Source organism: Salminus brasiliensis, chromosome 22 (genome assembly GCF_030463535.1).
Source record: "Salminus brasiliensis chromosome 22, fSalBra1.hap2, whole genome shotgun sequence".
Classification (NCBI taxonomy): domain Eukaryota; kingdom Metazoa; phylum Chordata; class Actinopteri; order Characiformes; family Bryconidae; genus Salminus; species Salminus brasiliensis.
The window spans coordinates 27,043,461-27,115,549 of NC_132899.1; the positions used below are offsets into that span (position 1 = coordinate 27,043,461).

Below are 72,089 nucleotides of genomic sequence, written 5' to 3' on the forward strand. Positions count from 1 at the left end.
AACCTTTTAAGAAGGCTAAACATTTGCCCCACTTCCTCCCATAATCATACAGTCTTCAATGTTGTTTTTAGTACTTTCAAAACACTGCTACCTTATGCCTCATCTTCCCAATCTCTCTTGTTGAAACCCTCTGTTTCCATCTTCTGAGCAAAATCAGTTAGTCCACCATAATGCTAGTTTGAATGCAGCTTCTGAGGTTGTCTCCCCCAATTAAAACTGTTCCACCATCCAAAAAGGAATAACTAGCCTAAACAAAATCTGAATTGATATTTAACCATAATTTGATTTTTTTTATTGTAAACTTTTGTATTGTACTGGAGTAATACATATTTGTATGCAGTTGTGTTATCTTGCATATAACAAACATCTGCAACAACTTAAAATAACATTTTTATAGCTGGCATGTCATCTTAGCTGCACCCAACTGTCTGGGCTTCTTGACTAGCACATGCATGAGCTTCGATTCCTGAATCCAGGCTTTACTGAGTGGATACCAACCTTACGGTTTGTGGGACGTAATAAGTCCACAGTCAAATGTTTGGCTAATTTGTTTGAGATTAACTTAAATAAGTGTGGCTTTTATAAGCTTGCTTTCTGGGAACCTTTAAGTAATAGATTGCTTGGCATGGAACAGGACAATGATCCCAAGCACACCAGCAAATCTTGAACAGAATGGCTGACAAAGAAAAGAATTAACACTGGAATCTTTTTTTTATTATAAGGATTCATTATGTCCCGATACAGAAAACCATAGAGACAAAGCACATGTAAATCCCCCCAGCAAAACCATTTATATAAAACAATTATTAAAAGCAAGGTTTTAAAAAAACAAAAGGCAGTACCTAGTGAATACAAACATGCAGTTGAAGTTAAGACATTTCTGTCTGCTGTGCAGTGTTTGTACTGCCTGTTAGTCAGTGCTGTTAGGCATTTGAATTTGTATGACCATTTTATTGCTCAAATGTTTTCTGCCTTCTCATGCTGTTTAACGTTTGGCGAATAAGGGGAAAATAAAAATGCAAAGGACCAGAAGCTCAGCCAAAAAAAAAAAAAAAAAAAAAACCCACACCAAACAACCCCAGACAGACCTTCAGAATTCTGGGTAACTTGCAGACACCACAAATCCTAAATAAATACAAATAGAAAAAAAAAGCCATAAGTCACAAAAAAAAAAACAAAACACAATATTAAAAACCCAAACGTCCTTCTTCAAAGCAGATTTGTAGTTTATTTAAAGCAGTAGTCAAGGTGCATGAGAAGTTCTCTATGGTGACTGGTGGGGTATGAAGTCCTGCAATTAGGACACTCTAGGTAACTTTCATCAAGTGCATTGTAAGTCTTTGTTGGAGAAAGGTCTGACAGGGCACAGTTCCAAGAGTCTTGCCTGTTGTAAGAGCTCGATTTGGAGAAACAAGAGTCTTTCTGTGGTTTCTGAAATCATAAAGCCACAGGACATGGTTAAAGCAAAGATTCTAGTTAGTAAAAACACCCCACCTTCCCATTTCCAATAAGCCTCAAATCCAAAATCTAAAATACACAACTAAGAAACCTAATCAATGATGGCTGCTACTAATGGTGGGAAGTACAAGACAGCGCAATATGGCAGAAATCAGATGCTGGATAAAGCCGAACAACGCTCGTTTTGTCCCCCAAACTGGGGGGGGGGGGCAGAGAAATTTTGTACGTGTACATTTCTGATAAACTGCTTAGGCATGACCCCTTAGGAAAATTTAGTGCATACTTACTATGGATTCTAGGCGGGTGATTTGGTCTCTGGCCTTGCGAAGCTCCTTTAGAACTTTGCGGAGCTGATGCTGTAGACTCTGCTGGTCCAACTTCTCATTCTCAAAGTCTTTTGCAGACATCTGGAGCTGCCAAATAAAGAAGGAAGTGCTTAGAAAGTGCTGAGACATCTTTCTGGTATAACGGCAGTCATTTGTCAACTGAAATGTTGAAGGCTTTACTTGTTGCTCCAAAACCATAATCCTTTGTTGCTCTTCATGATGTTTCAGAAGGGAATTCTGAAGCAGGTTCACCTTTCAACAAAAGACAAAAGGACCATTCTTTTACAGTTACCAGGAGAAACTGTCAAGTGTTGTTCACTGAGATTAGCAATACCATTTCTACTCAAGTTAGTGGTTTAGTTTAATTTAACAATATAAAACATACTTGCTTATGTAGTTTTCAACACTGCTATGGTACTTTAAACAATAAAGGAATACGTCACTCTAGTATAAAAATCATCTGTAGTTGGTAGCTACATAATCAAGTGCAACACCTTCAGGAAAAGTTTCCAAGGTTGTTTGACTACAGCTTTAGCATTAGTTGCTCACTATGGATCTATAATTAGTTACCAGTAAACGCAACACCTTAAGGCACGCATTAGAATCTTGGGGAGGGGGGGAGAATTAAATAAAAATAGCAATCCCTCTTATAACGGGAACGGCAAGTTACACGCTGATGGGTTTATTGCACGGTTACATCCAGCACACAACTCGTACATCAAGTCTCTTAATTATTCATGGGTGAGTCATGCAAGGTATACTTTTCCCACCATTACGATAGCAAAAAACTCACGACTCACCCTAAATCAAGCTGGAGGGTTGATGACTTGCCTAAAGATTGCTAAAATAAGGCCCAGTGACTTATAGTTAGTTATAGTATCAGATCTAGGACTGCCATGTTAAAACCCTTGCAAAACTCTTGCAGTAATGCCTTTGTGCATCAACTGTTTGGAAGACAGCTCGATCTGAATAGACAAACTGACTACTCCCCAATGAGATATTTATGGTTACAGTGCCTATGCAAAAATGAACAAGCCCTCCCCCCCCTCCTAATAAATAAAAAAAATAATATACAAAAAAATATGCCATTGAAGTGTAAACTCAAACATGAATTTGAATGTGCCCGAATACAGCTCCCTGATGCATACTAATAGTACCTGCAGCTGCAAGTCAGCTGCTCTTTTCTTCTCCTCCTCCAGCCTGGCATTGGCCAGCTCCAGTTTATTTTGTACATCTCCAGCGGTTTCAGCTACCAACAACTGGCCGCTTGTCTGTTTTTCCAGCAGCTTTTTTGCCACCTCCTGCTTCCTGTCCTCACACTGGACTCTCAGCTCCTCCAGCTCAGCCTGAAGCAGATCAACCCGTTTCCGCTTCTCTTCCAGCTCCCGCTGCACTGTGTGCAGCACCTGATCATGCTCAGCAGATGGCAGTGACTGGTCTGGGCCACAGTGGAGAGAAACATGTGGTTTAACATTGTTTAACTGCTGCTCCAGCTCTGCCATCCTGGACAGAATCCCCTGAACATATGCCTCTCTTTGCTGGTCATAAACAAGCCAGTGCTGGTTCTTCTCCAAGGCCTATCAGCAGTCAAAAAAAAAAAAAAAAACCTGTTTAGCCAAACCCTACACCAAAAATCAGATATTAAAAGAAATAATTGTGAACTCACATCACGCAGCTGTTCCTGGACCACTGCAATCTCACATGCAGAAACCTGTAAATAATATAGGTTAACAATTTTAATTTTACATTGTGGTTCTATTGTCTCAATGTATATTATACTTTGTTGCCAACCCAGTGTTTGGAATTGGTGAATAACTAGACCATGAATTGAACAAAAATCAGAAAGTGGATGTTGAGTGGTTATACACAGAAGTTGTAATGTGAGGAAATCGCTCCCTAAAATGATTTTCCTGTGCTTCAGCTTCTAGTAGGTGCTTAGGAGTAGTGAGCCACAATATACCACAGAGATCACCTAAATTTGAAAATGTTTGGCCCAATTCATTTCTTCACCAGGCAAAGCTTAATTGAAGTTGCGCAAAGAGAATTACATCTTGACTTCAGTTTGCCCTAAAGCATGTAGGAGACCAATCACCAAGAAACTTCTTCTGTGCTGCCAATTAAATGCCCTTAATTGACTGATCAAGTGTGACCACCTCTATAAAAGCAGAGGTTTTGACAGTTTACTGAGCTGGAGCATTCAGGTAGGTGTTTACAAGGAGGAAAGACCTAAGCAATGATCTTGGAAAAGCAGCTGTTGCTGCCCATCAAGCAGGGAAAGGTTCCAAGACCATTTCCAAACAATATGAGGTCGTTAACAAGTGGAAAATCATTTAAGACAGTTGTCAATCTCCCCAGGGGTACATATCTCCAGAAATTCACCCCAAGGCCAAACCACATTAGAAATATGGTCAAAAGAGTGGTCTAAAAAGTTAAAAAGACAGCCTTTTCTTTTGTACAAATGACAGCAAGAACAGATAAACATTCCTAGAGATACAGTGGAAAGTAGTTTGCAAGTCTGACAGTTAGCATATTAAATGCTGAAGGGTCACCATGCACATGCACCTTTACTAACCCCAAAAAATGCATAAAATGCTCAACACCATATAAGTGTCCCAGATGTTCTGTGGAGCAGTAAAAAGAACACCCTGCCTACAGGCAGTGGCTCAGTGATGCTTTGCACTATGTGGTCCTGAGCATTGTCTGATACTACATAGCGCCATCAGAGGGACCAAGAGACTGTACAGACTGCTAGAGGGATACCACTGCAGACTCCCAACCTATGCAGGCAAGGCCTACAGGACAGATTACAACAGCAGAGGAGTCACAACCAGCCACACCCCACTGCCTGATGAACCGAATGATTTCTATGCTTGCCTAGAGGCACTTAACATTAGCCATCTGAGAGGGCCGTTTGCCAGAGTGCACACAACACCGCTCTTTCATCAACAGACATGCATGGTGTTAATGTGAATAAACCCATGGAAGGCAGCTGGCGCAGACAACATGCATGGGCATACACACCAGGTGGAGCGGCTCAGAGCACACTACATAGGTGAAGCACATCAAGTTCCTCTTGCTTCAGAACAGTAGCAGCAGCAGCTCGGAGTTTACCAGCTTCTTCGTACAGATTTGTGCTGCTGTTGTAAGCAGCGAAATAGGTTGGTAGTTCTCCCGCATTTTGATATTAACTACCTTGAGCAATCAAATATTAATATAAACGATATAGCCTCACTCCATACCCCAATATATTTTAATATATTTCCCAGCCATAACGTACAGTGCACCATGACTACTCTCTGAACAATACAGCACATGTAACTTTACTGCCTGCTCTTTGCACAATACCCCACTACAACATGTTCATGTCTAGTGTTTACCTTCATCTCCAGTTTCAGTTTGTAGCTACAATTAAAACTTAAATATATCTATAGTCATTACATGTATAGTTTTATCTGGTCTCAACAGCTTGTGTGCAAGTAAAGGATTAGCAAGTAAGAAATTCATTGTGCTGTGCAACTGTGTTTAACATGCATAAAAAGGCAGAGTTTGCTGGTTTGGTTTATTGCAAACAGCGGAACGTTTGCCAATTTCATTAATAACTCATTTGCAAAGTGGTTGAATAATTTAACTGTACATCTTTTGAATAAAATATAAGACTACTAGTATTCAGATCTCTGTTTAAATTTAATTTAAATTAGGCAACAGCAGCAGAAGTGCTATGAAGCATCATACACACAAGTTTCATTTACAACTTGTATTTTCCCTGAAAGGGAAACCATATAAATAGAAGGCACAGAAGGCAAACACTTAATTTGTGATTCTTTGCATTCTTTCAGACAAGTGTATCTGGAACTGCCACTAACATGTTTAACCTGTCTGTCTAGTTCCAAGAAGTCCATTAAGACAGTTTTGGGACATAACAGTACGAATTACCATTTTCCTCCTCCATTTATGTTGGAAATGGACATAAACTGGGGTCTTGATAAAGTTGTTGCATACAGCGATGACCATTAGTGATAAATTATGGTTCAAACCTTTTTTTACTGACTGCAGTAGCTGCAAGTTACCTACACTGAGTCACTCATACTACCTAATAATGTGTAGTGAGTCAGAAATTAATTAATTTAACTTGTTTTATTATTCATGCAGTTTATTAAGCTTAGGAACTCTCACCTGTAAGTCACTGTTGCATTTCTCAAGTGCTTGACACCTTTGTGATGGTCATCATCCATGCCATGTCCTGATACATGTTAACAATGTTAAATAGAACCAATTTGGGCATATTTTAGGACGCTAATTTAGGCCTAATAAAATGATTAACACCTCAGTGTATACTAGAGATTAATTTAATCGGGTTACAATTTTAAGTTAGTAGGCCTACATAAAATGCTTGTGTTTTTTTTATATAAAAAAAACATGGAATACTTAGTTTTTGAAAAACTGTCTAAGGACATTTTACATTGTACTCTAGCTAATTTAAGAGAAGATTTTTAAAAAATGAAATAATAAATACATAACTGATAACTCATTGTAAATGCATACAGTTAAATAAACTCACTTTAACTGCTTACTTCCAGCTTTGAGAAATGTAACAATACAGCAGTTAACGTTATTTGTTCAAATATGCACTTACCAAGACACCCAAAGCACTGCACCCTGACCATATATCGGTCATCAAGGCAAAGGGTTTTATTTTCGCAGGCCAGTTGGAAAGGGTCTGTCTGACTAAACGGACGTATAAGGCAGCACTGCTTGTGTAAAGAAATATTGACTGGGCAATTGCCATCACTGGGTCAAGAGTTTGTCGTTTGAAGCCTCTTGCTGTACTGTTGAGACAGGGAGCATACTTTTTGCTATGCAATAAACGCCTTCAAGGTTAACACGAGGCATGGCAAAATCCTTTTCAAATTATTTACCTACTAAAGCTAAGGGAAGATTCTGAACTAGGAATTCCACAGCTTACAAAAACAATTTCATTTAGTGCATGTTAAATTAGAGTTACTGTTATTCAGTTGTTACACTGAAGTGTAATTGTAAATTGGTTGTCCAATTCTCAATTACAAACTTCAAAGTTGTATAGTGCATTATGAGCATATAATGACTTAATACCTCAGGGAAAAAAAAAAAGTCAATTAAAATAATGAAATAAGGCTAAAGGATTATGTTTGTCCTGACACAGAATAACCAATAACAAATGCCATTTTGAATAAAAGGCATAAGACAATAGCTAGTGGAATACAATTGCTATACACAGTAAACTATAATTAGCTATTCATAACTGCTGCAAAATAATAATCATCATCATCATCATCATCATCACCACCATCACCATCTTTCACTTTCATGCAACTGTCCGGTTACCAACTGGGCCACCAAATGGGCTAGAACATGTATGCATTCTGTAAGCCTACAAGTAAAACAGGCAAATGGTAAAGGTCACTTGATATCTTACAACAGCTCAGCAGTGCTGTGTGTCGACAAGTTATTCATGATTTTTACTTCTGGCACGGTAACTTATTGAACAGCTAAACATTGTATATTTTATAATATAAATGTGGCTAGTGTGTAAATCCAGTTTCAGTAACAAATGCGGCTCATCAGAAACTACCCCTGACTGATGTCTATTGACGAGGGCTTTAAAGGGCGACAAGAAAATTTATTAAAATGTAACACCAGCGGGAGTGCGTTCTCGTGAAATGCTCACACGGCAGTTATTTAATAAAACAGCGACTCACCTCCTGAAGACTGGCGTTGTCTGAACCACTGTGTGTAAGCGGATGCTGTCCGTTTCGTTTTGAAAGTTCATCCAAAGTCTTCTTCAGCTGAGCGTTTTCCTTCTTCACCTTCTCCAATTCAGTTTCCACAGACTTTAAGCCACCGTTTTTAAATCCTAGTTTGTTCGCTATTATTTCTTTGGCTCCCTTGGATGCCATGGCTGGAATGTTGCAACCTGTTCATAAAATTGAGTCGTAAAGGTGAAAGGGTTTATGTTGAGGCATGTGCAGCAATATAGCTAGTGTACGACACGTAGCTAGCTAATCACCTAGCTTTAGCTAGCTGTGTACTTCAAAACACAGTCCACTGCGTTATGAAAAAGCAAAGACAAAAGTCTAACGTTACTGTGATTGTTAGCAAGTGCTAACTAGCTAGCTATGGTTACTGTTTGTTTCAGCACATAAGCCCTAGCTACCTTGCTGCAATGTTATGCTAATGTTAGTCATGTATTACAAAAGCGTACGACAACATAAAGACTTAAATAAATAAGCGCAAACCACTTAGCTACCTTACTTTAAAATGCGGAGCTGCACATTACCATAAACAACCCGCTTCAACACGATTTTAAAAGCAGCGTTGCGTCGTACGTCACTTCATTTAAATCCGGACTGTGTTAGAGCAGTACGGAAACTCGTAGTTTTACGCAAAATATCTAGCTATCGAATTTCTGTTCGGGTAGCGTTTTCAGGGGCTGCGTAAAAGTTGCGCCGTTTGAGACACTCAAGTCTAGTCCAAGTAATCGCACTTGGTTCCCTACTCCCTACGTAGTGCAATTGTACCTTTTAAAAATAACGTCCCATCCACTCAGGGAATGCATCGTTTGCCTGTTTTATGCTATGAAAAAGTTAATATTTTGAGAACCAGAGTAAAATCAAGTTATATGCCGTGTCACGTGTTTTTGTGAGAAGTGGGGCCCGTTTCCAAACTAAAGAAACCGGAGGCCCGTTCATAAAACCGGAAATTCCGGTATTTTCATGAAACGTTAGTGATTATTTTTGTAACGAACCGTTTAGATGGACATGCCGCTCTTTCAGGTATGTATGCATGTATGTATAAATAATATGTATACATACATACATACATAGTGTGTGTGTGTATGTATGTATGTATGTATATGTATGTATACATACATACATAGTGTGTGTGTGTATGTATGTATACATACATACATAGTGTGTGTGTATGTGTGTGTGTGTATGTATACATACATAGTGTGTGTGTATGTACGTGTATGTATGTATGTATGTGTATGTATACATACATAGTGTGTGTGTATGTACGTATGTATATGTATGTATACATACATAGTGTGTGTGTATGTACGTGTATGTATGTATATGTATGTATACATACATACATAGTGTGTATGTACATACGTGTATGTATGTATGTATATGTATGTATACATACATACATAGTGTGTATGTACGTACGTGTATGTATGTATATGTATGTATATATGTATGTATATACATGCATGCCTCACTAGTCTGGTCCTACTCCTGAACGCAGGTAAAGCACCAGAGCTGACCTGAATGCACCAGAACGTGCAAGGAACCTCAGGGCATCCTACAGGTTCCAGACAGTTCAATTCATGACAGAGAACAACGGTATTGAGGCTCTTTAAGTACCCCCAGTCCCAGGTGTAACACATGAACCAATGAACGATTACAACTGAACACAAATCAACTCAAGTGAACAGAATCAAACACACATGAACAGAAATGAACATCAATCGACTCAAATGAACGCGAATCAACAGAAACAAACAGGAAGTCCTTATTTGGGCCTGTGGGTGGTGGCTCGGAATTGTCCTGGGAGGGCCGATACCAAGTGCCTGACATTGGTGTCCAGTATTGAAGCAACAGTAAAATGATCAACTAGCTGAAGTTGCACTGTAATAAAAATATCTAATTTTATGGATAAATAAGTATTTTTTTTATTTTATAAAATAAACAGAAAAAGGTTTTATAATTGTTTTCAAAAATTACATAAATTCATAAATTAACAAATGATTTTATATTTGTATTATGCCAATAACTAATAATTACATTTATCTTATTTTTACTTCTTATAAAAAAACTAGACCTTGTTTTGACCGTGGTTGCTGATGGAGTAAAAGTGTTAGTAAAAAGTGAGTAAAAGTTCTGTTCATTTCTGTTGATTCACAATTTATTGTTTGTTCATGCGTTTCACCTGGGACTGGGAGTACTTAAGGAGCTTTACCCCCTTGCCGTGAATTGACTCCGTTGGAATCCCTGGGACGCTCAGAGATTCCGCATGTGTTACCGGCATGTTCAGATCAGCTCTAGTTTGCGGTTCATGTTCAGGCGAGGTTCTTCAACCTCCTCTAGAGGCAAGCGAGATACGCTCGCATCTGTTTTGGTTCCAAGACGACCCACATTCAAGGCAGCGCACTGTAAAATCAGGTTAGATTGGCCTTTCACGTTTTTGTCTAGCATCTGGTTCCCCAGCCTCCCCCTTCTTGTTTACATAGCTACTCTGCCCTTTTGTTCTGTTACTTGCCCGGCCTGTGGTTCTTTGTTCTAGCTCCCTCCTTGCTTCTCCCCACGTTACATCCCTTTCCCTCACGCTTAGCTCCCGGCTCCTCCCAGTCCCAGGTTGTCATCTTGTTGGTCATGTTCTGATTCTGTTCGCTGTTTTGCCCTCTGTTGCTGCTCATGTTTTTCATACCACTTGTGTTGTGATTGTTTTGTTAATAAACCGTCTTGCTTTGATCTCCATCTCTGCAAGTGTTCATCCCTTCAGGTCTGGCCTCACACGCCACGACAGTCTTAATAATCATATGGGTAAGAACATGATTGATTTCTATACTTTGTTTATACTTCTGTTTTCCTTCTGGCCATCAAAATCTTGGATGTATTTTCCTTTATATTTCTCTTGCTTTTTAATCCATTCTTTGGTGTGCCTGTCATGCTAAAATTCTATTTCTCAGTAAATTGTGATTTAAAGATATTTGCCTACATTTCTGTTTCACCATATTGAAAACTCTTTTACACAGCCAAATGTCCCACACTTTATGGTGCCCTGAAATGCCCCCTCATTTCAGGGCACCATAAAGTGTGGGACATTTGGCTTCACAGGTGTTTATAGATGGCCTCACTTGAAAAAGTCAAGTGAGGCCATCTTTCCAACAGCTAAAGCTTGACCAAAATTGGGTCATGCAACAGGACACACCAGCAAATCTACAACAGAATGGCTGAAAAAGAGAAGAATCAATGTGCTGCAATGGCCCAGTCAAAGTCCATAGCGAAGTAAAAAGTCAACCCAAATAAAATAAGAGAAATAAAACTTTAAGAGAGCTGTGCATAAACAAATCCCCACAAACCTCAATAAACTGAAGAAATGTTGTAAAAAAAAAAAGTGGCCCACAATTCATCCACAACGATTGAGATTCAGATTGAAAGTCATACAAAAAACATTACTTTTAAATTCTACAAGCTGTTGATTCATGGGGTGTATTTTTTTTTTTACTTCAATTTTGTTAAATACATAATGACATGGTGTAATTGTCATGTTGTATTTACCTCATTTTAAAACCTGCTGAGGATCAGATGTTTTTTTTGTTTTGTTGGGTTCTTATGTCAGTTTTATTCAATATTTCTTTTCAACCTTAACTGATGCAACAGGGTGCAAGTAGCAAAGCTTCTCCCTTTATGGTGGAACATTTGAATGAGACCAATAAGATTGTTTCACACTGATCTGTAAAAACATTCAATCTTGTTTTTTATCATTCCTTATACCAAACCTTTGATTTTAATTTGATTAACAATATAAACAGCTGTATCCATCTAAATATATACATTGCAGAGGTTGTTCTAATATTGAATAATCACATATACCACGCTGTGAAAAACTATTTGCCCCCTCCTTTTTTTATTTTTGCATATTTGTTATTTAAATGATTCAGATCATCCAGCTGATTTAATATAAGATGAAGAAAACATGGACACAATGCAGCTTTGAAATGATCATTCTTCATTTAAGATAAAGATTTACACTAAAACTAAAAGAGAAAAGAAAATGCTAAAAGAAAGAAAATAGTAATTGTCCCCCTAAACCTAATAACTGATTGTACCAACCTTGGCAGTAACAACTGCATTTTTTTGTGTGCTGTCAACAGTAACGTGTTAACGCACAATTAATCTGCAAACTTTAATGCAGTAAAAAATAAATCATACAAATAATCATCTTACCAGGTTTGGACGCAATGTCCTCCCATAGGTCACTCTGTACAGAGCTTAGTGATGTATTAGCAATTTTATTTAGCGATGTACACCATCCCAATGTTAACCCAACTGCACTAGGGTTGCAATGGTAATGAGAACCATCTCAGAAAATATCGCTGTATCACGGTTATCAGGAATCAGTGTTTTCCAGGAGACATGCGCGGGCGAGATTCTTAGCTGGCTTGATTTTCCCTTTATTATCGGAAAACGTCCACGGTATCATAACCAAGCATTTTAATAACATGGTATACCGTGAAACTGGTTACTGCTGCAACCCTAGCTTTCACTTTAGGTCACAAACTCACAAACGGACAACGCCTCATGGATGTTGTTCTAGGGATGTAATTTTTGCACAGTGACCTTCTTACTGTGGAAACTTGTACATTGATCTTAACTGAGGCAAGTGATGTCTTTAGATGAGCACGCTCTTGAGTGCAGTTCTTTAGGTACAAAGCCTTGGTGTAGTCATGGATGACCACTTATCATTCTCAAGTCATGTTGCAAATCTGACTTGGTCATGGAGATTTCTCCTTTTCAACATCCCCCTCCATACTTGATGAAAATGGTCAAAAGCTGATCTGTACCAAAAGCTTCAAGTATGGCTTGGCTTAACCCGCCATCCTTTAACATCCACGGAAGACAAGCATCCAGACTTTTTTCTGTCCTGACTCCGAAGTGGTGTAACAAACTTCCCATGGGTGTCTGAATGACAGAGTCGCTCACTGTCTTCAAATGCTGACTGAAGACACATCGCTGCCAAGAGTACTTGGGGAGGTGTAGTACCGAGTATTGTGGTATTCATACTGACTTTCTTAGTTTGTATTTAGTAGCGTCTAAGCTTAGCAGTCATTTTTTTTGGACACTAGCCAATACAAACTAGGTATTTTAGAGTTAATTCTACCAGACCCAAAGCATGCTGATTGGCTCAGCCACCAAACACATGAACATACAAAAGGCTGTAATAAATCTAGAAAATCATTTAGCCAAATGATCTACAGTGGCTATTGTGATCAGATTACGGTCTGATCACTCAAACCACATTTTGAGGTTGTCAGAGACGGGTTTTGTCCACATTTAATACTAAATGGATGTATTTTCTGTGGTTGGATTCTGTCAGGCAAGCAGAAAGAGTGTACAAGCTTTAAAACATGTTTGCAGTGCTAAATATTTGATGCTGTTCTGTGCCTAGAAAATGAGTGCAATGAAAATGTATGTATGAAAACGATGAAACCCAAACCATGATTTTTCTCATTCTACATAAGCAAACAGGCCTTAGGATGAGACAGGTGGAGTTGCCCAGCCTGAAATATGAAAAAGATAAACTAGTAGTTAAAATGTGGGCCTTGGAGGGAAGTGAGTCACATGGGGTGTTTGATCTAGGGTGAATGTGAGGTAAAGCATGTCTGAAGCAGCGAGGTATTGAGTGGAGTAGGTAAGGGATGTGTACGCTATTGCTTCCCTGCAGAATGTCATCTAAAAGTACCTTTTTGATAGGATATAAGCAGAACTCAATCAACCACATTGTACAATACATACATGATGATATTTACATGATGAGTAGCCTTTGTCCAGAAGTCCAGATAAGAAAGCTATATAAACCACATGCAGAATCAGACACTGGCTGACGTCGGACTACTGCATTATGCATTAGTGCCTTAGTCTTTAAACCTTCATTGGAAACTTTGTTTAAATAAAGTTTTGTACCTGTCTTTTTTGAGTAATTAGGTGATTAGATTAAAAATATTCCCACATAACCCATTCATTTTCAACACGCCCTGGAGTGCCCACTAATTTTTGACAAACCCATAATTAATTATCAAGTGGTACTTTCTCTGGTAGTTTTACAGTCCATTCCTCTTAGATTTAAATATGATTTTATGAATGAGCTGTTATGAAAATGCAAGAACCATCTATTGTTCTTAAACATTAAAAATGAGTATAAAAATTAGTTTATCCTGCCATCGAGATTATGGAGCATTGTTGTGAGGATTTAAGAAGCACTGTTACAGTCAGAGGTCAAACGTAAAGTAACAGACATTACAAAAACTGGCAGAACATCTACCGTCTAAGTTAGTGATGCACGATATATCGGCGGCCGATATGTTTTTTTCAGTAATTGTCATCGGTCTGATATAGGAATTTTGGCCGATATTGCAATCGATATACGCACATACACTGAGGCTTCCGTCTGTACGATGTTGTCGCCGCACATATACACGACCCACTGACGTATTTCGGATGTTAGTTCTAGGCTAGACGACGATTTCCAGATGAAATGGGCAATATTGCACGCACAGGAGTTCTGTACTTCACAAACAGCGACAGCAATCTCTACTGCTTTGAAGAAATGATTGGCAAGTGGAACGTATGTGCTTGGCAAGTGGAGGAGGTGCACGTTGTGATCCGAGATAATGCTCGTAATATGGTTAAGGCTATGGAGCAGAGCGGGGCTGCTAGCTTGGGCTGTATGGCACATACTTTACAGCTAGCACATTAACGAAGGCGTCCTAAGCCAAAGCAGCATATCGGACTGCGTGTCTATCGGGAGAAAGCTAGTCGGTCATTTTAACCACTCCCATCTTGCTAGCTCCCGTCTGAGTCTCAGTACGTCTTTGAGCCAAAGACGTACTGAGTTGCAAAGCACTACTGTTTACTTCTAATTTTAGACACTCATTGAAAAAAGCAGTACATTCTTTTCACTCTTTTTATTAATGTTTATGTTTCCATTTTCATATGGGACAGTCCAGCCATAGATTTCACATGGTTTTATGTAGGCCACAAATGTAGACTGTTTTTATAACTATAGGAAAAAGTTTCTTTTGGTACAACTTATATTTGGAAAAATCATCTCGAGATGAGTTAGTGTGATTTTGTTGAGGTTTTTTTTGGCTGTTTTTCATCAAGCAAAATATCTTTTGTTGCTGACTGTATAGTTATATGCAGAGTTAAATCATTTCTTGGAACTTCCAATAAGCTGCCATACATTTAAGCAGTATTACATGTAATTTTCTTGTTGCTGCCTGTACCAATTTAAGGCAAAAAAAAAAATCTATTTAAGAACGACTTTACAATTGTCAGCTCTCATGTTAATTGCTATGTAAAGTGAATTACTGAAAAAAAGTTTTTTAAAGCAATTCATATATGGATTATAATGTGAATTTTTTCAAATACTAAAAAGGTTATTGTTTTTAATATCAGTGTCTGCCACAACAATGTGCTAATAATCGGTTATCGTATTGCCACATCCATAGGCCAAGTATATATTAGAGGGCTGCACAATATACTGTTTCAGCATTACCATCGCAATGTTCGTAAACACAGTCACATCACAGGATGTGTGATTTCGAATGAAACATCATTCCACAACATTTTTGCTCATTACTGAAAAACCCAAATGCTTGCAAATATTTTAGAAATATTCTTGTTAATCCATCCTCCAAGTGTGTGTTGTATTGTGTTGGTTCGAGTGGTTTTGACGCAGCATTGCTGCTGCAGTTTTTAAACCCTGGGTCCGTTCACAGTTGCTGCAGTTTGTGTTATCACCCTCTAGTCGTTAATCAGTGGTCACAGGGGGCTTACCCACTTGTTGATGTTGGCTGGATAATTGTGGTTGGTAAGCCTCTAGATCTTTTTTATATTTCATGTGAAAAACTTTACTAGCTGACCATAAAATGTGTATAGTTAATGAATAAATGGTGACATGTTTTACACTGTACAATAAGGCTTCTTTTTTGGCAGTTGTGTAGTGTTAGTAAATCTAACTAATGGTCACATATAATCGGAGATGCCAAGAAACAAACCAAACAGGAAAACCTGAGATCTGTGAATCAACGTTTGCAAAACTGAAAACATGATCGTCTGCCACAGGAATAACCTGAGATGGTGTAGATTCTCCTTCATTCTACACAACACATGGCTTGCACAGTAACAATTCTCATTATTTTACGTGACTACAAATTAAACTTGCTCTTGTTGTGCAGATTGAATGTTGACCAGATTGGGCTGCCCAAAGTTTGTTCCTCATTGGTATTTTTATCTGGCCAATGAAGTTTGGCCTTTTCAAAAGTTTTTGGCCCAGGTCCCAATAAAGCTACTTTCTGCCAAAGCTCTAATGTGACAAGTGCTTTAAAAGCATTTAAAAACAAAAAGAAAGGCAGGAAAATAAATGGCAACCAGTGTGGCACTGCGGCAGCATTTATTAACATGCAAGAGCCTTACAATTATTGTACATGTACTAACAGTTAAAAAAAAAAAAAATATATATATATTTAAAAAAATAAAAACACACACACACACACCATACCACAACAAGCAAGCAACAGCTCTGGATCGCTTTTTTTACTCTCTCACAGTCAGACAAGCATAGATGATCACTTCCCCATTGCACTAAGAATATTAGCCTGTGGATGAGAAAAGATTTAAAGAGAAAGATACAGATGCAAAACACAAAAGTACATTTTTAGCCTAGCAATTTCTATCCAGGTTTGTAAATATGGAAGTACAACAAAAAAAGAAACAAACCAACACTACTTGCTTAAGTTCCGTTTAACAACATATTGTATCTCTCTCTAAAGGCTGTATGTCATAGTGTGTATATATAAGCCTGCTAGAAGACACTTTGATTATGATCAAGTTTCATGGTTTGTTTAGGAACTGCTAGAGAAATTTTACCAACTGCATATTTGCACCATATTGCAGTTCTTGCAAACATGTCAACATAAATGCAGGGAATCCGCATACTTTATAATTTGATGACGACATGAGAGACTGTAGGTTATTTTTTGTTTTGCTGACTGAATGAACTAATTAAATGTAAAAAGGTTTTAGATGATATCATGCACAACTCATGGGAGAGAAAATGGTTTTGCATTGGACATATCTTCTTATTTACATTACTTTTTCACAGGACTATGTTGATATACACCCTCTTTGAAATGAATGGTTTAACATTTCAGGACATTGGGTGGTCTTAAAATCAGGTATGTGCCAAATTACATTGCAATTTTTTAAAAAATAAGAATAAGGCCAAAATGCAGAAGCAGTGTGTGAAAAATTAAGTACAGTAATTTAAGTAGGGGTTGACCATTTATTATTACAAGTCCATTATTCTACAGTGAGAAATAATTTGTAAGTGGAAAACATTCAAGACCGTGTAACTATTACATTTTTAAAAACTGGCATGTTAAACAATTAGAATAATGAACAAGTATTGCTTGTTTAAAAGGGTTGCCAGGAGACAGAGATCGATTTTAGTTTCTAGATGCAATGTAAGACATGTTCTACATTTTAACTTCAACCAATCCATTTTTTCCCTTTTTTGCTCCTAACTGTCCCCATGAGAACTGCTTTACATGCATTAAAAAAAACAAAAAAACTGGCAAAACTTTTCCATCATTGTTGGCAAGATACTCTTAATATTTTCTATTCATCCACAGTTGATGCATCATTTGAAGTCATAACAAGAGACATTGGTTAGTTAGGATTAGTATTTGTCACTGTACTATGTACAGCGAAATGTGTCCTCCGCATTTTACCCATCTGTGGTAGTGAACACACACAAACTCAGGGCAGTGAGCATATACACCCAGAGCGGTGGTTAGCCAACTCCAGCGCTCGGGGAGCAGAGAGGGTGAGAGGCCCTGCTCAAGGGCCCAACAGTAGCAGCTTGTCAAACTCTGTTATCAATAGCCCGGAGCTCGCTGAGCCACCACTGCCCAAGAGAGCTTAAATCTATTATTTGAAAACAGACATATTACTTAATATGAAATGGTACACAACTACATGCTAATCTCTTAAAATTAGGATTCGGGCAGTTTCAACTTCAAACCGTTGCGCGAGTAGAATAAAGTAGAGCAAATAGCACAAATGGTTCTATGTTTACGTGGCTTCAATGCCATCGCTGCCATCTTGCTTAATCTAAAAAATGACCAAATACAAACTTTAATTTGCTTACATGGTCACCAACTAGGTAAACACCATACACCACACAAAGTACTTTGGGGTTTATCTTACCTTAATGAAAGAGGAGAAACGTTTTGCAGTAATGCCTTCGACTTTCTTCAAGTCTTCCACCTAGCAACAAGACATCGGAGTATTAATGAAATAGCAGCCTTCCTTCAAAAGGTTTTTGTGGATCTTACTCTTATTTCCATACCTGTGTGAATTCTCCATTAATCTCCCTCCAACCCAAAATGAGTTTGGCCTTCTTATCACCAATGAGCTGTAGGCTTTTCAACTCTTTCAGTGAACCGGAGTTGAGTGTATGAAGGATTTTTTTTTTTGACTGCTCTAGTAGTCCAGAGTCTAGTCGGGACTCCCAGTTAAAATCATCTTTACAGGAGGGCTCTAGACCACTGTTCTCTTTACCGTTTGATATCTGCATAAGGGAGCAGCAAATAAACTTTCATGAAAGGGGTACATGAATTTCACATAAATTGCAATCATAAGCAAAAATGTACTCTAAATGTTTCTTACTAAAACCTGAAAACGTGACTACAAAAACAGGCAATGCAAACATCACTCTTCTTGTATCGGCTTCTCAGCATTCCTACTAATATCCCAGAAGTGGCACTAGGTTGGGTTTACACCTAACTACCTTTTAATCACTGGTCAATTCCCAGTAAAAACGTGTAAAAGAGGCATTAACATCTGACCAATAACATTAAATGTCAAGGTTACATTATTTTACATTTTAGAGTGGTTAAGGCTGCTAACTATGAAAAAAAACACATAAAAACCAACCAACCAAAAAAACATTTTGGTGATATTTATAAATAACTGTGGAAACCAAATCGAAAACGCATACTGACCTCCTGGGCAGGTTTATCTTTCCTAAATTCTTGGGATGGTTTCCAAACCACAGCACACTGCTGCAGTGGCTGCACAGAGGTCACTGCAGAGGAAAAAAAAAAACCCCACACACAATCTAAAAATTTGGTGCAACCAGAATGAGACAGTAGATCACATTTATGCATTCAACATAATCAGTTACATCTGTTGCATTAGTCAGTTACCAGATACTATATACCTATACTTGAAACAAAAATGTGTATTTGGTAACCTATTTCTTTACTGTAACAATGCTTCTTGGCAATGAATCTTATACCAGGAAAGCATGTTAATTTCCCTTTTAAATGGTGCCACATTTGTAAGGAACATTCATTTGTGAGATGAGCAGTAGAGTTGAGTATGTGGGTTGCAATCAGGTGCCTGATTGGCAGCACCTGAGAGCATGGGCCTTGCTACAAGGGTCAGTAGGTGTCTGCGACAAGAATTGGCATGCCACGTTTCATCGATCTGGGGCAGCTTCTCCCTCACTGGGGAAAAACAAGGATTGTTCACATTGAAGGCAACCTCAATGCAGAAATATAGAGATTAAATTCTACAACCAGTGGCAATCCCATATCTTCAGAGTCTGGGACCGAACTCTATCCTCCAAAATGACAACGCTCACCCCCAAAGAGCAGAGTTTTAGAGACCACCTCCAGGATTTGGTAGTGGAAAGGATGGAATTAACAGATATAATTCTAACAGTATAAGATTCATAGTCAATATGCATTGTTACAACAAATAAATAATCTACCAAATACAAATTTCCTTACTTTTTGTGCCAAGTTTATAAATATCTTTAGGTCAGGCTTTCTGTTCCTTTTTGCTCCATCTGATTTGCATAACCTTTTCTCCACTCAGTGTGAAACGCGTATATCAGATTTAGCTGTAGGGTTTAATCTTTTCCGCCAGTACTGCTTATATGCAGGTCACCCTACTCAGTTTTAATTGATCAAACCATGTAAGTGCTGTGTGACTTTACATGTGAATGGTGCTTCTGTATTTTTATATTTCTGTTTGCTTAAAGAAGAGGATAGGATGGTTGCGGCACATCCAGTCAGAGAGACAGTATTTTAATTACTTATTCTTTGCCTAGGATAGTCAGTAGTCATTGCACCAAGCCATTCCATTTTCTGTTTCGATAAAGATATAAACTAAAACGGAGCCAACAGATCCTCCCTTATATGGAAGACCAGTAGTGACCCCATTACCTCCCCCCCTTGCTCTTGGCTGTCCTCCATTACAGGTGCAAATCTGGTAAGACTAACCGTTCTCTCTTGCTAAAACAGCAAAACTGTGGCTGTCGACTTTTCAGTTTTGTAACAAGCTTCACATATTCCTTACGGACATAAGGTGTACTTCGCAACAATGTCAACTGTCATACCATTGTATGACACTAGTTAGTAGTAAAATTAACTTGTACTGTCCAAAATAAGAAACCAGGCCATATGCAATTTTGTGTGTTTGGGGTTACCAAACCATGAGGTCCAAACTATTGTATGACTTTGTAAGACCATTTAGCAGTACTGCATAGTACAATTGGTAATATTCTTTACTTCCTAGAATGTGGATATTGCAGCCAATGCAAATGCCTTTTTAAATCTGGTTAGCAATGCTCCCATGCCTTACTCTGTAATGGAGTAACCACTGCCTGCTGTTTCCTGGGTCTGGCTGCAGTTGACTGCTTCCTGTGTAAAAGGTTCAGGTCTGTTCTGAAAAGAGCTGCATCACCATCTTTTTCATCCTTCAATCCATTCTGTCCACCAGTCAGTTTATTGAACATGTCTGCCTTTTCTTCCAACACCTTCTGCTTCTCCTTTAGTTTCTGTATAGAATAAAAGAGGTGAGGGTAAAAACACAGCGTGTATTTATACTATGACTGAACTGACAACTGGCATGCTATCAATTTTTTTATTCTGTTAATGCTATAATTTTTTTTATGCTATCAATTTTATTAATTTATTAATATAAAGTTACTAAACAAGTCAGTTTTTCCACAACCAAACTACTACAAAAGTGGAATTGATCCTTATTTGGGTTGACCCAATGAGTAAACAATTTAAAAAAGGTATTCAAACACTGTGTGCACTATTCTAATTAAAATCCAGCAATTCTATCTTAATGTGTATACACAAAGCTTATCCACTTCTTTGTGGATACTATAATAGTATATATACTATATAATAATTTGTTTTGCCATCAAGTTTATACATAAACATTTAAAAATAGAATTAAATTATGATAAACCTAGAAAAGTGCATTTCCTAAAGCAAACGCAGAAAGGCTACATGGCTAAAGTGGGTCCTTTACAGAGAAGTAGTACAATTTTATCAAAAGACCTTCATGTGTAACTTTAAGCAAGTTGACTTTAAAAAGTATCTATGCATTAATTATGTACTGATCTGTTGAAGATTGTAGATCAGCAATCAGCCTAGGGTCAGCCATACTGCCATGAGTTATAAGCATAAATAATTAATCCTAGCTAATCTCATCAGCATTAAGCTATCCCAAATCACCCCTCCACCCCCAAACTGTCTCCCATTTCTCCCAACGCCGAATACAAAACCTCCAACAGATCCCACAAGCTTTAAACATAGAAAATGCATAATTCACTTAAACATCAGGAGCCTTCTTCAGCAGGATATACTGGATCACTTATATTTTATTTTTACATTATGATCCAGATACAGTCGTAGTGACAGAATATTGGTTAAAACAAGCTGTCCAACTCAGAAGTAGCCCTAACTGATTATAATATTAACAGAGCAGACAAGAAAGCAAGCGGTGGAGGTGTAGCTATTTATGTTAAAACTAATATTCAAGTAAAAACACTAAAATGCTTCGAATTTATTGCTTTACATGTTTGCTCAGAACAGAACAGCTTAGTGGTAGCTGGTGTATACAGACCTCCTTCCATGCCCTTTCATGCTGTAGAGAAGTTAGCTGAGCTTTTATCTCCATACATTGAGTTGTAAATGCTGATGTGATCGTAATCTGAACTAGCCAATGCATCTGATCACCTAAAGAAAGTTACAGAACCAACACGACCAGACTTGTGACCCCAACAAGTCGACATTAATAGATCCAATTTGTCTGACAGAATTATGTTTATTTGACCCCAGTGTTCGAGATCACGGTCCCATTGGATGCATGAGAAAACAGTATAAAAAAAAATAATAATAATAAAAAAAAAAAGTGAGAGTCAGGCTACCGTATAGTTGTTAGAGGAATTTACATTTTAAAGATCTAGCCTTTTTAAAATGACCTGGTTCTTGGCAACATTCACTACACTACTGAAATCTTAGATATGCTGTTGGACCATATTGGTAAAACATTTCTGGCAGTGGTGAACAGACATGCCCTCTATATAAATATTAGAATACTAGATGGGTCTAACCCCTGCATGACCACAGAAATATCCTAATAAGGAATAGAGCATGGGCTATCACCAGAATAAATGGAACTAGAGCATTTTTTTGGGCAGTTAATAAATGACCCTCCCACATCAGAATACTACATGCACCTACTTACAAACTCAGCTTTCCAAGTTCTGGAAGACAGTTAAGACATTAACAAATCAGTGCCTATTCCAAACCATATCTTATTACATGATAGCTGACTGATGCTTTGCCAAGCATTTCATACCCATTTTGAGACTGCTGGACTTTTGTCAATGCTACTACAGAAAAGCATAGCAGTTTGTCACTACACTCATTCTAGATTCTCAACTGCCATAGATAGAAACACTGTGCAGTCATCTTTATTGATCTCCCTAAAGCCTCTGATACAGTTGATTATTCCCTATGTTTACAATTTGCTTTGACCAGAATGCTGACTGGAGCAGCCATTTCCTCTGGGATAGGCAGTGTGGCCCTGGGACAAAGTAGTTCAGGCCTACTTCCAATAACTAGGTGTCCCTCAAGGATAAATCCTTGAACCAATATTATACATTATTAATATTAATGATGCAGTCACCTCCATTGTTGACTGTAAACTACATCTATATGCCAATAATTCTGTTCTCATGTAAATGAGAAACTCAAGCACTCATTTAATGCCTTATAATCTGCCTTTTACAATCTAAGTCAAAATTTTTTCAATGCTTTTAAAATCATAACCCTGAAGGGACCAGATGGCGAAAGGAGTTCGTGAGAACAAGTACCTTGGCATATGGCTAGATGACAAATGCACTTTTAAGCACCATGTTAACAAGCTGTCAGACAGTCAAAAACAAACAATGTGTTTCCAAATACACACAAGAAAAAAAAAAAAAAAAAAAAAAAAAAAAAAAAGCAGCAACAACCTCAGTTTCCTGCGGTTGCAGACCAGAAATGGTCAGGAGGAATTTGGGACCATCCCTCTTTTGTTTGTTTGTTTGTGTGTGCGTGCGTGTACACAAGACCTGGATCTCTTTGCGGGATTGCGCGACAGTCTTCAACAAATTGAGTCTCTCTCTCTCTGGGGAGCCCAACATCATTTTCTCCAGAGCCAGAAGTCTGTCTAACACCGAGTAATCTGCTGGGCTGAAAGGACAGTCATTACAAATCAAAATTACATAGGAGTCAAGCAAAGTAACATTTTGCTAATCAAAAACTTGAGACCCTCAGTGTTTAAATCTGTATTTACCTGCACTTCTAAAGAAGAAAGATAGCCAAAGATTTTGCAAACACTACATTTCACCAAGTTTCCTTGGTTTGAAAAGACATTCAAAACAAATCAGCTCATACAAGTATATTGAATGCTCCCCCTATAATAACCCAGGAGGATGGTTCTAAGCACAATTTAACAAATCATGCCCTGTCTTAAGCACCAATACTTGAAGTGCTACAAAAAGAGCATACACTAAAATGAAAACTTACCTGTGTGGATGTATCTGTGGTGATGTCAGCTCCACTCTCTTGCCCTCCTTCAACCTCTTATTGTGTGGTTCTCCTGATTTCCCAACCTCCTGCTCCTCTCTGGCCCTCTTCCCTACAAATTAGAGAAGACAAACTAGACATCATCCAACCAGAAACATTTTTCACTCAAACAAGCAGTACTTAAGAGCCTCGTCATTGTAATTCAAGCCAAGACATTTAGTTCTGTTCCAGGTCTAAGAATGCTTCTGACCTCACTAACACTCTTGCTGAATGCAATTAACACCTCACAGCAGTGCTTCAAAATCTAGTATAACTAAAAAAAATTACTTAAACAAAAGTAGGACTCAAATACCTTTGATTTTAGAAGAAATTATGAATAAGCAGGTTTCTCAATACTTCTGGTCCACAGAGTGCATATTTATATTGACTGGTTTAAATGCATCGGTGCCATTGAATATAATGTGCTGTACTTGGTTCATGATTTTAATATTTAAACTTCACTGTATGGACAACAGGTTTGGCATTTATATCAAGTAATCAATAATTGCTCACATTTTGTATTAATAAGTGATGTGTGCATGTGTACACGTGTTTGTACATTCCTGCTCAATTCACTTACCATTCGTGGGGGCCATCACAGTCTCTCTGACAAATGGTTGGTTGACGATGTGTTTGGACTTGGCAGCGAAGTTGAGGGCGGTAAACGTATCAAAGTAGTACTTGTACTCAGGAGCGATGTTCGTTATCATCACAGAATGGGCAGAGCCACCCAGTGAATCTTGCAACAGGCGGGTGAGTTTGCTGTCCCTGTATGGTACACGGCCCCCGGCCCCAGCATTTAAACAGTCCACCACTTTGCTGAGCGTGAAGAGAGACAAGTTGATGGCACCGCTCTCTTTCAGGCGGATACCCTGATTACCTGTGCGTCGGTTGTCCTCTGAGCCAGCCAGGTCAACTAGGTAGAGTTTTCCAGTCAGCTGCCTATGAGGTGGGACACACTGAGACTTCACCACCTTAGGAGAAAGACAATAACAAAAGTACAAATGCATTTGCAATTCAACCCTAGTGGAGCATTATTTTTGGATTAAAACAAACAATTACACCATCTATTATTTCTGATCTAAAGGGATGCAACAGTCTTGAAGTTGCCAAACTTTTAAAGCACAATCAACAATCAAGCGTTTCATGGCAAATAGCCAACAGGGTCGCAAGAAACGTGTTGAAAAAAAAAAAAAAGCGCAAAATAACTGCCCATGAATTGAGGAAAATCAAGCGTGAAGCTGCCAAGATGCCATTTGCCACCAGTTTTGCCATATTTCAGAGCTGCAACGTTACTGGAGTATCAAAAAGCACAAGGTGTGCGATACTCAGGGACATGGCCAAGGTATGGAAGGCTGAAAAACGACCACTTTTGAACTAGAAAAATAAGATAAAACGTCAAGACTGGGCCAAGAAATATCTTAAGACTGATTTTTCTAAGGTTTTATGGACTGATGAAATGCGAGTGACTATTGATGGGCCAGATGGATGGGCCCGAGGCTGGATCAGTAAAGGGCAGAGAGCTCCACTCCGACGCCAGCAAGGTGGAGGTGGGGTACTGGTATGGGCTGGTGTCATCAAAGATGAACTTGTGGGACCTTTTCGGGTTGAGGATGGAGTGAAGCTCAGTTTCTGGAAGACACCTTCTTCAAGCAGTGGTACAGAAAGAAGTCGGTATCGTTCAAGAAAAACATGATTTTCATGCAGGGCAATGCTCCATCACATGCCTCTAAATACTTCACAGCATGGCTGGTCAGTAAGGGTCTAAAAGAAGAAAAAATTATGACATGGCCCCTTGTTCACCTGATCTGAACCCCATAGAGAACCTGTGGTCCCTCATAAAATGTGAGATCTACAGGGAGGGAAAACAGTACACCTCTCTGAACAGTGTCTGTTGCACGCAATGTTGATCGTAAACAGATCAAGCAACTGACAATCTATGGATGGAAGTGTCATCGTAAAGAAAGGTGACTATATTGGTCACTGATTTGTTTTTGGTTTTGAATGTCAAATGTTTATTTCTAAAATTTGTGTTATATTGGTTTACCTGGTGAAAATAAACAAGTGAGATGAGTATATATTTGTTTTTTATTAAGTTGCCTAATAATTCAGCACAGTAATAGTTACCTGCACAAACAGATATCCTCCTAAGATAGCAAAAAAAAAAAAAAAAAAAAAAAAAAAAAAAAAAAAAAAAACACTCCAACTTCCAAAAATATTAAGCTTTGATATTCTTTTAGTCTTTTGGGTTGACTGAAAACATAGTTGTTCAATAATAAAAAGAATCCTCTCAAATACAACTTGCCTAATAATTCTGCACACACTGTAGTGACCTCCAGCCACATTTTTATGCATGATATTTAGGTCATCACCTAAAGCAACATTGGTAATTTTTGCTACTGGGCTCTCTACAGTTGAAGAACGAGTTTATTCTACTCTTCAACTGTGCTCTTCTAAAGTACAATTGTACTAAAGGATTGTACTAAACGCTGAAGCTCTCCATGCCCATTCAGAGGTGAATCATTCTGACAGAGGGTCATTAAAAAGTCAGACTGTGTTGAATTCAGAGAAACCACTTATTTTTGTAGTGTTTGTTATTTAAATAGCTCCTGATTGATTTATTGCAAAGTGCTGAAAGATTGTACACAATAAACATGTTAATACAGCAACTGTTGTAACTTGTTGTTGTTAATACTGCTACAAAAATAATGAAATGAAAGTGTGTTGCTTTGCATGTGGTTTGTCCTTGGACATATATTTGATAGGATCTAAATAGCCAACAAATAAAATTACAGATTTTAGAATTTTTCTAACATCCCAACCACAAAAATGACATCCAAACAAGTATCTAGATCCAGAACAATGGCAATGAGCATTCATAATGATGACAGACTGGCACCAAAATCTTGGTGGGTCTGAAATACTGAATGCTCCTGGTAACACTGTGCAGGGTTCGCTTGATGTTACTTGCAGAGACAACTGCATCTGAATTTTTTTTACCCAGTAGTATTTTAAATGAATGGCTTAAATTAATCATCATCATCATACTGGCACAAAATATTTTTTAACCAGTCAGAGAAAAGAGCTCATTCTCTCCAGGTCCAAAAGTAGTACCTTAATGAGAAGAATCGCATGGCTACGGCTGGAGCGCTGGTTAAGTTTGGTGGATGCTGTGGTCCGGTTCAGACTGGCTGGAACAAAGTGAACATGAAAATCCGAGAAGGAGGAGAGAGGGGTAATAGTCAAGCCTGGGATGATTATGTTTCGGTCCTTATCTTCGCGGATTGGCAGATCTTGAGCACTTGGAGATAACAGATCCAAAACCTAAAGTAGCAAAAGTAAACAATTTAAGATATTTTGAGGATTCAAGATGATTAAATCAAACTTATGAACTGTATTTACTACCACTTCAGATTTAACAGCTGACAAAACCTCAGTAAATTTGTGTGTGTGCATGCAATTCTATATGGACTTTCAATCCTTTCTATAATTTACATTTACATTTATGGCATTTAGCGGACATTCTTATCCAGAGCGACAAGGTTCTCGTATTACAGAGGTGGGCCAATGTAGTGTTGTTGCCCAAGTACTCTTATTGGTGTAGCACAGCACAGTCACCCAGACTGGGACTCGAACCCCAGTCTCCCACATGGTGAGGCAGCTTACTGGCAGGTAGTGGTGTTATCTGTTGTGCCACACCAACCACTGTATATAATATAATGCATTTACTACAAAATAGTATACCTTCTATAGATCGCAGTGTTGCTGAGTTCAAGCACACACCAAATAAAATCAGGTTAGTGTTAGTAAAAATGGTTAACAAATCACCATAAGAATGAAACAAGCCCAACATTCACAGGTGTGGTATTTTAATTTCACAAATTTTTGCAAATACCAGAAAGCTCAGACATGTTCCACTGCACAGAAATAACACCGTCTCAACAAGACAAATTCCGACACACTAACAAGGTGTATAAAGTAATATAATTAGCATGATTACATTTTTCCATAATGAATCATAATGTATGGTGTGAAATTTGGTGCTGCAAAGCCAGTGGAAGAACATTGTCAAGATGTCCCACAGCATTAGCACACATACTGACACACGAAAACCTTGTCATGTGAATAGCCTTTCACTTCTTCAGCCAAAAATACTACAGATTGGAGTGTTTAGATACAGTGGAATGTAAACGTTTGATAAACTCCTGATAAAAAATGTGTTACTGTGAATAGTTATAATACTAAAAGAGTAGTAAAAGGTAAAAGATTAAATGATTTACAAAAAGCATTAAGTTAAAGAAGACTTAATATTGTGTAGTACATGTCTCCAAATAAGCTACTTCTAAATGAAAGCATTCAGCTACACTGTTTCTTCCCTGTAGAGAAGGTACACAGCCACAGTCACTTCCCTGTTGAGAAGTATTTCCAAAATAAGACTTTCTGGAGCAGACAAACATGAACCTAATGCCAGGTGTGTGCTAGAGGGCCAGCATTGAGCTGTGGAGCTGTTCTCTGCAATGACTGCACTCCATCCAGTACTTTTGGGGTGAGGTTATCATTCAACATCCCAACCTTAGGAATACTACTGATGCTGATCAAATGCAATCAAATCTCAACCATAATTCTCAAATCTTGCAGAAAGCCTTCCCTGGACAATAGACAGTTGCTCTAAAAGGAGTACCCCAGATTTTGTCAGAAACAAGAAAGGAACAGGTGTCTAAATACATTTGTCCATATAGTGCATTTCCTTGAAAACCACAGTGAGGAGCAAAAGGCTAAAGCCATGCAAAACGCCTAGAATACCAAGAAAAAGAAGCTTGCTGCTGCTACAACAGAAATTAAAAGCAACGATCGTCAAAGCGGTGCAGTGCATCATTGGCGTCAGTTTCATCTTGAAGTGCAAGTGTTACGTTCACCATTAAAGATGCATTACGTATTTCAGCTGACGTGCTGAACCTGATTCTAATTTGACATTTTGAAGTAGTATTAAATGTGGGGGCAATCATAACATAACCCAAGAAAATTTTATTTATATTTACTTTTTTTTTTTTTTTTTTAACAAAAGTTTAAAGAGACACTTTGGTTTTATGGGTTTAGTTATGTTAACTTTAAAATTGAAATTAAATATTGATTAAATATTGATTTCAAATGAATTGTTCAATAAATGTTGTTAAATGTCAATTTGACTATTACAAATGTTTAAATGACCTGAAATCAGGAGAGAGCTGGTTAGTACTAGCTTAGTTAGCAGGATAAGAGTCTACTCATCACAGAACAAATTCAAGTCTGGCTGAAAAAAAGCCCACTTTTAATCATTTTAGCAATAATGGTCAGGCAACTGCGGTTGAAAGGACAGAAAGCTAAATTTAAAAGTTTTCTTCCCTGTGGTTTTGCTGTATCCCACGTGCCAAACTTGGCTTTGCTGCAGCTCCACAGAGCATCAGACAGCCTAGCACAGCTGCTGTTGACTAACTTCGATGCTACCGATCTATGTGTTGACAATTAAAAACTGGTCTGAGAGAGCAAAGTCGAGCAACTGGTGTTGGGAGTTGTTGGGCTGACCCAACCAATTTATAAACAAATGAAATGAAAGCATGACTGTTGTATGACTGTTAAAAAGACTGTTAAAAAATCCTTTAATAGTGCAATATTTTTTAGCCGCCTTTTCTTAATAATATGCATAATATGCACTTAAGGGCACTATTCTGTAACAAAAATAGTTTGTGTTAGCAGCTTTACAGTCAAACAAAATCAACCACAAGAGATTAAATACTTCAAGTAAAAGAAATAAAGTGCAACACATTTAAGAAACAATAATATAAAAGTCACTTCCTGGAGGAACACTAGAGCAAGTTTTACAGTTCAAAACAAAAATTAGAAAATACTGTAAAATACATTCAAGTAATGCTGTTTTTTTTTTCTTTTTTATTAAAACCAGTACAATCTTAGATAGTGTGTGTGTGTCTAGCTTTTGTTGCCAAAAAAACACCAGGGGCTGTGGAATTGATGACCCTTTGATGTGGGGGGCTTAGAAGCACAAGGAAAATGCATGGCCGTCCAATACATAATGTATTAAAGGGTACCTTAAATGCACGTGATCTATAAATTGTTTAAAAGACTAAAGACTACACACTGACTGGACTTTTAGAGGCACAAATGACAAGGACATTTTGTGGACTATATATGTTGGCAGAGAGCCATCTGAGAACCAGCTACGTGTGTTTTAAAGCTTCTGTGACATCGAGAAAAGCCTTAGGTATTTACACTGGTTGATTAAGAAACTTAGCAATGCAACCATGAAATATCCCCACACTTTAGATGTACGCGGGCGATTTTTTGTAGCTGCAGCTTGCACTCCAGATAAAATGCTTTCAGTAGGTGCGGCCATCTTCACGACGCACTTTATGCAAATCAGCACAATTTCGTAATTGATTATGTCGATGCGTCCTCCCAGCCCTACTCAAGACTAAGAAATCCTGGATTTATAATTGATTTTATGGAGTTATAATTGCAAATAAATAGCATAAAATTGAACAAAAACAAGACGTCTTATGAAGGTAAGCATTAAATAAAAGAGCCTTTCAACTTAACATTTTTAATATTAAAATATTTAGTGTAATATTTAGTGTTTGTTAAGACCAGTCTAAATGGTCCAAATCTCAGATTGTTTGTACCTGTGGATAAGTGTAGCAAAAGAGCAAAATTGCCTTGTTCTCCTGCATAGCCTTCTGAAGCCTTAAGGCCCAAGCCTTATACCACTCGATCCACAGCAAGAAGCCACCTCCACAAGAAAAAGTACTCAAAGCAAGTAACAAACTGTGTGTAATGTGTATAGATAACCGTCATAATTATAAACTTACAACACACCCAAACCCAACAGTAATGACAAGGTCAGTAATGACAAGGTCAGTAAAGACTGACCTCATGGAGCACGAAAAACTGCTCACTGCTGCTATGCCAATGAAGTAGCATTTTAACGGGTGTTACTCAAAGTTAATATTCTGATTGCAACATGGAGTTATAGAAAGCACTAGGCTTAAGTAACTTGGGAATAACTTAAGACAGCATGAACTGCATCCAGTGAAACTCTAGTATGGCCAAACATGTTTTGAATGAGTTACTCTGCCACAAAGGTCATACACAGTTCATAAGTGACCATGCAGTCCTTCAAAAGATTGTGCAGTACTTTACAAATCTGAATGCATGTAGTGTCCAGAAGTAATTTTAACAGCATACCTTTTCATTGTAGATTTCTAAATATGACATTTCGACAGAGAACTTCCATTCATCCTGGTCTCTCTCTCGAGCGTGCACCAGTTGGAAAACCTCACGAACAGCTCTAGGGATCACCCCCGGATGCTCCTGGCTGCCCAGCATGGTGTGGGTCTTTCCTAGAATGTAAACAGATACGGCTTAAAGAGGGCTAAGCCGGAGAACAAGGCAATACATAGACATAGTGGTAATGGGAACAAATTACTTAGTCCTATGATTTCGATAATGTGAAGAACAGGGGTGGAAACATGGCATAAAGACAACACATTTCAAGTAAACAGGCAACATACAGAAGGGAGATTTTAAATCCCAAAACTGGCTGGACACCGAAACTGCTTTTTGTAAACCTCTCACTCAGGTCCAGTGTCATCTCTTGGACTCAGCGCTGAGCTTGGGTGGTATATCATTAATACCATATACCACAGTACTTAAATGTTGACGGCATCTCAAAATGAGGACGCTTTGTTAAATTTCTGTTCTGTGCCTATTCAGTACACAGCCAGATCATCCCCCCCCCCCCCCCATGAGCCATAGGATGAAGGTGCTGTGGGTGCTCACTGATTGCTGAGGTCATGCTCTGAAAACAGACAGAGGGCAAAAAAAAAAAAAAAAAAAAACAAACAACCCAAGCCCACTGTAGTTGCTTAAGGACGAGCAAACATGAATCTTTTTGATTCAATCTACCTAAATGTGCCTGAAAAGAGCCAAAAACATTCGTAAGACTAGAGGCCAATATTTGCAGTTTTTAAAATATCGGCCAATATCTGTGTTTAGTAGCAACAATTTAAAGTCAGGCACATCCGTGGGCAGCCCCGGGTTATGGGTGAAAGATGGCAGAGTGAGGAAGATTAGGACTGCAATGGAGTTGAAGCACATTCTTTTATTATATTGCTCTGTAATATTTACAAAGTTTTCTTCACTCAAAAATGAAGGGTTTGCTGCAGTGTTACTTGCAGATCTTTGTGCACTAAAGTTTTTATTTACTGTTGGTTACTTGAGAACTTAAAGGTAGTGTTTGCAGCACTTTTTATACACACACACACACAATAATAATAATAATAATAATAATAATAATAATACTATTATTATAGGCAGCACATATCTGCTGGCCCTGACTTCGGTGAAATCTGTTATAGAAAAACCCCATATCGGCCCATCTCTGCCCAAGACCAGTCATTCTTTCAACTTTGTGTTCGCAGATGAGGCTTTATTTTCTAAAGATGTGATTTGAATCAGATAAGCTGGAACAAGTGTATAGCTCCAAACACAGCAGAACCAGTCTTATTTCACCTTTCTGTTAGTCCCAACCAGACATGTATAAAGTACTAGAGACCCACACTTGTGTAAAAGTACAAGTGCTCCATCAAGTGACTTGAGTAGAAGCACCATACTTGGTGGAAGTACTAAAATATTGCAAGTAGTTTATTCTAAAATGTACTACTTAAGTACTGAAAGTAAAAGTACAAGTATTGTGTTATGTAGTTGCTACAGAAAGCAGCCAAAAGTTTAAATATCATATATTATTATTATTATTTGATTATTGCAAATGCTTAGACTTAAGGACCATTACAATTTCTTTTGGCTGTAGTACAAGGACAGGAACGTACAAGAGAGTACATGTACATGGAGTCTTCAATTAACTCTCTGAACAAACTTGCCCAAAAGAACGGCTAAACAATTGACAGCACCATGCCACATACAAGCGTTTATGTAAAAACAAGTGAGGAGAGCTTTACTCTTTGTTAACAAAACTACAACTAAAAGATCTCAGGCCACAGACCATCTTCACCACCTTCTTATACTTGTTTCTTCTGGTGGTTCCTCCATCTCAGTATAAACTAACAAAGCTCTAACGTTAGTGTTCTCAATATAGTAGAGAAGCAAAAGAGAAAAAAAAAATAAATAAAAAATAAAAAATAAAAAAAGACAGCAGGTGCGTTCACAGCTTGATTGTGTGCTCTGCTCAATGTTGAGGTGGCTTCATCAAACCCGGTGACCAAGCCATCTACCACTCTGACAGTGATGTGTGTTTGTGATGTACCATTTTTATAATTGAAACGTGTACCAATGCCGCACATAAAATGTAACTAGTAAAAGTATTAAACTATCCAAAATATGTAGTAAAACTGGAAGTAGAAAACAAAAAAAAAACAACCTAAAAACTAAAAACATTTTAGAGTACAGATACAGCATTTTAGTACTTAAGTGCAGTCGTTCTACTTCGTTAATATACATCTTCCCAACAGCACGGTCCAGTCACGAGTCCCAACAACATTCAGCTTTCAGTCCTTTCAACAGCAGTGCCCGATCTTTACTCCCCAGTCGCTTGATTCAAGCACACCAGATTCAACACATCTGTTAGTCAGGTTTAGTAGGTCTGTTTAAGCACAAAAAAATTCAGTTTTAAGCCAATCATTCACTAAATGTTAGAGTATGCAGTGTGGAACTACTAAAAGTGGAAGAAGCAAACCTATTTGAAACTATTGCAGAAACTCTGTTATACTGGCGGACAGCCCGCCTGTCTTTGTTTGTAAACCCGAACTGAAGAGTGCATTCAGAACAGAGTGGAGGCTTGCGCCACTGATCGAACACACCCACACACGTTCATCACGAAGAACAGGTATAAAGCAGTCCCAGTGCTTTGAGGTTTTCGAAGCCATTCACTTGCCATTGTTGGGATTACCAGTAAATACTTTGTTACAGTGTACAAATTTACTACTCTGTTGTAAACTTGTAATGGAGGACAGCTGAGTGCGAGGGGGTAATGATGTCCCTGCCACAGATGGCCTTTAGAGAAGGGGAAGGGAGAAGCTGCAACCTCTTTTTCAGGATTACAGACTTTTAATTTCAGAATATAAATCCCGAGCCCAGACAACACTGTAAAACAACACAAAAACACAGAGATAAATGTACTAAATTATTGGTCATCAAAATAATTGTTCTGGACCTTGGAACAAAGTAAGTACAGTATTGTTTGTCAATCCTGCTGCCATAAGTCTCTCCCATGTGGTGAGGTACATGGTTTATTAATTTAACAAATAGTTTTGGTTCTGGTATCTGACATGAAAGATCCATGTTTCAATAATGTATGGGAAAATAAGTAAAATCGGTGCATCCCTATGTTTTATAGTGGAACATGAAAGTAGGGATGTCCTGATCAAGTTTTTTCTCTTTAGTTTTTTTAATGCTGACTATAGTCGAAGACAAAGCCGAAGTTTCTAAAAATTTCACAACCCCACACAGTATTTCTTGTAATCAGTTTATAAGACATTCCAAACTGATTTACTTTGAGAGCAACTTTTTAAATGGCCAATCAAACTAGCATTTAATATCTTACATTCCAGTCTGACTGACCTACCTGACCATTAAGCTTCCAGTTTCTTTAGAATTCTACAGTCAGATCACTGTGTGCACACATTAGCCCCATCCTTGGTTATGAATGTGCCATTCAGAGCTGGTTTAGAACCAAAGAAAGGGTCTTTGTTTGCTCCTCAAAATATTTTATCTTCTCAATTGCCAACAGAATAAAATGTTGCAAACTACAACCAAACAGGTTCGTTCAGGCAGCATGGAGAGAAAACAGACAAATATTTTACAGAAGAGCGTTTTTAAAATCATCCTCCTCTGATATATTAACTAACAAATGCTTTCAACTGCTGCTCTGTGCAGTTTGTTGTGTCATGTTTACATCAAGGCTCTGAGCTAATGTTTTCCTCTTCCCCAAACCATCTGTTCCACCTTAAACAATGCAGCAGTTGTGTCCTGCTGGTAAAAAGGTGCAAAATGTAATTGTGGCACTATTTAAGATAGAATGGAGAGTTGGATTAGAACCTTAAAAGCAAATACACAATCAACTGAAAAAACATTGATGCTCACCGGAGCAATGCAAGACCTGTGTTTCTTGTTCCTGGTCCATTTAAATCACTCTTCCTTTGAATGTTTGTCAGTGCGTATACAATTTGCAGAAAATTGATCAAGGTTTGTGTGCAAAGACACTGTCCCTCCTTTTAATTCAGAATTAAAAGGAGGAAAACTAATGTACACGCAACAGAAAAGCAAGTCATAGCTCATTCAGTCTTGGCCAGGGCTAACTAGTAAAGTCAGGTTTGACTACCATGGATAAATAAAGTTTAACTTAAAATATATAAACTAAACTTCACACAAATTATAGGTGACAAACAGCAACATCTATCAGTTCAGTGTGTACGAAACCTATGATGCAGCTTAAGGTAGGCAATTCTAAAATCAAAAACAAACAAAATGTCACTGACTTTACTTTTTTTTTTTTTATTTGATCACAAATGTTAACAGAACAGGCAAACATGCAGCACCTGGACTGTGGCATGTACATAACAATCCTTTATTAGTCCCACAGTGGGGAAATTCTCAAGAAATAAGACAGATGCGAGAGAAATCCAACTGGCACAAGGAAGTACTTTGCTGAAGTTGCTGCCAAACAGAGCCAAGGTCAAAGTTTCCACCCAACTTGGAAAGGGCAAAGCAATTTATCACAATCACTACTTTTACTGCATAGGGTTTGAGTCTCTTTAGTTGTTGCGAACCAGGGCTTTTACATCATGTTGCACACTTTGTGGCCAACATATGTTTAAAGAACTGAAGAAAGCAGCTGTAACTTCATGCGAACATCCATTGCCACAAAATCTTCTCACCGCAAGTGTGCATTTGACACTCACAAGTGTGATAAATGAGAGCTAGACGGAAGCTAATTTGGCTGTGCTGTTAATTCCTGCAGCAGAGGAATGACAGATTACCATTAAAGATTCAGTTATTGATAGCACATCCAATATGGTTGATGCTGGAAAACTACATGAATTGCAATGCCAACACACTATAAGTGTGATTTCTCGCTTTCTACCTACACTATTTTTATTAGACCTATATGCTTAATACTAGGGCTGGGCAATATGGTAAAAATCACAATATTTAAAGACAAAGATATTGACACATCATGACACATTATGGTGGTTTTTATTCAACAGCTGCTGCACCTCGTCCAATTACACTGTTGGTAATGAAACTCAATTGATCAGCGTTTAAGCATTAATTAATAGTGTAATCTACACAGACCCTAAAGATCAATGTACTGAATGTTACATGGGCACATAAGCTCGATATTAATAGTTGCAAATACTTGATACACACAAAAATAAAATTCTAGGCAAAGAATACCAACATGTTTACTTACGCAGGCTTATGGCAAAAGCATTACGATGGGGATTACGATGTTGCCAGCTGTACTGAACATTCTTCCAGAAGAAGTACTTGTCATACACTTTTTTGCAAGCCGTTAAAGGGAACTCTCGTATGGTTATCACGCCACCACATCAGAGGATCAACAGAGGAATTCAGTGCCTCCTCATGCAGGTAAAAGCAAACTTCCTGTTTTTCAGAATATTATTTTATGCTCAAAATAGTAAATGTTTATCCTACAGCTTTCAAGGAAGAACTAAAGAGCAAGATCGCAGGACCTATACCTATTTTTATTTATTAATTTTTTAAAAGATAAATAACATCTCTACACATTGTGAACCTCCAGATTTAGCACAAACCTTGAAATCCATTTTACTCATTACACTTTTAGAAGCAGTCTGTTTTACAGTTTGCTGCCTAGTGTAAGATGGCCACTGACAGTTTGAGGCTAGATAGGATTATGAATAAGGCCACAAGGAAGTGGCTAGGGGTGCCACATTGCTGTATGGCACAGTTTCGGACAAGAGCGTTGGAACAACCGCTGACAAGTTTAGTTGTGGAATTTAAAAATGTGCCAAGGCAGGTCAAGAAATATAACTAGGGTCAAAGGACAGGCTCATTAAAGCAGGTCCTTTTTGCAGAATTAACCCCCACAAAACACCAATATGCTAAAACTAGAGAATGTTCATTTTAACAGTGGTTTTATGTTAGAAATGACAAAGTCGACATATCGTCTCATTCGCGTTAATTAGCTCTCTTCACGCCAATATATTTATTACACACACACACACACACACAATAATTGACAATAAAAGTGAAGAACAATTGAGTTTGTATCTTGAGAGCTGTGCAAGACGCTCAAGTTCAATACCCATTACCCATTTAGGCTGTAGGAAGGTCTATGGACTTTTACCACAACTAACCAGATATCCCTCTCAAAAGTAACTTACTCCCTGTCCAGGGCTGGATGATTTATCAAAGAACAGGAGAGTTACCAAAGACTGCCAGGACTGATCTACACGGTGGAGTGCATGAAAATCCAGACCCACAGCTAGTGCTTGAAGTTTGATAGCATTTTAAATGCAGAGTACATTTAATCTTAAAAAACAATGCACAGCTCATTACTGTAGTTCTGTCCAATGATGCAATAGGAAACATTTGTGGCCTCCAGCCCCACCCTTGATCGGTAACAGTAATCAACCGATAATGTTGAAAGATGATCAATCATCTGTCCCAAAAACAATGATCGGTCCATCTCTATTGGATACAATAGTAACTGCCTAGCAACACTAAAGCAACCACCTAGCAACACCATAGCAGTGACCCAAGACATAACAACCTCCATGCAAAACCATAGCAATCAATTAGCAATCCCCAAGCAGAATTATCTGGGGCAGAACCAGAAACCACACACTTCTGGTAGAATAATGGCCTCTTCAGCATATTTTTAAACCATCAGCTGAATGACAAACTTGGACACAAGAGTTCAAACAGGACAAAGACCCAAACACACAAAGGTGGTTGGGAAATAGATAAAGCAGGAGAATGCGAACATGAAGACTGTGTTTCCAATTCAGACGTGCACCAGAAAACCAAAAAAGAATGTATTATGAAATATAACTTCACAAACATATAACCTAAGGGATAACCTATCTTAATTAAAAAAGGAAAAAAGGGGTGTACCCCCTGCAATAACCCATCTGAGAATAAAGAATAACAAAGTATAAAGGTAATTCCCAATCATCTCCAAAAGTAAATCTATATGCTAATGAATGTAGTTATTCATGTAGTCATAAATTAATTTGTCCATCTGTTGCATTTATTATTACGACCTTATGTATGGGGAAGGCATGTTTTGCAATGTAACCTGTCAGTGTGTGAACGGGAGGGAAAGATGAGGAGGGATAAATAGGCATGAGGAGTAGCAAGAAAGTAAATGCACCAAGATCTCTCTCATGTAAGTCACCATCAACTTATAACAAAGCCTACAAATAATTAGAAATACTGTATGTTCTAACAAGCGCTAGGCAGTTAGCAATCGTAAACATACGCTGTAGAGGCTTTGAGTACGCTTTGGAGTACTGCAGTTCATGTGAGGGTGCTTTCAGTTCAGGTGCAGCAAAACTGAAAAAGTACTATTATGGAAGGCCAAGTCTGTTTTTACAGTGTATACACTGCACTACACTGTCCACCTTACGCAGCATAAAATTATTCAAACACTCACACACCGATATCTTCATCCGTCATTGCCATAGAAAGCAAAATAAGTCACGCCACCTTTAATCTTTGAAATGCGCGTCAGTTATAACAGTCACTTTGGTGACATTAATTAAACAAAACCTTGAGGCAAAGAATTGGCCTTTTATTTTTAGAGTTAAAATTATTAGTTACTTGAACAATCGCTTCAGCCGTAGTGGTAACCGGTTTATAAATGAAAAAAATGGTTTATAGGATATATTCTAATAGGATATATTCAAGGATAGCCAATCATGTAGGAGCCAATGCTATTCTTTTGCAGCAGTCTAAAGTAATTCGGAAAATATTAAAAAAGGTGATTAAGCTGGCCCAGGGAAAGTCTGAAGCCATTATTTGCTCTGGCCCTGTTCTACTGTAGTGCTGTGCGGTGCTTAGGGTTACAGCAGACTTACAGCATGAACTGCTGGATGTCCAACTGGTGTTCAGAAAATCGGGGGCAAACCTGGTCTTTTAGGTAGAGAATGTGTCCACCCCACACAGGAGGATGCTGCTTTATTTTCCTGCATCATAACCCATAGCGTAAACAGCTGCTAACAATCCAGGTTTGAGACCAGGCCGCAGACACACTGGCTAAACCGGCCATCTGCAAGCTGGTTGGTGTGGCACAACATAACACCACTACCTGCCAGTGAGCAGTGGGAGACTGGGGTTCGCATTTTGAAACATACAAGCAAAACTTGGAATAGACCTGATTAATATTTAGCACTAAACGAAACCACTCTAGCAGGCTATAATTATGTACATAGCCACAGTTTGTTAGGAGGTGGAGTACGTACAACCTACCAGAACATACCCAAACACTCAATATCGTCACTGCCTTCACTTCTTTTGAGAATATTTCAATCAACATAACATTTACAGACCAGCAGGGACCTATACAGAATTGTGTGACTACAAACTTAGCAGTGATAAAGCAATAATTGCAAGAAACATTTATTTTGAGAAGGCCGACAACCCACTAAAAAGGCAAATACATCAATCCTAGACTCAGACTGGGTCTACACATTATTGTAATCAAACTCAAATTTTAGTTTTGGCCCTGTTCTAATCAATCTCAGAGTATTAGCTAATTTTACATGAATGTATGCATGTCCCCTGACTGAATTGTCTATTGTATGATGCATTCAGTAAGTCTGCCAGAGTTTCGCCATTCTAAAGAAACCAACTCTGGACAGCTGGGACATCGGAAAGTACAGACCCATTTCTCTTCTCTCTTTCCTCTCAAAGATTTTCAAACGTTCAGTCTACAACCAACTGTCTCTCTCCCGCTGAACAATCTACAGGACCCTAACCAGTCTGGCTTCAAAGCAGCGCACACTACTGAAACTGCTCTCATTGCAGTTACAGAGAAACTCCATGCAGCTAAAGCTGCCAAACAGTCATAATTTCTGATTCATCTCGACCTCTCTGCAGCTTTTGACACAGTGGATGACAAGATCCTCCTGTCTATCTTTGCCGGCCTTGGAATTCCTGGCTCTGCATGGCGATGGTTTGAATCATACCAGCATGGACGCTTATGCTAGGTAACATGGCAGGGGGACACTTCTGCTCCTTGTCTCTCCACTGGTGTTCCACAAGGTTTGGTTCTTGGTCCTCTTCTTTTCTCACTCTACACTAGCTCTCTTGATAAAGTGATAACCTCTCATGGATTCTCTCACTGTTACACCGATGACACTCAACTCATCCTTTCTCTCCCACCGTCTGACACAGGTTTCTACCCGCATCTCAGCACGTCTCTTCTTGGATGGCGGCTCACCACCTCAAACGTAACCCCATCAAGACAGAGCTGCTGTACATCCCAGGAGCTGCTGGACTTCAAAACAATCTTGCCATTACCTTTGAGAACTCCTTGGTCACTCCATCTACAGAAGCTCAAAGCCTTGGTGTAGTCATGGATGATTAGTTATTGTTCTCAAGTCATGTTGCAAATGTAACTAGGTCATGCAGATTTCTCCTGTACAACATCCAGAGAATTCGACCCTTCCTCTCTAGAGAGGCTGCCCAGGTGCTTGTTCGGTCCCTCGTCACTTCGAGACTTGAATACTGCAACTCTCCTCTGGCTAGTCTCTCTTTGCGCACCATCAGGCCCCTGCACCTTATGCAGAATGCAGCGGCACAGGACGTCTTCAACGTTTCTAAGTTCAGCCATGTCACTTCACTGATGCGTTCTCTTCACTGGCTTCCTGTAGCTGCCCACATCAGATTCAAAACCTTGACGCTGGCCTACAAAGCAAAGAACGGATGAGCCCCTCCGTACTCGATGGCAATAGTCAAAGGTCGATCCGCACCAAAAGCCCTTCATGACCCGCCATCCCTCAAAATCCACGGAAGACAAGCGTCCAGGATTTTTTCTGTCCTGGCACCAAAGTGGTAGAATGAACTTCCCCTAGGTGTCCAAAAGGCAGAGTCGGTCGCTGTCTTTAAACGCAGACTGAACACCCACCTCTTCCGAGAGTACTTGGGCGAATAGTAGAGTGGTCACCTTATTGACTTGTGTTTAATAGTGTCCAAACTTAGAGGCATCTTAGCATTTTTAGCCTATTCAAACTAGCTGAGGTTATCCTTGGGTAAATAGCAAAGTGAGTCCTAGATGGACTCGTGTCTGTCTGACACTATTAATATCACCACTATTAACTTTATGTTGTATCTGCTTTGGTAATTTCTATCATTAATGTTTAAATAGTTCTGGCCAAAGGAGGATGGGCCCCCCTTGTGAGTCTTGGTTCCTCCCAAGGTTTCTTCCTCCAGCTCTGAGAGTGTTTTTACTTGCCACTGTCGCCGTTGGCTTGCTCACGGGGGTCTTTGACCCTTCATGTTATTTCTTCTTTCTTCTCTGTCTCTGTCCTTTATTAAGTACTAATTATGTAAAGCTGCTTTGTGACGACAACAGTTGTAAAAAGCGCTATACAAATAAATTTGACTTGACAAAGTGGGCAGTGGCGGCTCAGTTAGAGCGCCGGGCTATCGATAACAGGGTTGTGGGTTCGATACCCGGGCTTGGCAAGCTGCCACTGTTGGGCCCTTGAGCAAGGCCCTTTATCCTCTCTGCTCCCCAGGCACTGGAGTTGGCTGGCCACCGCTCTGGGTGTGTGTGTACTCACTGCCCCTAGTTCACTAGTGTGTGTGTGTGTGTGTGTGTGTTCACTACCAAAGATGGGTTAAATGCAGAGGACACATTTCGCTGTGCAGTGTACACTGTACAGTGACAAATACATGCACCAAAGCACTTTTGTAAGTCGCTCTGAATAAGAGCGTCTACTAAATGTCTTAAATGTAAATGTACTGAAAATCATCCAGATTTAAATCAACTGTAGTGCATTCTCCAACGGACATTATGGAGCTAGATATTAACCAACTGCTTAGATGATTAGGTTCACACAGAGTGTTCCTACGAAGCCACCCCAACTCTGGAATAATCTTCCAGAAAAATATTTTTTAGGCCAAAAACAAATTTGCTCTGTTTTTGGTAATAATGTTACTTTTTAACTATAACCCCTTGATCTGCAACCTGTGTCTACAGTCAGACCTGCTAGAGTTGCTAGCCACAATATAATGTTCCAATTCTCTGTGGACTCCGACTGCTGCCATCAATAATAAATAAAATTTAATAATAAGAACAGTTAAAGTTTTATTATTATTATCACAACTACTATTGACCAAGAGTACAACAATCAGACTTGTGTGATACAGCGACTATCAAATTTTTAAATAGTTTTGACCAGAGGACGAGCTGAGGGAGTTTCTTTGCCACTGTTGCCTGCTCACAGGGGATATCATGTTTCATTACTGGATGTCTGTATCTGTTATCAAATGAGTTTTGTATAGTACTTTTTACATGAAATGTACTTTTCGGAATCATTTAAATTTTTTATTGCGATCATGCAAATTTGATACCAATGCATAGCTGATCAATACCCCCCCCCCCAAAAAAAAATGTTAATAAATGCATCATACCAGCTCCAGTCGGTCCATAAGCAAAGACGCTAGCATTCTGTCCATTAAGGATGTGCGGAATAAGAGGCTTCACTGAAGACAAAAACACTTCTTGTTGAGTTGTTTGCTCTCCATGGAAAATGTCAAACCTATAGCATATAAAAGGGGAGAAGATAGTTGGATGAAAGGCACTCGATAAATATTTATTTAACATTAAAAAAAATTAATGTTTTCTCCATAATTGTTCCCAGTTGGCACAGGAAGAGCCAGTGGTGCTGTTGCATGGAGAAAGTTCCTATCAGCACCAGCTACCAAATCATGGTCTACCACCCAGAGACCAGGACCTGTTGAGATGCCTTATTTTATTTATTTATTTTTACACCTCCCTTCACTTACCACAAATGTATTCAATACACTAAGACATGTGATGTCCAAATTTTGCTTTTTTGAGGAAACAGTCATTTGATCCGACTCTGCTATATGCAAGCGCGCATTAGGTCTTATAGGCTGCAGCATTAATGTTTAACTCTTTGGAAGTATGCAAGCAAGGTTTGGAACAGCAAATGTAATTTAGTAGCATAAAATTGACATTGTTGGGCAAGCTTGAACAAAAATGCCACTAGGCATAGTGCTGGACAAGTAATTAAAAGATTGTAAAGAACTAAAAATGGTCATTTTGCTGACATTACAGCCTTGTTGGGATATGGTGGCCATCCACCAACCATCCACTATGTCATCCATCTGGACCATCCAGGATTGCATGGAACTCATCAGTAGTTTGTTTGAAAATAAATGTCTGGGCTCACTGCCTTTTCTGGGTGGTGAGCACTGGTAAAACAGTAGGTTTATGCACAACTTCTGGAGTACCTAAAATACCCGTTAACTGTTTTAGCGACTGCTCTCTTAATCCAATTAATTTGTCTGGCAGAAATCGTACCTTTATCTGTACAAACCAGTCTATGTTCTGAATCAACCACAAATATCTTCACAGTGCAATGATCGCACTTAAGTTTTCATACCTTGTCCAAGGCATTGAACTATGACACTTTTTGGCAGATCTCCTTTTTTCATTCCCGTGTTGCTTGAAACCTGTGGCCTGATTAATAAAGGTCACAAAGCTCTCATCCCACTAGATCTCATCATACCTAGATTCTATACAAACACTATCACAGTCACACTGCACCCACCAAAAACATCTCCCCACTCACTAGTGTATGCATAGCGCAAGTTAATGTGTATATATTCTGAGTCCAGTAAGCCATACTTATTTAGATGCTTTTTCTAAGTGTGCACTCCAAATAAGTGGACATGGCCAGGTGAATCTTGGTACACCTCTAAATAAATTCCCAAACAGCACACTATTTCAAAACTAGTCACATTCTACTAGTCACTAGTAGAATCCATTAATTCAGTTGCGGTATATTAATACTGCCTACTTCCACAAGCAGCCAGTGATCTGTTAGCTTACTTTGACCCATAACCTGCTGAACGTTTGCTCGCTATGACCGCGGTGCTGCAAATGAAAGCTTACTCTCTAGTTATTGCATGTATCACGCAGGACCAGACACAATCACCTTGTGCATACCACCAGTTGCAGCCATCTGGCATACCTTTGGCAAACCAGGACTAAAACGTAATGTATAATATACTTGCTTGGTCGTGACCAAGGACACCCACACAAACCAATCAAGGCATATTTTAATTGACCGGGCATTTTTATCCTTAGCCAGTACCGAATCATTGTGTCCATACAAAAATACAAGCTTGTCTTTGTTTCACAAGGAATCACATTCACCTCACTATGAAACAGCCATTTCAAAACAGCAGTCGATAAACATCAGTTCAGAGTGTGTACCACTACACACAAGCCCCTACTAAACTAAATTTAAAAAGTCAGTTCAGAAGGTCTCATTATAATTACTGACACTAAACCTGAAGATCGGATCGGTATCAGTTTTGTAATATTTCCTTAATATAAATTCACTTGTAGCACTTTACTGAAAATGTTAGAATGCAATGAGTTTTTCCTTCCACTTTGCTCATCACTGGACAATTTTAACTGAACACTGGAAAATTCATTTATTTTGCATTGTTTAAAGTAAGCTGTGACTAGGGTTGCAACAGTATGAGACTTTAATGGTATAAGAACCATCTCAGAAAATATTGCGGTAGCGTAGTTATTGCGGTATCAGTGCTCTTAATGGCATCATGTACTTGTCAAGCAAATATGCTACAGCATGATTCAATTCCAATTCCACAGCTCGCTTGGCCCTAAAGCATAAACAAAATAAAAATATTAATAATAATAATACTATTATTATTATTATAGATAGAGGAACAGACAAATAATTTACATGCACTTTTAGAAGTAAAGACCCCGCATTTAAAGTGTTCGGTGCAATTATGTATCACCATTAAAAATGTTATATCTGAGAAACCAAGCCTGGGTCAGTGTCTGATCAACTACTGTTGTAAGCATCTGTTTTACTGCCAAGTTAGTGGGAAATTATTTCTGACAGGATTCGCGTAGAGATTTCTCTTAATGCCTTCACATCAAGCCTGATGTGCAAAAATAGGAACGTCAAATTTGGAAAATGAATGGAGCCCTTCACATTGACTCCGGAAAAATCCAAAATCAGTGTAAAAGGACCTTAACACAGCCACAAGCACTCAGCATGGCACATGTGTCATGGCCACAGGCACAAAATTTCCAGCATCAGCTTGCCTATATGTTGACTTGATGGTTTGGGCAGTCGAGGCGGAGCAGAGCCGCGCCTGTGAAATTGAGTGGAAGATTTAGGCCACTTTTACCTGCATTGAGAACATAGCCGATAGGCTCAAGCTACAGTCCCACCTCACACAAGCAGAGATTTTTCTAATGACTCACTGCTAGCGTCTTTTTCCGTCTTTCCACATACACATCTGGACGAGGGTGCCAAACACTTTTTGAACACAATACACGAATGATAAACATTGAGGTAAAACTGCCTTTAAATACTGTTTTCTTTCTCAGGGTTTAGTGTTGATAAACTTTAAAAAACATGTTTTAAAAAGACTAAAGTAAAGTAATGAGACAGATCTATAGCAATAAACCAATGTTAGTCATTAAAAGCACATTTTTTTCAAAACCCATTTAAATTGAATCAGTATTCAATTTTATTAGTATCGTCCCATACCACCTACTACTGGGAGAACCAAGGGAATTGTGACCAACAGCCATTTTAATACTTGTGTTTAAATTCCAAAACTGTTTCATGCATACTTATTTGCACACGCACACTTTACCGGTATATTGTTCACGTAGAGCTAGCAAATTTGGACATTAGGTATGTCTGTGTATAAACTACGTTTGGAGAAGACAGGAAAAAGCATAGATCTGTGCCTTTGTCACGTTAAGACAGTATATATAGCTACAGAGGATATAAGCTAGAGTGGACAGGGGAGAGAATGAGTCAATAGAATTAAAAACACAAAATCAAACAAAAGCACGACTAACTGATATCGCAAAGTCTCTGTTGCGTTCCTCCAGTTGATGATCTCTAACGATTGGGGTCCTAGTCTTCGGACGCACGGCCCTTCTCCTTTTTCGTCCTGCTTGTCCATGTATGGACGGAGCCTCACCGCCACACGAACCCTCGATGTCCGTCTGGATCCTGTAGAATCATTCGAGGCTACACAATGTGCCATTTCTGGAAAGACAAAGAGAAACAAGCTCTCTGAGCGTTAACTTATAAAAACGCTTCGAACAAGGGGCAAACACACAAAAGATCACAGCCCTAACGTGGCGAACAAACACAAAAGCACCCAATATATTAGCTAGCTAGCTAGCACATGTATTCTTTAATTCGATTTTCAGGAACAGATTCGTTACTCCGTGTAAACTTATAGCTAGCTACATATTCATCTGTAAAGCTACATGCCAAATAACACACAGCTAGCTAGCAGGACAGGTTACGGTCTGCTAAAAAAGTAAACGACAGTTGGAAGCGCTACCCCGCTACCATCCTTTAGCCTTGGCATTTCAAACTAGCTAGCTAGCACTAGTTAGCTAAGTTCTGCGGCACATTAGGCGATTTTATCGAACTTAACACTAAAGCCGGGTGTTTTACTGTATGCGATTCTTGATTTGAACACCGATCATTCTACAAAAGACTTACTTGTTCAAAAGTTTTCCTCTGTTGACTGAAGTAAAACAGAGAAGCGGTTAGGTATGTGGTGTTTTTGTTGTTTTTTTTTGAATGCGTGGAACCCCGCCCTCTTCCGAGGAACCAGCCAATCAGCAACAATATCGTTCTAGTTGGATTTATGAAATCCTCTGCAGAACGGAAGAGAAAACATAACGGCCATTTTCAACCATTTCTTACGATTGGTTAAAATCTACGTCAGTTATTCCACCCGGTGTAAATAAGAAAGGGTCATCACGAAAACATTACAACAGTAATGTTTGCACTAAGCCTATTTTGAACCCTCATTCAGTTGCATTTGGTGTGGCTTACATCACATTGCATGCGATGAGCAAAATACACCAAATGCAACTGAATGAGGGTTCAAAATAGGCTTAGTGCAAACATTACTGTTGTAATGTTTTCGTGATGACCCTCTCTTTACACCGGGACTAGGTATTTGACAAAAACAACAGTAAACGAGAGGATTTAACAAATAAAAATATTACTTGAGTAAAAGTACATGTCCTCTACATACAGATGACGAATTAAAGAGAAAAAACATTAAGGGTACGTTTCCTTAATGGAGATTTAGCATTGACCTACATTTTCGTTTTAACATATTAGAACATTTCGTATGGTGTCTAGTCAGAAAACTGACCGTCTTAAGGCATTTGGCACAGCCTTCAGTTCTCCTCTGCATTTATTTTAGAAGTCTTGAGGAAGCTGGTCGCAGTAGGTGCTCCACAGTGCACGTCTGACGTAAATTCACCACCAAGCTCCAAAAATGCACTCTCAAGCCCCAAACTGTTAGTGGCCAATGAAAATTAATTAGGGGCGTAATTAATTAAGCTCCTTATTCACAGCTTCTGATTCGTTTGGCTCTTTAGTTACAGCTCTCCGTTCACTGAACAACGGTGAACTGTGGGTACCGTCCACATAAACACGATTGCTGCGCAAAAACGTGTAAAAACCTAATACTGAAGATGTGATAGACACTGTCACTTAAAACTGTTTTACACCCTTGTAAATATTCACATTACACATAAAATATATAGTTTTTAATACTTTGGTCCATCGCCAAGTTTTTTTTTTCATTCTAATTAATCTTGGACAAGAACACATCTGATGCAGACTTCTAGTCTCTACTCTCTGTAATAAGAAAAATCTGGAATTGGTCATGATAAATACACATGATAAATACAGATCTGGTCTCCTACCATAAGGAAAACTTGGAATTAGTCTGGCCCAAGAAGATTTTATACTTTATTAAACGGAAACACAAAGGACATTGAACCTAAGGTTCGAGAGGGATTTTAAAGAACTTATTCATCTTGGGCCAGAACAAATACACATGCTAAATACAGGTCTCCTACTATAAGGAAAACTTAGAATTAGTCTGGCCCATGTAGAACACCACATCTTATACTAGAAGGATTTTGAAGAAAGTTTTAATTTTGGACATGAAGAAATGCATATTAGATACAGTGGGGCCAAAAAGTATTTATTCATGCACTGATTGTGTAAGTTCTCCTAGTTAGAAAGACGAGAAAGGTCTGTAATTTTCATCATAGACACACTTCAACTATGAGAGAAAAATGTAAATTATGGTGGAAAATAAGTATTTGGTCAATAACAAAAGTTCAACTTAATACTTTGTAACAACCTTTTTTGGCAATGACAAAGGTCAAACATTTCCTGTAAGTCTTCACCAGGTTTGCACACACTGTAGCTGGGATCAAGGGAGATTATCAATGGTCTTGTACGTCTTCCATTTTCTTACAATTGCTCCCACAGTTCACACCAACATGCTTGCCTATTGTAGATTCACTCTTCTCAGCCTGGTGCAGGTCTACAATTTTCTTCCTGGTGTTTTTCGACAGCTCTTTGGTCTTGGCCATGGTTAAGTTTGGAGTCTGACTGTTTAAAGCTGTGGACAGGTGTCTTTTATACATTCCTTCGTTAGTGAAACTGCTGTCACCTGAGACTGTTGCTTTATAAGCCCTTCATGCATACTACCTTGGCACAGTGTTTGGTTTCCTTATCAGCGTGCTACATGGTCTTCTCTGTTATCCTGATCCTGTCTAGCCTGTGTTCTCCCTTGTCAAGCAACCTTGTGTGTCCTCTTTGTTTGCCCTGTTCCCATGATAACATCCTTTGTTTGTCCTCGTTCTCTGTGCTTTTCTGTATTTGTTATCCTTTCCTTGCCCCGTTTAGTCTGGCCCTGCAATAGTTTCTTCTATTTACTTTGCAAAACCTCCTGCAATCATCAAACACTTTACAGTATGTTAGTTTTTCTCCTTTTGTGGTGCATATGTATACTGACACTCAACTCCATCTCAAGAGACCTCCAGAAGTCTCACAAGGGACCCATCCCCTTTGGTCAGAACTATTTAAACATTGATAAAATTAGTTTAGTAATGTCTAAGCTTAAAAGGCATCTTTGAACTATCAGTCTATTCTAACTAGCTAAGGTTTTCTTGAGTAAATAGCAAAGCACTTTGTAAGTCGCTCTGGATAAGAGCATCTGCTAAATGCCATAAAGGTAAATTACTAAACCATCTGTTCTGTTGATATACTAAACATGGTGTAGATAGTTAAGAGTCCATTTAGGTTTTAACATGGGCATTAAACAGGTAGCAGTGGTAGGAGGGTGTGCCACTGGTCTGGGTGGGGGGCCTGATGGTCGGACTGGTAGGTGGCAGCTGGTCTGACGCAGGTAGAAGGGACCTCAGCGGGAATCTTCCACCAAGTCGGGCTGGGTGGCCATTTACTCAGATAAGGCAAAAAGAGAGAGTGCATATTATATAATATGCATATTAACAGTCTTCAACCAGAACCACTTTCCTGTTGCAGAAATGCAACAGAGTACTCGAAGCAGAGTACACCAACAAATTAGAACTGGTTAGGTTGTCTATGCAGAGCTTTTTTAGGAATTCAGCTGCAACCACAAAGATTGAAACTGATTTCATCTGGGCCATGGATCCATGCCACCACTCATATGTTTCACAAATGCAACATCCAAGAGTACTGAAAAAGATGCTTCTAGTTTGCCAGCAGAAAGAGAAATGCAAATTCACAGTATAGGCCACATCTGGTCTGCTCACATGATAAAACTGATGTTTGCAAAACTTTAGCAGAGTTTAAGTGTTTTGAAAAAAGCCACTGACAATCAGTCAACAGATTTGCAGTTTAAGATGAGGTTGACACATGCACTGATGAACCAGCTGTAGAAACTGATTTGGGAGCAACAAAAAGCTCACCAAGCATACTGGCTACTAAGATGCTTTTCAAGAGTACTACACACGTGGACATAATTGTTGGTACCCGTCATGATCCACTGGGTCAGACAATGAGGGAGAACACTCCCAGGGAGTGAACCAAAGCGAGAGAGTTTATTAACTCAAACAGGGCAGAAAACAAGGAAAAAGCAACAACAGCCTAGCAGGGTTATGATAAACAAAAGAAACGTGACAACTAAACTGGGCAAAGAAAAGAGCACACCTGTTGCTGGTGAGGGACGAGGGCTAGGCTAGCATGCCAGGGCTGAGCCAGAACGTTACCGAAAACCTAAACCTACAGGCAGTGCCTTGGGAAAACCGTGAAACGCGGGTCAGGCGCTTATGAAACTTATGACAGGGCTAGCTTACCAGAGCACAGGAGAAAACTAGAGCGCACACCAGAGCTGACTTCCTTGACGTGAGCTTCACGAACGAAGCGAGGAGAGTTCAGCGCACTCCCATGAACAAGCCCCTGATACTCCTTACGGTGCTCTATGACCGAAGGTGAGCAGGCAGTAGCGGTTCGGCAGCCGCACTTGAGTCCCTAGACAGAGGAGGTTTAGCTTACATTAGCAGAGGCCGTTGGAGAGCCCAACGGATAACGCCAGCACTACGAGACACCAGATCCAACCCAGTGTTGACTTGAGATAACCAGAGCTACTAAGAGTTAACAAAAGTCAACTGAAGTCAATTCTCGGCGCTAGCTGCACATCAACAGAGCGTGAAGTCAGACACAGGAAAGCAACTGAACCGTGAAGCGAGAACAAAACATAACTGTCAACATAAAAGTCCTTTTCATAATCAGAGTCCGTGACATGACCGTCATAGGGGGAGTTCGTGATCGCCTGTGAGCCGCGTCCCGGGACCGCCCCTGGGGCGGGCGCGGCGGCGCGGGCGTGACAGTACCCCTCGGTTAATAAAAGAAAAACCCACAAAGGTGACAGAAATAACTTGATTCTAAAAAAGTAATAATAAATAAAAATGCTATGAAAATGAACTAATGAAAATCAAGCATTGCTTTTCAACCATGCTTCAACAGAATTATTTAAAAAAATAAACTCATGAAACAGGCCTGGACAGAAATGATGGTACCCTTAACTTAATATTTTTTTGCACAACCTTTTGAGGCAATCACTACAATAAATTCCTGTAACTGTCAATGAGACTTCTGCACCTCTCAGCAGGTATTTTAGCCCACTCCTCATGAGCAAACTGTTCCAGTTGTCTGGTTTGAAGGGTGCCTTTTCCAGACAGCATGTTTCAGCTCTTTCCAAAGATGCTCAATAGGATTTAGGTCAGGGCTCATAGAAGGCCACTTCAGAATAGTACAATGTTTTCCTCTTAGCCATTCTTGGGTGTTTTTAGCTGTGTGTTTTGGGTCATTATCCTGTTGCAAGATCCATGACCTGCAACTGAGACCAAGCTTTCTGACACTGGGCAGCACATTTCTCTCTAGTATCCCTTGATAGTCTTGAGATGTCATTGTACCCTGCACAGATTCAAGACACCAGAGCCTCCTCCATGTTTCACAGTATGGACAGTGTTCTTTTCTTGATATGCTTAATTTTTTCACCTGTGAACATAGAGCTGATGTGTCTTGGTTCCTTAGTTCCATTTTTGTCTCATCTGTCCATAGGACATTCTCCCAGAAGCTTTGTGGCTTGCCAACATTGGCAAATTCCAGTCTGGCTTTTTATGATTTGTTTTCAACAATAGTGTCCTATTTGGTCATCTCCCATGAAGTCCACTTTGGCTTAAACAACGACGGATGGTGGGATCTGACACTGATGTTCCTTGAGTTAACATTCAACCTTTAATCTCTTTAGAAATTTTTCTGGGCTCTTTCGTTACCATTCATATTATCCGTTTCTTTGATTTGTCATCAATGTTCCTCCTGCGGCCAAGTCCAGGGAGGTTGGCTACAGTCCCATCTTAAATTTCTGAATAATATGTGCAACTGTAGTCACAGGAACATCAGGCTGCATGGAGATGGTCTTATACATTAGATTACTTTACACTTTAACATAGACTTTGTTACACAATATCAAAGAGAGAGAGAGAGAGAGAGAGAGAGACAGAATTACAGGACATATGATCAAGTGAAAAGTTTAACCCTAGTCTTTTTTAACATATTTTAACAGCTTGACATTTAATCTTCATTTGAACAATTGAGAGTGGGAGAGAATTATAACTTATAACACATAAAACTGAAGACTGTCTTTTATAATCATTTGTAAAATATAAGTTTACTAATGTCAGGAACGGTGTGACAGTGAGTGAGTGTGACTACTACTTTAAATGCCTAATTTAGTATCAAATGCATCATATCAGCTGCAGATGATTAGAGGATTTTGGAGGAGCCTGTCATATGAGGGAAAGTCTGACACTGAAACACTGAAAATTGTTGCACTTGGCAAAATGGATCAAATTATTTACAATTGTTTACAGCATATGTATGCTTACATGATAATGGGATATAAAGAAAACTTACTCTGTTATTACCTACTGATAATTCTTGAAGGCGTGTTTTAAAGAAGGGAAATTAACGTATGTCATCTTTTTATTCTAGGCTAAACAAAATGACACATACGAGTAGTTTATAACGTCCAGTGTAATAGTTTCTGCAATGCTGAGAAGCGTTTTTGCACAGGGCAAAGCAGATCAACCTCTTTACAGAAGCGTTTGAAGTCATTGTGAATTATCGTCATTTAATTGTCTTATCAAGGAACAGAACTTCTGATTCTTCGCTTAAACATCATGAAAACAATTAACTTGTGATGGTTCCAGGCAAGCCTGACCTATGAGACACGTTTGTGTACTCATAAGTGAAAGTCCTGTGGCGGTGTTTGTGCAACACTGAAAATTGTTTCTGCACTTGGCAAAATGGATCAACTGATGTTCTCTTGCTTTAAATAGCATGGATATATGCTAACATTACATATTATTGTATAATACAAACATACATACTTTCGAACTGACAATTGTTTAAGTCTAAAGAAGGGACATTTACTTTTGTTATCTTTAAATCATTAAATGCTGACTAAAATGACACATATGATGCCTTGTGTTAGAGTTTCTACAATGCTCCAAAGCGTTTTTGAGCAAAGCGGATCTACCTCTTTCCAAGAGTGTGAATTTTTGTCTTACCTAATAACAGAACTCATGATTTTTCTTTTAAAACTCATGAAAACAATTAACTAGTGATGTTTTCATGCAACACATTTGAGTACTTATAAGTGAAAGTCCAGTGGCGGTGTTTCTGCAACGCTGAAGAGCGTTTCTGCACACAGAAAAGCACATCTAACACTTAAGTAGCCTATTTAATTTAAGAGCATTTCTGCTCTTGCAAAATGGATCAAACGATCAAACGAGAATTAGCCATGGACAGCATACACAAGTTTAAATTGAATCTTGCCATGTAAATATCTGAAACATGTGTTGTTATGAGGGAAAGTCCTATGTTGTTGTTTTAGCAACACTGAAAATTGTTTTGGTACTTGGCAGAATGGACGAAATCGTTTAGACTTGCTTTAAACAGCATATGTACTTACATAACATATTGTGATATTAAGAAAACGTACAGACTCTCTGAACTGATCATTCTCTGGTTAGCCAATCCATGGACCCTCTTCGGTTTGCTTACCTGCCTGGTGTCGGGGTGGATGATGCGGTCATCTATCTTCTACACAGAGCTCTTTCTCACCTGGAGAAGCCCGGCAGTACTGTGAGGATCACCTTCTTTGATTTCTCCAGTGCTTTTAACACCATACAGCCAGGGCTCCTAAAGGACAAGCTGGGACATTGTGGAGTGGACAGTCACCTGTCGAACTGGATACTGGACTACCTCACCAACCGACCACAGTATGTGAGGGCACGGGACTGTGTCTCTGACTTGGTAGTCAGCAGCACAGGAGCCCCTCAAGGAACGGTCTTGGCACCGTTCCTCTTCACCCTGTACACTGCTGACTTCATGTACAGCTCACCGACCTGTCACCTCCAGAAGTTCTCTGATGACTCAGCGATCGTCTGCCTCATAACCAATGAGGAGGACAGTGAGTACAGAGAACTGATTCAGGACTTTGTGGACTGGTGTCTGCAGAACTACCTTCAGATAAACACAGGAAAGACCAAAGAACTGGTGGTGGATTTCCACAGGTGCAGACACCCCCCTCCATCAGTGAACATCCAGGGTATGAACATCGAGAGTGTGGACTCTTATAAATACCTGGGTGTTCATCTGAACAACAAACTGGACTGGTCAGTCAACACTGCTGCACTCTTCAAGAGGAGACTGAGGTCCTTTGGAGTGCAGGGAGCACTCCTGAGGACTTTCTTCGACACAGTGGTGGCATCTGCCATCTTTTATGGAGTGGTCTGCTGGGGCAGTAGCATCTCGACGGCAGATAAGAAGAGACTGAACAAATTTATAAAGAGGGCTGGCTTTAAACAGCATATGTAGACTTACATGACATATTGTGATATTAAGAAAACTTACAGACTCTCTGAACTGACAATGACATGTTTTTTTTTAGAAGAAAAATGCAGTTTTGTCATGCTTTCATTCTAGGCTGACCAAAATGACACATATGAGTAAATTATAAGGTCCTGTGTTAGAGTTTCTGAAGTGCTTAAAGGCGTTTTGGCACAGTGCAAAGCGGATCAAACTCTTTACAGGAGCGATGCGAGTCATTTTGAAAGCCTGTCATTTAAATGTCTAAACATATAAGATATTAAGAGAAGATATTATTTTTTAGTTTAAATCTCATGTAAAAATGGACTTATGATGTTTTCATTCAAGCCTGACCGATGAAACACATTTGTGTACTTATAAGTGAAAGTGAAAGTCCCGTGTTTCTGCAGACGGAAAAGCACATCTAACACTCAAGTAGCCTTAAACTGCTCAGAGAACTACTGTGTTTATAAAAACCTTTCCCACTCTCAGAAAACGAGTTTCTACTTTTATTCAAGTTCATTTCAATGAGCAAGCACTAATGTGATCTCTCTGTACTGATGATCCTACATGTAAACGTATTTGATTTAACTGACTTGTATTTGCTAGCCTGACCAAAGAAAGACATTTGTGGATTTTTGAGTGATATTCCTATGTTGGAGGTTCTGCATCACTGAAAAGCGTTTCTGCTCTTGCAAAATGGATAAACGATTTGAATTAACCATGGACAGTATGGAGACACTTAAATTACATCTTGCCATGTAGAAATCTTAAATATGAATTTTTATGACGAAAGGGTCCTAAGTTGTTGTTTTAGCTACACTGAAAATTGATTTGGTACTTGGCAAAATGAGTAAAATAGTTTACACTTGCTTTAAAAAGCATATGTAGGCTTACATGACATATTGTGCTATTAAGAAAACTTACAGACTCTCTGAACTGATAATTCTTCAACACATTTTTTTTTAAGAAGGGAAATGCAGTTTTGTCATCCTTTCATTCTAGGCTGAGCAAAATAACACATATGAGTAGATTATAAGGTCCTGTGTTAGAGTTTCTGCAGTGCTTAAAGGCGTTTTGGCACAGTTTAAAGCGGATCAACCTCTTTTCAGGAGCGACGAGAGTCATTTTGAATGATTGTCATTTAACTATCTAAACTAAAAACAGAAGTTATTCTTTTTCGTTTAAACCTCATGAAAACAATGAACTTATGGTGTTTTCATGCAAGCCTGACCAGTGAAGCACATTTGTGTACTTATAAGTGAAAGTCCCTTGGCGGTGTTTCAGCAACGCTGAAAAGCGTTTCTGCAGACGGAAAAGCACATCTAACACTCAAGTAGGCTTAAACTGCTCAGAGAATTACTGTGTTGAAAAAAACCTTTCCCACTCTCAGAAAACTCGTTTCTTTTTTTATTCAAGTCCATTTCAATGAGCTAGCACTAATGTGATCTTTTTTCTTCTTGAAAATTGCATTAAACGGTTTGAATTAGCCATGGACAGCACTGACACGCTTCAATTACATCTTGTCATGTAGAAATCTTAAATATGTGTTGTTGTGAGGAAAAGTCCTTTGTTGTTGTTTTAGCAACAATAAAAATTGATTGGCTACTTGGCAAAATGAGTGAAATAGTTTACACCTGCTTTAAACAACATCATGTAGGCTTACGTGACATATTGTGCTATTTGTAGAATATGAAGACTAAACTAAAGTAGAGTGGTTTGTTATCTTCTCCATGGGCTAAAACGCGTTTTCTCAGTGAAAGAAGCAGGATTAGAACATGTCTAAACCATTCTATTCAAATAAGCATGATTGGTTGCAGTTTAATCAAAAGTAGGTAAGATAGTTATTCTGTAGTGAAAAAACAAGTTAAAATGTAAAAGAAATCCATCTCTGAGACTAGTTGAAGTGTTCTTATCACAATAATGCTAAACGCAGTTTAAAACCAAAGTAGAGTATTTTATTGACTTCTCCATGGCCAGAAGCACCTTTTCTCAGTGAAAGAAGCACTGTTACAACATTTTGAAACAAATTAACCCAAATAAGCACCATTACATTATTTAAAAAAAAAAAATAGATAATATAGCTAATTTGTAGTGAAAAAATAAGTTGAAATGTAAAAAAGTCATTTCTGAGATGAGCTAAAGTGTTCTTATCACAAGATTCCTTCATACAGTTTAAGACTAATGCAGACCCTTTTATTAGCTTGTACCTGAGCTGAAACGCGTTTTTTTCTAAGAAAGAAGCATTATTACAGCATATCTAAACCAATCTACCCAAATGAGCACCCTTGGTTACAGTCTTAACAAAATTGTGTAAAATAGTTATTTTGAAGTGAAAAAACAAGTCAAAATATAAAAAAGGTCGTTTCTGAGACTAGGTAAAGTCTTTTTAGCACATTATCGCTTCACGCAGTTCAAAACTAAAGTAGAGTGGTTTGTTATCTTCTCCATGGGCTAAAACGCGTTTTCTCAGTGAAAAAAGCACGATTAGAACATGTCTAAATCATTCTATTCAAATAAGCATGCTTGGTTACAGTTTAATCAAAAGGAGGTAAGATAGTTATTCTGTAGTGAAAAAACAAGTTAAAATGTAAACAAAACCATCTCTGAGACTAGTTGAAGTGTTCTTATCACAATAATGCTAAACGCAGTTTAAAACCAAAGTAGAGTATTTTATTGACTTCTCCATGGCCAGAAGCACCTTTTCTCAGTGAAAGAAGCACTGTTACAACATTTTGAAACAAATTAACCCAAATAAGCACCATTACATTATATTTAAAAAAAAAAATAGATAATATAGCTAATTTGTAGTGAAAAAAGAAGTTGAAATGTAAAAAAGTCATTTCTGAGATGAGGTGAAGTGTTCTTATCACAAGATTCCTTCATACAGTTTAAGACTAATGCAGACCCTTTTAATTAGCTTGTACCTGAGCTGAAACGCGTTTTTTTCTGCGAAAGAAATATCTAGCATATCTAAACCAGTCTACCCAAATGAGCACCCTTGGTTACAGTCTTAACAAAATTGTGTAAAATAGTTATTTTGAAGTGAAAAAACAAGTCAAAATATAAAAAAGGTCGTTTCTGAGACTAGGTAAAGTCTTTTTAGCACATTATCGCTTCACGCAGTTCAAAACTAAAGTAGAGTGGTTTGTTATCTTCTCCATGGGCTAAAACGCATTTTCTCAGTGAAAGAAGCACGATTAGAACATGTCTAAACCATTCTATTCAAATAAGCATGCTTGGTTACAGTTTAATCAAAAGTAGGTAAGATAGTTATTCTGTAGTGAAAAAACAAGTTAAAATGTAAACAAAACCATCTCTGAGACTAGTTGAAGTGTTCTTATCACAATAATGCTAAACGCAGTTTAAAACCAAAGTAGAGTATTGTATTAACTTCTCCATGGCCAGAAGCACCTTTTCTCAGTGAAAGAAGCACTGTTACAACATTTTGAAACAAATTAACCCAAATAAGCACCATTACATTATATTTAAAAAAAAAAAAAATAGATAATATAGCTAATTTGTAGTGAAAAAAGAAGTTGAAATGTAAAAAAGTCATTTCTGAGATGAGGTGAAGTGTTCTTATCACAAGATTCCTTCATACAGTTTAAGACTAATGCAGACCCTTTAATTAGCTTGTACCTGAGCTGAAACGCGTTTTTTTCTGCGAAAGAAGCTTTATTACAGCATATCTAAACCAGTCTACCCAAATGAGCACCCTTGGTTACAGTCTTAACAAAATTGTGTAAAATAGTTATATTGAAGTGCAAAAACAAGTCAAAATATAAAAAGGTAATTTCTGAGAATAGGTAAGGTCTTTTTAGCACATTATCACTTCACGGAGTTCAAAACTAAAGTAGAGTGGTTTGTTATCTTCTCCATGGGCTAAAACGCATTTTCTCAGTGAAAGAAGCACGATTAGAACATGTCTAAACCATTCTATTCAAATAAGCATGCTTGGTTACAGTTTAATCAAAAGTAGGTAAGATCGTTATTCTGTAGTGAAAAAACAAATTAAAATGTAAACAAAATCATCTCTGAGACTAGTTGAAGTGTTCTTATCACAATAATGCTAAACGCAGTTTAAAACCAAAGTAGAGTATTGTATTAACTTCTCCATGGCCAGAAGCACCTTTTCTCAGTAAAAGAAGCACTGTTACAACATTTTGAAACAAACTAACCCAAATAAGCACCATTACATTATATTTAAAAAAAAAAATTGTTAATATAGCTAATTTGTAGTGAAAAAATAAGTTGAAATGTAAAAAAGTCATTTCTGAGATGAGTTGAAGTGTTCTTATCACAAGATTCCTTCATACAGTTTAAGACTAATGCAGACCCTTTTATTAGCTTGTACCTGAGCTGAAACGCATTTTTTTCTGCGAAAGAAGCATTATTACAGCATATATAAACCAGTCTACCCAAATGAGCACCCTTGGTTACAGTCTTAACAAAATTGTATAAAATAGTTATATTGAAGTGAAAAAACAAGTCAAAATATAAAAAAGGTCATTTCTGAGACTAGGTAAAGTCTTTTTAGCACATTATTGCTTCACGCAGTTCAAAACTAAAGTAGAGTGGTTTGTTATCTTCTCCATGGGCTAAAACGCGTTTTCTCAGTGAAAGAAGCACGATTGGAACATGTCTAAACCATTCTATTCAAATAAGAATGCTTGGTTGCAGTTTAATCAAAAGTAGGTAAGATAGGTATTCTGTAGTGAAAAAAGAAGTTAAAATGTAAACAAAACCATCTCTGAGACTAGTTGAAGTGTTCTTATCACAATAATGCTAAACGCAGTTTAAAACCAAAGTAGAGTATTTTATTAACTTCTCCATGGCCAGAAGCACCTTTTCTCCGTGAAAGAAGCACTGTTACAACATTTTGAAACAAATTAACCTAAATAAGCACCATTACATTATATTTAAAAAAAAATAGATAATATAGCTAATTTGTAGTGAAAAAATAAGTTGAAATGTAAAAAAGTCATTTCTGAGATGAGGTGAAGTGTTCTTATCACAAGATTCCTTCATACAGTTTAAGACTAATGCAGACCCTTTTAATTAGCTTGTACCTGAGCTGAAACGCGTTTTTTTCTGCGAAAGAAGCATTATTACAGCATATCTAAACCAGTCTACCCAAATGAGCACCCTTGGTTACAGTCTTAACAAAATTGTGTAAAATAGTTATTTTGAAGTGAAAAAACAAGTCAAAATATAAAAAAGGTCGTTTCTGAGACTAGGTAAAGTCTTTTTAGCACATTATCGCTTCACGCAGTTCAAAACTAAAGTAGAGTGGTTGATATCTTCTCCATGGGCTAAAACGTGTTTTCTCAGTGAAAGAAGCACGATTAGAACATGTCTAAACCATTGTATTCAAATAAGCATGCTTGGTTACAGTTTAATCAAAAGTAGGTAAGATAGTTATTCTGTAGTGAAAAAACAAGTTAAAATGTAAACAAAACCATCTCTGAGACTAGTTGAAGTGTTCTTATCACAATAATGCTAAACGCAGTTTAAAACCAAAGTAGAGTATTTTATTGACTTCTCCATGGCCAGAAGCACCTTTTCTCAGTGAAAGAAGCACTGTTACAACATTTTGAAACAAATTAACCCAAATAAGCACCATTACATTATATTTAAAAAAAAAAAAAATAGATAATATAGCTAATTTGTAGTGAAAAAAGAAGTTGAAATGTAAAAAAGTCATTTCTGAGATGAGGTGAAGTGTTCTTATCACAAGATTCCTTCATACAGTTTAAGACTAATGCAGACCCTTTAATTAGCTTGTACCTGAGCTGAAACGCGTTTTTTTCTGCGAAAGAAGCTTTATTACAGCATATCTAAACCAGTCTACCCAAATGAGCACCCTTGGTTACAGTCTTAACAAAATTGTGTAAAATAGTTATATTGAAGTGCAAAAACAAGTCAAAATATAAAAAGGTAATTTCTGAGAATAGGTAAGGTCTTTTTAGCACATTATCACTTCACGGAGTTCAAAACTAAAGTAGAGTGGTTTGTTATCTTCTCCATGGGCTAAAACGCATTTTCTCAGTGAAAGAAGCACGATTAGAACATGTCTAAACCATTCTATTCAAATAAGCATGCTTGGTTACAGTTTAATCAAAAGTAGGTAAGATCGTTATTCTGTAGTGAAAAAACAAATTAAAATGTAAACAAAATCATCTCTGAGACTAGTTGAAGTGTTCTTATCACAATAATGCTAAACGCAGTTTAAAACCAAAGTAGAGTATTGTATTAACTTCTCCATGGCCAGAAGCACCTTTTCTCAGTAAAAGAAGCACTGTTACAACATTTTGAAACAAACTAACCCAAATAAGCACCATTACATTATATTTAAAAAAAAAAATTGTTAATATAGCTAATTTGTAGTGAAAAAATAAGTTGAAATGTAAAAAAGTCATTTCTGAGATGAGTTGAAGTGTTCTTATCACAAGATTCCTTCATACAGTTTAAGACTAATGCAGACCCTTTTATTAGCTTGTACCTGAGCTGAAACGCATTTTTTTCTGCGAAAGAAGCATTATTACAGCATATATAAACCAGTCTACCCAAATGAGCACCCTTGGTTACAGTCTTAACAAAATTGTATAAAATAGTTATATTGAAGTGAAAAAACAAGTCAAAATATAAAAAAGGTCATTTCTGAGACTAGGTAAAGTCTTTTTAGCACATTATTGCTTCACGCAGTTCAAAACTAAAGTAGAGTGGTTTGTTATCTTCTCCATGGGCTAAAACGCGTTTTCTCAGTGAAAGAAGCACGATTGGAACATGTCTAAACCATTCTATTCAAATAAGAATGCTTGGTTGCAGTTTAATCAAAAGTAGGTAAGATAGGTATTCTGTAGTGAAAAAAGAAGTTAAAATGTAAACAAAACCATCTCTGAGACTAGTTGAAGTGTTCTTATCACAATAATGCTAAACGCAGTTTAAAACCAAAGTAGAGTATTTTATTAACTTCTCCATGGCCAGAAGCACCTTTTCTCCGTGAAAGAAGCACTGTTACAACATTTTGAAACAAATTAACCTAAATAAGCACCATTACATTATATTTAAAAAAAAATAGATAATATAGCTAATTTGTAGTGAAAAAATAAGTTGAAATGTAAAAAAGTCATTTCTGAGATGAGGTGAAGTGTTCTTATCACAAGATTCCTTCATACAGTTTAAGACTAATGCAGACCCTTTTAATTAGCTTGTACCTGAGCTGAAACGCGTTTTTTTCTGCGAAAGAAGCATTATTACAGCATATCTAAACCAGTCTACCCAAATGAGCACCCTTGGTTACAGTCTTAACAAAATTGTGTAAAATAGTTATTTTGAAGTGAAAAAACAAGTCAAAATATAAAAAAGGTCGTTTCTGAGACTAGGTAAAGTCTTTTTAGCACATTATCGCTTCACGCAGTTCAAAACTAAAGTAGAGTGGTTGATATCTTCTCCATGGGCTAAAACGTGTTTTCTCAGTGAAAGAAGCACGATTAGAACATGTCTAAACCATTGTATTCAAATAAGCATGCTTGGTTACAGTTTAATCAAAAGTAGGTAAGATAGTTATTCTGTAGTGAAAAAACAAGTTAAAATGTAAACAAAACCATCTCTGAGACTAGTTGAAGTGTTCTTATCACAATAATGCTAAACGCAGTTTAAAACCAAAGTAGAGTATTTTATTGACTTCTCCATGGCCAGAAGCACCTTTTCTCAGTGAAAGAAGCACTGTTACAACATTTTGAAACAAATTAACCCAAATAAGCACCATTACATTATATATATAAAAAAATAGATAATATAGCTAATTTGTAGTGAAAAAATAAGTTGAAATGTAAAAAAGTCATTTCTGAGATGAGGTGAAGTGTTCTTATCACAAGATTCCTTCATACCGTTTAAGACTAATGTAGACCCTTTTATTAGCTTGTACCTGAGCTGAAACGCGTTTTTTTCTGTGAAAGAAGCATTATTACAGCATACCTAAACCAGTCTACCCAAATGAGCACCCTTGGTTACAGTCTTAACAAAATTGTGTAAAATAGTTATTTTGAAGTGAAAAAACAAGCCAAAATATAAAAAAGGTCGTTTCTGAGACTAGGTAAAGTCTTTTTAGCACATTATCGCTTCACGCAGTTCAAAACTAAAGTAGAGTGGTTTGTTATCTTCTCCATGGGCTAAAACGCATTTTCTCAGTGAAAGAAGCACGATTAGAACATGTCTAAACCATTGTATTCAAATAAGCATGCTTGGTTACAGTTTAATCAAAAGTAGGTAAGATAGTTATTCTGTAGTGAAAAAACAAGTTAAAATGTAAACAAAACCATCTCTGAGACTAGTTGAAGTGTTCTTATCACAATAATGCTAAACGCAGTTTAAAACCAAAGTAGAGTATTGTATTAACTTCTCCATGGCCAGAAGCACCTTTTCTCAGTGAAAGAAGCACTGTTACAACATTTTGAAACAAACTAACCCAAATAAGCACCATTACATTATAATTAAAAAAAAATAGATAATATAGCTAATTTGTAGTGAAAAAATAAGTTGAAATGTAAAAAAGTCATTTCTGAGATGAGGTGAAGTGTTCTTATCACAAGATTCCTTCATACAGTTTAAGACTAATGCAGACCCTTTTATTAGCTTGTACCTGAGCTGAAACGTGTTTTTTCTGTGAAAGAAGCATTATTACAGCATATCTAAACCAGTCTACCCAAATGAGCACCCTTGGTTACAGTCTTAACAAAATTGTGTAAAATAGTTATATTGAAGTGAAAAAACAAGTCAAAATATAAAAAGGTAATTTCTGAGACTAGGTGAAGTCTTTTTAGCACATTATCACTTCACGGAGTTCAAAACTAAAGTAGAGTGGTTTGTTATCTTCTCCATGGGCTAAAACGCATTTTCTCAGTGAAAGAAGCACGATTAGAACATGTCCAAACCATTCTATTCAAATAAGCATGCTTGGTTACAGTTTAATCAAAAGTAGGTAAGATCATTATTCTGTAGTGAAAAAACAAGTTAAAATGTAAACAAAATCATCTCTGAGACTAGTTGAAGTGTTCTTACCACAATAATGCTAAACGCAGTTTAAAACCAAAGTAGAGTATTTTATTGACTTCTCCATGGCCAGAAGCACCTTTTCTCAGTGAAAGAAGCACTGTTACAACATTTTGAAACAAATTAACCTAAATAAGCACCATTACATTATATTTAAAAAAAAATAGATAATATAGCTAATTTGTAGTGAAAAAATAAGTTGAAATGTAAAAAAGTCATTTCTGAGATGAGGTGAAGTGTTCTTATCACAAGATTCCTTCATACAGTTTAAGACTAATGCAGACCCTTTTATTAGCTTGTACCTGAGCTGAAACGTGTTTTTTTCTGTGAAAGAAGCATTATTACAGCATATCTAAACCAGTCTACCCAAATGAGCACCCTTGGTTACAGTCTTAACAAAATTGTGTAAAATAGTTATATTGAAGTGAAATAACAAGTCAAAATATAAAAAGGTAATTTCTGAGACTAGGTAAAGTCTTTTTAGCACATTATCACTTCACGGAGTTCAAAACTAAAGTAGAGTGGTTTGTTATCTTCTCCATGGGCTAAAACGCATTTTCTCAGTGAAAGAAGCACGATTAGAACATGTCCAAACCATTCTATTCAAATAAGCATGCTTGGTTACAGTTTAATCAAAAGTAGGTAAGATCATTATTCTGTAGTGAAAAAACAAGTTAAAATGTAAACAAAATCATCTCTGAGACTAGTTGAAGTGTTCTTATCACAATAATGCTAAACGCAGTTTAAAACCAAAGCAGAGTATTGTATTAACTTCTCCATGGCCAGAAGCACCTTTTCTCAGTAAAAGAAGCACTGATACAAAATTTTGAAATAAACTAACCCAAATAATCACCATTACATTATATTTTTTAAAAAAATAGTTAATATAGCTAATTTGTAGTGAAAAAATAAGTTGAAATGTAAAAAAGTCATTTCTAAGATGAGGTGAAGTGTTCTTATCACAAGATTCCTTCATACAGTTTAAGACTAATGCAGACCCTTTTATTAGCTTGTACCTTAGCTGAAACGCGTTTTTTTCTGCGAAAGAAGCATTATTACAGCATATCTAAACCAGTCTACCCAAATGAGCACCCTTGGTTACAGTCTTAACAAAATTGTGTAAAATAGTTATATTGAAGTGAAAAAACAAGTCAAAATATAAAAAAGGTCATTTCTGAGACTAGGTAAAGTCTTTTTAGCACATTATTGCTTCACGCAGTTCAAAACTAAAGTAGAGTGGTTTGTTATCTTCTCCATGGGCTAAAACGCGTTTTCTCAGTGAAAGAAGCACGATTAGAACATGTCTAAACCATTCTATTCAAATAAGAATGCTTGGTTGCAGTTTAATCAAAAGTAGGTAAGATAGGTATTCTGTAGTGAAAAAAGAAGTTAAAATGTAAACAAAACCATCTCTGAGACTAGTTGAAGTGTTCTTATCACAATAATGCTAAACGCAGTTTAAAACCAAAGTAGAGTATTTTATTGACTTCTCCATGGCCAGAAGCACCTTTTCTCAGTGAAAGAAGCACTGTTACAACATTTTGAAACAAATGAACCTAAATAAGCACCATTACATTATATTTAAAAAAAAATAGATAATATAGCTAATTTGTAGTGAAAAAATAAGTTGAAATGTAAAAAAGTCATTTCTGAGATGAGGTGAAGTGTTCTTATCACAAGATTCCTTCATACAGTTTAAGACTAATGCAGACCCTTTTAATTAGCTTGTACCTGAGCTGAAACGCGTTTTTTCTGCGAAAGAAGCAATATTACAGCATATCTAAACCAGTCTACCCAAATGAGCACCCTTGGTTACAGTCTTAACAAAATTGTGTAAAATAGTTATTTTGAAGTGAAAAAACAAGTCAAAATATAAAAAAGGTCGTTTCTGAGACTAGGTAAAGTCTTTTTAGCACATTATCGCTTCACGCAGTTCAAAACTAAAGTAGAGTGGTTTGTTATCTTCTCCATGGGCTAAAACGCGTGTCCTCAGTGAAAGAAGCACGATTAGAACATGTCTAAACCATTGTATTCAAATAAGCATGCTTGGTTGAAGTTTAATCAAAAGTAGGTAAGATAGTTATTCTGTAGTGAAAAAACAAGTTAAAATGTAAACAAAACCATCTCTGAGACTAGTTGAAGTGTTCTTATCACAATAATGCTAAACGCAGTTTAAAACCAAAGTAGAGTATTTTATTGACTTCTCCATGGCCAGAAGCACCTTTTCTCAGTGAAAGAAGCACTGTTACAACATTTTAAAACAAATTAACCTAAATAAGCACCATTACATTATATTTTTAAAAAATTAGATAATATAGCTAATTTGTAGTGAAAAAATAAGTTGAAATGTAAAAAAGTCATTTCTGAGATGAGGTGAAGTGTTCTTATCACAAGATTCCTTCATACAGTTTAAAACTAATGCAGACCCTTATATTCGGTTGTACCTGACCTGAAACGCGTTTTTTTCTGCGAAAGAAGCATTATTACAGCATATCTAAACCAGTCTACCCAAATGAGCACCCTTGGTTACAGTCTTAACATAATTGTGTAAAATAGTTATTTTGAAGTGAAAAAACAAGTCAAAATATAAAAAAGGTTGTTTCTGAGACTAGGTAAAGTCTTTTTAGCACATTATTGCTTCACGCAGTTCAAAACTAAAGTAGAGTGGTTTGTTATCTTCTCCATGGGCTAAAACGTGTTTTCTCAGTGAAAGAAGCACGATTAGAACATGTCTAAACCATTGTATTCAAATAAGCATGCTTGGTTAAATGTTAAATCAAAAGTAGGTAAGATAATTATTCTGTAGTGAAAAAAACAAGTTAAAATGTAAACAAAACCATTTCTGAGACTAGGTGAAGTGTTCTTATCACAATAATGCTAAACGCAGTTTAAAACCAAAGTAGAGTATTTTATTAACTTCTCCATGGCCAGAAGCACCTTTTCTCAGTGAAAGAAGCACTGTTACAACATTTTGAAACAAATGAACCTAAATAAGCACCATTACATTATATTTAAAAAAAAATAGATAATATAGCTAATTTGTAGTGAAAAAATAAGTTGAAATGTAAAAAAGTCATTTCTGAGATGAGGTGAAGTGTTCTTATCAGAAGATTCCTTCATACAGTTTAAGACTAATGCAGACCCTTTTAATTAGCTTGTACCTGAGCTGAAACGCGTTTTTTTCTGCGAAAAAAGCATTATTACAGCATATCTAAACCAGTCTACCCAAATGAGCACCCTTGGTTACAGTCTTAACAAAATTGTGTAAAATAGTTATTTTGAAGTGAAAAAAGAAGTCAAAATATAAAAAAGGTCGTTTCTGAGACTAGGTAAAGTCTTTTTAGCACATTATCGCTTCACGCAGTTCAAAACTAAAGTAGAGTGGTTTGATATCTTCTCCATGGGCTAAAACGTGTTTTCTCAGTGAAAGAAGCACGATTAGAACATGTCTAAACCATTGTATTCAAATAAGCATGCTTGGTTACAGTTTAATCAAAAGTAGGTAAGATAGTTATTCTGTAGTGAAAAAACAAGTTAAAATGTAAACAAAACCATTTCTGAGACTAGGTGAAGTGTTCTTATCACAATAATGCTAAACGCAGTTTAAAACCAAAGTAGAGTATTTTATTAACTTCTCCATGGCCAGAAGCACCTTTTCTCAGTGAAAGAAGCACTGTTACAACATTTTGAAACAAATGAACCTAAATAAGCACCATTACATTATATTTAAAAAAAAAAATAGATAATATAGCTAATTTGTAGTGAAAAAATAAGTTGAAATGTAAAAAAGTCATTTCTGAGATGAGGTGAAGTGTTCTTATCACAAGATTCCTTCATACAGTTTAAGACTAATGCAGACCCTTTTAATTAGCTTGTACGTGAGCTGAAACGCGTTTTTTTCTGCGAAAGAAGCATTATTACAGCATATCTAAACCAGTCTACCCAAATGAGCACCCTTGGTTACAGTCTTAACAAAATTGTGTAAAATAGTTATTTTGAAGTGAAAAAACAAGTCAAAATATAAAAAAGGTCGTTTCTGAGAGTAGGTAAAGTCTTTTTAGCACATTATCGCTTCACGCAGTTCAAAACTAAAGTAGAGTGGTTTGTTATCTTCTCCATGGGCTAAAACGCGTGTCCTCAGTGAAAGAAGCACGATTAGAACATATCTAAACCATTGTATTCAAATAAGCATGCTTGGTTGCAGTTTAATCAAAAGTAGGTAGGATAGTTATTCTGTAGTGAAAAAACAAGTTAAAATGTAAACAAAACCATCTCTGAGACTAGTTGAAGTGTTCTTATCACAATAATGCTAAACGCAGTTTAGAACCAAAGTAGAGTATTTTATTGACTTCTCTATGGCCAGAAGCACCTTTTCTCAGTGAAAGAAGCACTGTTACAACATTTTGAAACAAATTAACCCAAATAAGCACCATTACATTATATTTAAAAAAAAATAGATAATATAGCTAATTTGTAGTGAAAAAATAAGTTGAAACGTAAAAAAGTCATTTCTGAGATGAGGTGAAGTGTTCTTATCACAAGATTCCTTCATACAGTTTAAAACTAATGCAGACCCTTTTATTCGGTTGTACCTGACCTGAAACGCGTTTTTTTCTGCGAAAGAAGCATTATTACAGCATATCTAAACCAGTCTACCCAAATGAGAGCCCTTGGTTACAGTCTTAACAAAATTGTGTAAAATAGTTATTTTGAAGTGAAAAAAGAAGTCAAAATATAAAAAAGGTAATTTCTGAGACTAGGTAAAGTCTTTCTGGCACATTATCGCTTCACGCAGTTCAAAACTAAAGTAGAGTGGTTTGTTATCTTCTCCATGGGCTAAAAAGCGTTTTCTCAATGAAAGAAGCACGATTAGAACATGTCTAAACCATTCTATTCAAATAACTATGCTTGGTTGCAGTTTAATCAAAAGTAGGTAAGATAGTTATTCTGTAGTATAAAAACAAGTTAAAATGTAAACAAAACCATCTCTGAGACTAGTTGAAGTGTTCTTATCACAATAATGCTAAACGCAGTTTAAAACCAAAGTAGAGTATTTTATTGACTTCTCCATGGCCAGAAGCACCTTTTCTCAGTGAAAGAAGCACTGTTACAACATTTTAAAACAAATTAACCTAAATAAGCACCATTACATTATATTTTTAAAAAATTAGATAATATAGCTAATTTGTAGTGAAAAAATAAGTTGAAATGTAAAAAAGTCATTTCTGAGATGAGGTGAAGTGTTCTTATCACAAGATTCCTTCATACAGTTTAAGACTAATGCAGACCCTTTTATTAGCTTGTACCTGAGCTGAAACGCGTTTTTTTCTGCGAAAGAAGCATTATTACAGCATATCTAAACCAGTCTACCCAAATGAGCACCCTTGGTTACAGTCTTAACATAATTGTGTAAAATAGTTATTTTGAAGTGAAAAAACAAGTCAAAATATAGAAAAGGTCGTTTCTGAGACTAGGTAAAGTCTTTTTAGCACATTATCGCTTCACGCAGTTCAAAACTAAAGTAGAGTGGTTTGATATCTTCTCCATGGGCTAAAACGTGTTTTCTCAGTGAAAGAAGCACGATTAGAACATGTCTAAACCATTCTATTCAAATAAGCATGCTTGGTTACAGTTTAATCAAAAGTAGGTAAGAAACGACCTTTTTTATATTTTGACTTGTTTTTTCACTTCAAAATAACTATTTTACACAATTTTGTTAAGACTGTAACCAAGGGTGCTCATTTGGGTAGACTGGTTTAGATATGATGTAATAATGCTATTCTGTAGTGAAAAAACAAGTTAAAATGTAAACAAAACCATTTCTGAGACTAGGTGAAGTGTTCTTATCACAATAATGCTAAACGCAGTTTAAAACCAAAGTAGAGTATTTTATTGACTTCTCCATGGCCAGAAGCACCTTTTCTCAGTGAAAGAAGCACTGTTACAACATTTTGAAACAAATTAACCTAAATAAGCACCATTACATTATATTTTTAAAAAATTAGATAATATAGCTAATTTGTAGTGAAAAAATAAGTTGAAATGTAAAAAAGTCATTTCTGAGATGAGGTGAAGTGTTCTTATCACAAGATTCCTTCATACAGTTTAAAACTAATGCAGACCCTTTTATTCGGTTGTACCTGACCTGAAACGCGTTTTTTTCTGCGAAAGAAGCATTGTTACAGCATATCTAAACCAGTCTACCCAAATGAGCACCCTTGGTTACAGTCTTAACAAAATTGTGTAAAATAGTTATTTTGAAGTGAAAAAACAAGTCAAAATATAAAAAAGGTCGTTTCTGAGAGTAGGTAAAGTCTTTTTAGCACATTATCGCTTCACGCAGTTCAAAACTAAAGTAGAGTGGTTTGTTATCTTCTCCATGGGCTAAAACGCGTGTCCTCAGTGAAAGAAGCACGATTAGAACATATCTAAACCATTCTATTCAAATAAGCATGCTTGGTTGCAGTTTAATCAAAAGTAGGTAAGATAGTTATTCTGTAGTGAAAAAACAAGTTAAAATGTAAACAAAACCATTTCTGAGACTAGTTGAAGTGTTCTTATCACAATAATGCTGAACGAAGTTTAAAACCAAAGTTGAGTATTTTATTGACTTCTCCATGGCCAGAAGCACCTTTTCTCAGTGAAAGAAGAATCGTTACAACATTTTGAAACAAATTAACCCAAATAAGCACCATTACATTATATTTAAAAAAAAATAGATAATATAGCTAATTTGTAGTGAAAAAATAAGTTGAAATGTAAAAAAGTCATTTCTGAGATGAGGTGAAGTGTTCTTATCACAAGATTCCTTCATACAGTTTAAGACTAATGCAGACCCTTTTATTAGCTTGTACCTGAGCTGAAACGCGTTTTTTTCTGCGAAAGAAGCATTATTACAGCATATCTAAACCAATCTACCCAAATGAGCACCCTTGGTTACAGTCTTAACAAAATTGTGTAAAATAGTTATTTTGAAGTGAAAAAACAAGTCAAAATATAAAAAAGGTCCTTTCTGAGACTAGGTAAAGTCTTTTTAGCACATTATCGCTTCACGCAGTTTAAAACTAAAGTAGAGTGGTTTGTTATCTTCTCCATGGGCTAAAACGCGTTTTCTCAGTGAAAGAAGCACGATTAGAACATGTCTAAACCATTGTATTCAAATAAGCAAGCTTGGTTACAGTTTAATCAAAAGTAGGTAAGATAGTTATTCTGTAGTATAAAAACAAGTCAAAATGTAAACAAAACCATTTCTGAGACTAGGTGAAGTGTTCTTATCACAATAATGCTAAACGCAGTTTAAAACCAAAGTAGAGTATTTTATTAACTTCTCCATGGCCAGAAGCACCTTTTCTCAGTGAAAGAAGCACTGTTACAACATTTTGAAACAAATTAACCCAAATAAGCACCATTACATTATATTTAAAAAATAAAATAGATAATATAGCTAATTTGTAGTGAAAAAATAAGTTGAAATGTAAAAAAGTCATTTCTGAGATGAGGTGAAGTGTTCTTATCACAAGATTCCTTCATACAGTTTAAGACTAATGCAGACCCTTTTATTAGCTTGTACCTGAGCTGAAACGCGTTTTTTTCTGCGAAAGAAGCATTATTACAGCATATCTAAACAAGTCTACCCAAATGAGAGCCCTTGGTTACAGTCTTAACAAAATTGTGTAAAATAGTTATTTTGAAGTGAAAAAAAAAGTCAAAATATAAAAAAGGTCATTTCTGAGACTAGGTAAAGTCTTTCTGGCACATTATCGCTTCTCGCAGTTCAAAACTAAAGTAGAGTGGTTTGTTATCTTCTCCATGGGCTAAAACGCGTTTTCTCAAAGAAAGAAGCACGATTAGAACATGTCTAAACCATTCTATTCAAATAACTATGCTTGGTTGCAGTTTAATCAAAAGTAGGTAAGATAGTTATTCTGTAGTGGAAAAAAGAAGTTAAAATGTAAACAAAACCATCTCTGAGACTAGTTGAAGTGTTCTTATCACAATAATGCTAAACGCAGTTTAAAACCAAAGTAGAGTATTTTATTGACTTCTCCATGGCCAGAAGCACCTTTTCTCAGTGAAAGAAGCACTGTTACAACATTTTGAAACAAATTAACCTAAATAAGCACCATTACATTACATTTAAAAAAAAAATAGATAATATAGCTAATTTGTAGTGAAAAAATAAGTTGAAATGTAAAAAAGTCATTTCTGAGATGAGGTGAAGTGTTCTTATCACAAGATTCCTTCATACAGTTTAAGACTAATGCAGACCCTTTTATTAGCTTGTACCTGAGCTGAAACGCGCTTTTTTCTGCGAAAGAAGCTATATTACAGCATATCTAAACCAGTCTACCCAAATGAGCACCCTTGGTTACAGTCTTAACAAAATTGTGTAAAATAGTTATTTTGAAGTGAAAAAACAAGTCAAAATATAAAAAAGGTCGTTTCTGAGACTAGGTAAAGTCTTTTTAGCACATTATCGCTTCAGGCAGTTCAAAACTAACGTAGAGTGGTTTGTTATCTTCTCCATGGGCTAAAACGCGTTTTCTCAGTGAAAGAAGCATGATTAGAACATGTCTAAACCATTCTATTCAAATAAGCATGCTTGGTTGCAGTTTAATCAAAAGTAGGTAAGATAGTTATTCTGTAGTGAAAAAACAAGTTAAAATGTAAACAAAACCATCTCTGAGACTAGTTGAAGTGTTCTTATCACAATAATGCTAAACGCAGTTTAAAACCAAAGTAGAGTATTTTATTGACTTCTCCATGGCCAGAAGCACCTTTTCTCAGTGAAAGAAGCACTGTTACAACATTTTGAAACAAATTAACCTAAATAAGCACCATTACATTATATTTAAAAAAAAAATAGATAATATAGCTAATTTGTAGTGAAAAAATAAGTTGAAATGTAAAAAAGTCATTTCTAAGATGAGG

General features: G+C 37.3%; 2 protein-coding genes across 7 annotated transcripts; both read right to left on the reverse strand.

Annotated features, from left to right (window-relative positions):
- Positions 1–692: 692 nt before the first annotated feature.
- Positions 693–9,542, reverse strand: cep55l (centrosomal protein 55 like). Its single transcript, XM_072667153.1, has 7 exons — positions 8,073–9,542; positions 7,520–7,734; positions 3,451–3,495; positions 2,942–3,361; positions 1,965–2,036; positions 1,746–1,871; positions 693–1,431 (listed from the first exon to the last, which is right to left on the reverse strand). Exons 2-7 carry the CDS (start codon positions 7,715–7,717, stop codon positions 1,228–1,230), a joined length of 1,065 nt encoding a protein of 354 aa, XP_072523254.1. The 5' UTR covers positions 7,718–7,734; positions 8,073–9,542; the 3' UTR covers positions 693–1,227.
- A 6,433-nt stretch (positions 9,543–15,975) lies between these two features.
- On the reverse strand, positions 15,976–50,372 carry kif22 (kinesin family member 22). 6 transcript variants are annotated; one of them, XM_072667142.1, is made up of 15 exons: positions 50,021–50,371; positions 47,032–49,143; positions 46,365–46,522; positions 45,704–45,896; positions 42,229–42,356; positions 30,772–30,926; positions 26,650–26,859; positions 24,116–24,509; positions 23,497–23,608; positions 23,040–23,160; positions 20,267–20,462; positions 18,619–18,701; positions 17,964–18,185; positions 17,822–17,881; positions 15,976–16,209 (listed from the first exon to the last, which is right to left on the reverse strand). In XM_072667142.1, exons 4-15 carry the CDS (start codon positions 45,892–45,894, stop codon positions 16,180–16,182), a joined length of 1,902 nt encoding a protein of 633 aa, XP_072523243.1. In that variant the 5' UTR covers positions 45,895–45,896; positions 46,365–46,522; positions 47,032–49,143; positions 50,021–50,371; the 3' UTR covers positions 15,976–16,179. The 6 variants fall into 6 exon arrangements, with proteins under 6 accessions (XP_072523243.1, XP_072523245.1, XP_072523244.1 ...); XM_072667144.1 differs by lacking the exon at positions 47,032–49,143 and having other exon boundaries at positions 50,220–50,371; XM_072667143.1 differs by lacking the exon at positions 47,032–49,143.
- Between the last annotated feature and the right edge of the window lie 21,717 nt (positions 50,373–72,089).

Bases quoted from the DNA above. Each gene is read 5' to 3' on its own strand.
- cep55l (XM_072667153.1), bottom strand. From the start codon at position 7,717: ATGGCATCCAAGGGAGCCAAAGAAATAATAGCGAACAAACTAGGATTT. The intron at 2,037-2,941 runs GTACTATTAGTA...TTTTGTTGAAAG, and splicing joins CAGCTGACTTGCAGCTGCAG to GTGAACCTGCTTCAGAATTC. The intron at 1,872-1,964 runs GTAAAGCCTTCA...TTTATTTGGCAG, and splicing joins TTATGGTTTTGGAGCAACAA to CTCCAGATGTCTGCAAAAGA.
- kif22 (XM_072667146.1), bottom strand. From the start codon at position 45,894: ATGGCACATTGTGTAGCCTCGAATGATTCTACAGGATCCAGACGGACA. The intron at 23,161-23,496 runs GTAAGTTTTCAT...CTGTCCTTTCAG, and splicing joins CCACAGATACATCCACACAG to CCCAGCAGATTACTCGGTGT. The intron at 18,702-20,266 runs GTAAGGCATGGG...TTTCCTCTGCAG, and splicing joins AGTGGTTACTCCATTACAGA to TGACCTCTGTGCAGCCACTG.